This window comes from Natrix helvetica (assembly GCF_964273705.1).
Source record: "Natrix helvetica genome assembly, chromosome: 2".
NCBI classification, from domain to species: Eukaryota; Metazoa; Chordata; class Lepidosauria; order Squamata; family Natricidae; genus Natrix; species Natrix helvetica.
This window is the reverse complement of record NC_138552.1, coordinates 128,333,840-128,394,348: the sequence shown is the minus strand read 5'-3', so window position 1 is coordinate 128,394,348 and position 60,509 is coordinate 128,333,840. Positions and strand designations below refer to the sequence as shown.

General features: G+C 40.1%; 1 protein-coding gene across 2 annotated transcripts; it reads right to left on the bottom strand.

The window, feature by feature from the left end:
• Nucleotides 1-4,916: 4,916 nt before the first annotated feature.
• Nucleotides 4,917-36,123, bottom strand: SLC1A4 (solute carrier family 1 member 4). Of its 2 annotated transcripts, none has more exons than XR_014174325.1 (10): nt 35,273-36,122; nt 27,351-27,393; nt 21,914-21,976; nt 21,344-21,403; nt 17,388-17,554; nt 14,578-14,811; nt 13,850-14,044; nt 13,219-13,353; nt 8,913-11,940; nt 4,917-8,474 (listed from the first exon to the last, which is right to left on the bottom strand). XR_014174325.1 is itself a non-coding variant. In XM_081940864.1 (10 exons), exons 1-10 carry the CDS (start codon nt 35,806-35,808, stop codon nt 8,046-8,048), a joined length of 1,608 nt encoding a protein of 535 aa, XP_081796990.1. In that variant the 5' UTR covers nt 35,809-36,123; the 3' UTR covers nt 4,917-8,045. The 2 variants fall into 2 exon arrangements, 1 of the variants encoding a protein (XP_081796990.1); XM_081940864.1 differs by having other exon boundaries at nt 4,917-8,057; nt 11,778-11,940; nt 35,273-36,123.
• Nucleotides 36,124-60,509: the final 24,386 nt, after the last annotated feature.

Genomic DNA, 60,509 nt, shown 5'->3' with positions numbered 1-60,509 from the left:
CCTCGAGGTGACCTCAGTGACTTTCTAAAAGAATGCAAATGACCAGCTGTCTGCAAGGAGTGTAAATCATTCCATTCCCCACCATCCAGTCAGAGCTGAAGAAGCTTCTTGGATGAGAAGCGAAACATCTTTAAAGAAAAACCAGAAAAACCAGTTGCCTCTTGAAAAAGCATCTTTGGGACAACCATGACCTGGATGACTGAGAATCTCCATAGGCTCTGAGCTTGCTTGTTTTCTTTTTTTAAAAATAATTTTTATTAAACATATTTCAACATTAAAAAACAACACACAATTCCACTAGTTACAGTGTTTCCGTCACTCATATTAACAGTTTCTAAATATATAGGTGGCTATTCTATGTATTATATTCTCATTTAAGTTATAACGGTATTTACAAATATATACATTTCTCTCTCTTTTTGATATAAATCTTACATATGTGAAGCAAAATATACAAACTCTCCAGACCAGTTCATTTCACTTTTTAAAAATTTAAATCTTATTTAAGATAATTCCAAGCTGTCTATATGAAAAGTGTCTATTTTCACTGTATTTCTTTTTTTTTTTTTTTTGGCCTGCCAATGTACTACTATTTTTCTCTTAAGGGTGAAGGTAGATCTACTGTAGATAGCACCAAAATATTAAAAATTTAAAAACTAAAGACTCAACCACTTTGTTTTTCTGTTCCTGTGATCTTATATTGTATCCTGGATGCAGCCAATACTCATATCTTTATCAAGTACAGCCCACATAATCCAAATATCTGGAATTTTCTCTCATACCATTATAAATGTATTTATTATCCCTTCACACATAGCACTTGTGCAATTTGTGGATTTGCTGTATCATGATCTAAATCAGGGGTGTCAAAATCAAGGCCTGGGGGCCGGATCCAGCCCGCCAGGTACTTAGGTTTGGCCTGCGAGGCCACCCTGGAAATACCACTGGAGTGGTATTTAGTATTTAATTTGTTACCTTGCTTCAATCTTTGCTAGCCATCCTGCTATTTTTTTTCTCCATCCAATTTCTAGACCACACAGAATAAAACATTGGAAGAGGAAAACTGCTATAGAGTAGGATTATAAATGGATACCAGTGTTCATGGGCTCTCAGTTTGCATATTCTGTATTTGCCTTCAGGAGAGAGAGTAGTAGAATTGTACTTTCTCTGTCCAGCCACAAGGTGGAAGACATACTCCAAGTTGTTCAGTAATAATAAATTGTGGCTGTTTCCTCATTAGTAGTTTAACAGAGTTGGAAAGAATCTTGAAGGTCTTCTAGGCCAACTCCCTACTCCGACAGGAAACCCTATACCCATGATGGCAGACCTACGGCACACGTGCCACAGGTGGCATGCGGAGCCATATTTGCCAACATGGCAGTCCTCAGCTCCGGCATGCATGCGTGTACTGGCCTGCTGATTTTTGACCTTCCAGAGGGCCAGGAAAATTCTCTCCCCTCCCCCCTGCTTGCAAGGGTCATGTGCGCATGCGGAGGGTGGCCTGAGCATGCGCAGGAGGGGGTCACACGCACATGCACAGGGGGGTGGGTTGGCATGCACGTGCAATAGCACGCACACACAGTTTTGGCACATCTTTAGAAAAAGGTTAGCCATCACTGCCCTATACCATTTTAGATAAATAGTTGTCCAATCTCTTCTTAAAAACGTCCAGTGTTGGAGCACCCAGAACTTCTGGAGGCAAGTTGTTTCACGGGTTAATTGTTGTAACTGTCAGGAAATTTCTCCTTAGTTCTAGGTTGGTTCTCTCCTTGAATCATCATTTATAGAATCATTGTGTGGCCCTAGAAAGCTTTTCTTCATACTGTTACATTGGCACAGCAGTGACTGGTACTGTAAGATGCTATAAATCACTTGTAAGGAAATAGCCCAAATGCCTGAAACACTGATATGAGTTATTTTGGTATTCAAGGTCTTTTTAGCCACAAAATACAATCCTATTTATTTTTAGTTAGTTTTAAGTTCTGCTGGGCTCATCAGAACTTGCCCCCAGATAAGTAGACCTTAAGTAGTCTTAAAAGTGCTAGTCATTTATACATGGCAAGGAATGTTTTCCGTTAAAGCTGACAATTCAATTTTCTGAGCTTCAGCTAAAGAAATTGACTCACACACTCACTTCCCTGAAAGATGGAGGCAATACCTGAAATTCTTCTCTAGTACAATTAAATTCTGAAGGATTTCACAGCCACCTCCTTTTGTATTCCATCATGCTCCCTCACACCCTTCCCCAATATCACAAACCCACATTCTGTCTCATATTGACTGTGAAGCTCAAAAAGCAACTAAATAGTTCAAAACTCGAGTCACAATTTTGAGAAAGGCAATTATATACATAGATACAATAAAGTATATTTTAACCTTTGAGTGTTGTATAATGCCAACCCATCTAGTTAGTTTGAGCTACACAGATCCAGAAAACTGAATTAACAAAGCATGATTTCATTAACCATCTTTGAGGACTAAGCAGTAGAAGCTTTCCTTTTAAATATTCACTTTCCTTGAAGTGAAGATAGATTTTCCTTTTAAATCAGCTTCAGGGTCTGAATATTCTGTTCCATTCATTCAGATGTAGAATTCAGCTGAATTCTACACTGGGTGTAGGCAATCTCTCTCTTCCTTCTCCATACACTTTAAAGGCAAAACCAATTCCAAAATCTTGCCAACTGCTGGGACATATCCAGGCAGTTACCAAGAATCAAGGCACACAAATTCCAGCTCGGGGAAATTTGCAGTTGTTATTGTTATTGATATTAGAAAAAGTCAACTGATTCTATTTTGGGATGGATTTCCAATCTAAGAAATTTAAGCATTCCAATTTGAGGTAGAAAAGTCAATTTCTTAACATGATGACATCAACATGACAAAATCTATGTCATCTTCTGTTTCAAGCACCATCTTTTCATATTTGTGTTGTGGCTTTGCATAGAAATATATATGGGATAGAACATATATTTCAACAGTTATCCCCCAGCAGATGCCTATGCCTTGAGATTTAATATTCAGCTGTATCCTGAATGTAGCTATGTCTTATTTTGAGTATCAGTTGTCTTATAAGCTACTAGAGCCAATGTGCAAAAAGCATAAACTTCTTTTGCCTGTTAAACTCAATTTTCTTTTGTTCAAGCTAAGATATGCTAATTTGCAGTTTAGGAAATGGTTAAAGTGACCCCTGTTAATGGAAATTTTTAGGGGCCTTTATTTATTTATTTTTATTTATTTCTTAGATTTTTAGACCGCCCCTCTCCCAGAAAGGGACTCCCTTCCATTCATAGACTCCATTTCCTCAAAAGTATTTCCCCATTTTGATACTGAAAGTTATTTTCTATCTCGCTTAGAAGAAATATAGCTGAATAAAATATATTATTATACATCTTAAGGGGCTTTTTGAAGATTCTTTCCTGTTTATTACGATAGCAATAACAAAGATACTCTTATAGTAAGAACATTTTAACACAACAATCAATATATTGTGCTGTGCAAATACTAATAAAAACCCACATTATCTGCTATTGCAGGAAATATTCCATTATCCCTTGTTTAATAAAAGGAAGCTTCCCTTTATTTAGCTGTCTCTTTGTTATTAACAGTATTTCCTGCAATAATGCTAGGAAAATTATATATATTTCCAGCTCTTGTTCCTTTTTTGCCTGTAAATGATAAAATCCCTAACCCCAACCCCCCCCCCCCAAAGTGGGTAGAAATGTCTGTGCGTCTTATATAGAGCGAATATTGTGGCAGGGGGAGGGGGTTGGTGCAGCACTAATCAGCTGTTCTAGGTGGTGGGGATCGGTACTGCCATCCGTTCACTGGCAATTGGTGGTGAATGGGCAGCAGTGAGCGGCGAACAGGACGCAGTGATCCCTGCCGCATAGAACAGCTGATCAGTGGTATTCCGGGAGGCGAATCCAATCACCGATCAGCTGCTCGGCAGCAAAGGCTAGTGTTCCTTGGCAGCGTCAGCAGTTCAGCTCAGTTGACTGGTGGTGGGTGCAATGCAGCGAAGCCCTGACGAGCCACATGCTGGGGCTGCAATAATGTGCTGAAACTGACCAGGCCATTTGCTGCAAGGACACTAGCCAGATGAGTACCCGGATGGATGCTGGGAGGAAATATTTTTTTTCTTGTTTTCCTCCTCTAAAGCTAATGTGCATCTTATAGTCCGGAGCGTCTTATAGTCCAGAAAATATGATACCTACATATAGCTGGCTTGACTAAGGCAGCTGCATTCCTTACAAGTCACCTTCTATAGAAAAGATAAATCTGAGGTTCTATAGTGATGAAAACCTTGACATGAAGAGAATTTAGCCTCTTTCCTGGGCCTGTTTTTGTCCTTATAATGCTGACTCTGCCCCTTTTGAAATACCCTGTGAAGAGATGTGTCATTTGTATTGCCCCCCCCCCCCACAGTGGCCCTTAGCAACACTCAGAGATGGCTAGATAAATTTCCATTACCATAGCTCTGATTATGAAAATGTAAGAATACACTATCAAGTTCTAAGAATACAGGCAATCCTTGACTTGCAACCGTTCATTTAGTGACTGAAGTTACAGAGGCACTGAAAAAAGTGACTTCTGTTTTTCACACGATCACTGCAGCATCTCCAATGCTGATCAAAATTAGGAAGTTTGGAAACTGGCATGTATTTATGATGGTTGCAGTGTTCCGGGAGCATATGATCACTTTTTGCGACCTTCTGATGAGCAAAGTTAATGGGGAATCCAGATTCATTTAAAAATTGTGGCAATAAAAGATGATCAGAAAATGTTGCAAAACTCACTTAACGACTGCTGAGCCTACTAATCGAAATTTTGGGTTTAATTCTGATTCTAAAGCAAGGACTACCTATAATGTTACATAATGGAGTACATATTCTTTTTCCAATAATGACAAATGTTCATTCAGTCTAAAGGGTTTTTATTTCAGATTCAGAAAAACTGTGAATAATTAACACAAGATTCATCGAATTCAAGTTACAAAATAATTAAACATAATTCTCTGCACTGCTTTCCACCAAAACAGCTAGGAACGGTTGGTTTTTTTTTAGAAGTGGAAAAACAGTTATCAACTCTAGTCACATATTCATTTTCATTTTTTTATATACATATACATATTTGATCCTTGATAGTGATGACGACCTTACAGAGCTGCATGATCAAAGTTAGGAGCATGCAAAATGTTTCAAATTTGAACTAACGGTACTTCCAGTCGAAATTCCCATCTCAAGAGTGAAATGAGCTGTTTTTATTATTTTCAATACAACTTTTACAATATTTGGAAATTGGAAATACAATATTTCTGAAACAACTGAACAATCCCATTTTGCATTTGAAACATTTTGAATCTTTCATATTTGAAGTGGGATGCTCCAAAGACAAAATGATTTGAATTTGAAATATTTTGCACGCCTGCAAACAAAATACATATTGAGAACATTACATTCAGAGACAGAAAACAATACTTAGAAAATGGAGTGGTTAGCTGTTGCTGTCATACATTATTCTACAATCCTGATAAAGCACTGTTCTACAATGCTTTATCTAATTTCAGATTTGAAATCTAACATTTATATTCCTGTAAAATAGAACAGACAATGTGTTTTCTCAGGAGTTCAGACTCAGGGCTAAACTAAGCATCTAACTAAGGGTCTTGAGAAGAAATACATGAGATGAACAGCACTGTGAATAAAACACAGGTAAAGCAGCACTTTAGGTACAACACAATAAGGCAGGTGGTGTCATCATCGCTTATGTCTAAAATCATAGAGTGTAGATTTCCTTATCCTACACAGATTCCAGATTGTTCACAGTCTCCACCTTTGTGTTATGCAGCTGTTCATTTTCATTACAGCAAAGTACGTCCACATTCTACTTGACTTGGATTAGAAACTTCAGTACAGAAAGACACAAGTGGCAATGTAGGGTAGTATAATCTATCACTAGTATTTGAATTGAAGAGTACATCGTAAGAGACACACTTTAAAGATACATATTAATGAAAGCTAATCAGAAGAGCTCACTGTAACTGTAAATACAGAACCATATTTCTCCTCATTAACAGACAGCTTAGTTGCTCTAAATTAATTGGAGGAGGGGCTGTTGTTGAATATTAAGGTAAGGTAGAAGTATATTTAGCCAATTTAATGTGATAACCGTTCCATCTGGTCATAAGAATTTTATTCAGATCTTGGTAGAAGCTGACATTTAGCTGTGCCAGTGAGAAAAATAAGAAAGCTTATCAACGTTGTAAAAAAATAATCCTGTTTGATGATTCCTCATGAGAGGTAATCTCCCCTAATATTATATTGAGCAATCAGAGCATTTCTGCACCTAGTTTTGGCACCATTGCCACAGTAATACTGTCCTCCTTGTTTTCATAGTGACATTTTTCTTCAACAATTCAGCCAGTGTTCTTTTATTAAGCTCTCCAAAATCTCCAATCAGCAATGTATTTGCCATGGAACCCAGGGGGTAGGTAGCTTAGGCCCACCACCCAAAGTTGTCCTCTCTCCTTGCTCTCAAGCAACTACAGGAAAAGGCAAAGACGGCAGTGGGAATCTGATATTGGAGTAGCAGCTGGGTTTTTTTAGAGGGTTTTTGTTGTGGGGGGCGTGCTCAACAGTAAGGGAATGCACTGATGGTTCAGTGTAAATTCTGAGAATGGCTGGATGAGAATAAACACAGTGAAGATTGAACACAAAGTCTAATTAGAGTAATATCCTTTTTTAGCCAAGCTAAAAAAATGGAATAGCAAGAGGAAAAAACACAAGCTGATAGCTTATTTTTAATTAGTGTTAAGATGGAATTTGGGAGGAGGATGAAAACTTGCAAATTAGGGCCTCAACAGTACCACAACAAAATCTGCTGTGCAGTGTCTGTGCCTAGAATGTCAGCATTTTTTTAAAAAAAGCTGATCACCCAGTTCAAAAATATGTAATTATTTTCCAGCTTTGTTTCACCTGTTCATAGTAACTTTAAACACATGTTAGCACACAGAATATAAATCTATAAATCTCCATCTCATTCCTGCTTATAATCAGCACGATTCACCTACAATTTTCAGCAGCCCGATTTAGAGTTCCTAAAATGCTGCACAACAGATTTTTAAATTTTTAATCAATCCTCAGCTTTATTTTTAAATTTTGATTTCCTTCCACATTTCCCATTTAGATAAATTAATGAATATTTCATTCTAGCTGTTTAAACCCATCTAAATGAAAAATAAAAAAACAGAAAATTGAAATATCACACACTGCAATGGACACCTGAAAAATTAGAATTTGTACACTGCAAGTGCTAATATGATACATTAGGAAGAGCAGTTTAAATAGTGCTGGCATCCTTTGAAGTAACTTTTATGCCACTGAAATCAATAAGGGAGGCATCAAAACTCAATAGTATAGCATGTTTTATCCACACAAAATCCTATGGGTAAATTCCTGATGTCTCTTAATTTAAAGTAATAATAATAATGTACCATATACCATATACCATATAGACTCTTACATAGTCTATGCCATTTTGCCTTATAGGCATTATTTTTTAGGCATTACTGAGTTTCAAGCAATATGACATTTCGACCTGAAGATCAATATATCATCCATATGCAAAAAACTCAGTTACGTTTACTCGTTAGCAAAGTACAAAAGGACGTATTTCTCAATGGGAACAGGACAGGAAGAATATGCTGACCTTGGATTTTGTCCAGGGATTGTCCAAAAGCTAAATAAAAAATAATCAGTAATGAAAAATACCTGTTCTACTCAGTTGCCTGCTCTTTACCATCTTGATTTTTCTCCAGACAACCTCCCCCCCTTTTTCTACCATTAGTAAAGAATCTGATAAAAGAAAAGGCAATATTATTTTATAAAATAAAGCGGGGTAGAACATTGATTCATTTTCTGTAATTATGCTGGTAGTGACCCAAGATCTGAACTGAGGAGGCTATTGAGAGACACCTGCTTTCTCTCTTTTCTCTCTCTTTTCTTTTTCTGGATACTATTGTCAATAAATTGCTGTCAAACCAGTCTTCAGTTCAGCCACTATAAAAATATGAAAAAAAAATAGCTTTACTATAGATAAAAGAGATTCCCCAAGGGCATTTATATTGTGAGCAGTAATCAAAGCTCTCAACCAATCTGGCTTTTCCATTTGGTAAAAGAATTTGCTACTTAAACGCCTCACACTGTTACTGTACAGTATATTCATGCTTAATACTGTGTTGTGTTAGATAGGTCACATTTCTGATGGTAGCACCCAAGAGCACCTTTGATTAGACCTTCCTAATCTTTGTGGTCATTAATGGCAAATTGTATTTTGAGAGGCAGGCAGGTTGTACTGTCAATCAAGGCTCACAGATATTTTTCTTTCCAATATCCCAACTCTTGCTGGAACAATGGTCTGGTTGACTCAATAATCACTGGGATTACATTATTAAAAAGCCCTTAAATAAAATAATACTAAGCTGCTATAGAAGACATTATTAGTGCTCTTGAAGGCATATTTTTTACATAGCAGATTTTTTTAAAAGTAAAAGATATGCCCAACTGGGATCTTAAGAGGCATTCCTTGGGTATTTTCTTTTAGTGAGAACTAAAATTACATATCTGCATTTGCAACTCCTTTTTGCTGTTCCTACTCAATTTCTGCGTTCCAGTGCCTAAAATGACAGAAAAAGCTGAACAAGAATTCCTTTCTCTATAGAGAAAAAATTACTATGTCTGGAGTTTTACAGCTTAGGAAAAAACATTAAGGGGAAAAGGTATGAAAACATTAGAAAACTATTCCATGGTGGAATAAGTGAACAGGGAGAAATTTCACTTGTCTCACATGATACTAAAAACAATACTTTCATCCAATTAAAGTAAAAGTTGCGAGGTTCAAGATTCACAGTTGACTTTACTGATTTTGAAATCCTACACAAACATTGTAACTACTGCTCAAAGTGTGCTAAATCTGTTGCAGGAAGCAAATCAGTATTCTATGTGCTGATTAATTATTTCCTGCACACCTATGAAAGTGGCAAGATGGATTATAATTCACAAATTCCAAAACAAGATGCAAAATGCCAGGATAAAGAGAAATATTTTCTTTATATAATCCTCTAAAACAGTATTTTTTTCACATTTGGGAACTTTAAGGTATGTGGACTTCAATTTCCAGAATTCCCTAGCCAGCTGACTGAGAAATTCTGAGAGATGGAGTCCACATCTTAAAGTTCCCAAATGTGACAAACACTGCTGTAAAGGAAGCTAAGTGCTTTTCTACTACTAAAAGTCAATCTAGCCAGCCAGCTCAAAACTTCTCCTTTGTAAGAATGCCTCTTTCCTGAAAATGTACGCTCAGCAACTGAAACAAAGGATAGATGCAATCTTATGACTTAATGATTATCTAACTGAAAAGTAATGGGATTATCTAGATTATGAGTCTGTTGCAAGAGGACCTGGCATTCTGGTTGGCAGCAATACAAACAGGTCAGGTGTAACTGACTGGCCTGCCCAAAGGATAGAGATTCCTGTGTCAGCATTTGCTACATCAATTGGTAAGAATACTTTATAATGTGTTTGTCTGGTTAATACAGGAAGAGAAAAGATACTACTATACTTATTATGTGCTCACATTGAAAGAATGGGTACAGTGGGATAAACATATAACCCATCCGAAAGGCTTCCTTTATAGTTACATAAAGTTGCTTTATTAGTTGTAAGGACAAAAGCTGTTGTTTCTGGAAAGGTAAATATTTATCAAAACAATCCCTTGCTCTTCAACCAAAGGTGTTTATGATCAAAATCTGACTCCTCCTCCTCCTTTTTTGATTCAGATTAATCCCATTTACTTTACTGTATATTCTGAATTTTGAGTTCACCAGATTGAAACTGGCAAATTAGGATAAATGGCATAACATGCTAAGAATTCTGGGAACTGGAGCTGTGGCCCATCTGGGAGGCACCAGGTGAGTTGTCTTTTCCTGCCCCGGGGCTTTAAGGTTAATTTTGCAGGTGGGAAATTATAACATATTATATCCTGTTGAAAAAGATTTTCATACTGGGACAAAGACAGGTAATATTCCAAACAACTTTAAATAATGGAATTGAATTTCTGACCGCCAGAAAAATGTCTGAATAGTATCTCTTACGTAAGAAGAGTTAAAGACCAGAATTGTGTGATTAGTTGTCAACACATATCCTCTTGAAAGTAATAGTGGAGTGAGGGAAAAAGCAACAAATGAAGCTTCATGATTATTACCAGGCTACATTTAAGCACCCATTTAAATGTACTTTTATGTAAACTATTTGAAGCTTAACACTGGATGTTATATATATATATATATATATTCTACCCATATTTGAAATATGATTTTATTTGTTATGCATAAAGGAAAAAAATATTGGTCATTATGTCACAGGGCACTAAATAAGCATGGAATTAATCTGCTCATGAATTGATAGAAACACACTTCGTGTACTTATTGGTCTTGGGGAAATAGGTAGCATAACACATATCAGATGCAGCCTGTCCTTTTGATAAACAATTTGTTTTTAGGTCCAGTTATAGATGCTCAAAAGGATCATTCTAGATACAATGTCCAGTAGGTGTATTGGGCCTACAAATCTGAAAATTCTAGCCAGCCTTCCATTGCCAATGAAGAGTCCCAATTTGGGACAGTTCTAAGCAGAAAACATTAAAAGCCGTAAGCCATACAATATGCTGATCCAGAACAAAGATAATATCTCGCAGCAGCACCTGCAGACATGACATCAAACTAGGAAACTAGAAATCGATTCCTGCTTTGTAGTAATAGTAGTACATATTCATCCTGGCCATTCACTGATATTTCTTTCCAGGAACAACAATCAAGCATTAATATAAATTGCTGAGAGTGTCTCAAAAGCAATTTAAGCTTCATGTGTAAGAAACAATTATGAAAGTTGAAACCCAACTTTTGAAGAGAAAGGCAATGCTTCTTGCTTTCTTTTTTGGTCAGTAAGGTTTGACATACAGGAAGGTTCAGGAAGAGAGCAATAAATTATAATGGTCCTTTTTAGGCTAATCTGGACTGGTGTCCCTTAGCTACTGTATATATATATATATCTGATAACATATTAGTTTAATTCTATTCTCCTTCAAAAGAGTTTGCTTCTCTGATTTATCAAACTAGAATAAAGAGTCATAGTTTGGTTAGGTCCCACAAACTATATCAATCAAAATAAACTGATCCCTTAAGAATATCTTTCAAACAGTCATGCAGGCTCGATGCAGTAAAATTACAAGAAACTCCATTTCATTCCTGTATAACTTCAGTTAATAAGACATTCCCAAAATCTCTGAAATTTCACAGTCTATCTTATAAAGTGGGCTTTAATTTTTGTTTCATAGCAAGAAGAAATTATCTAGGATGGCTGTCATTCACTTACTACATTTGTCTTGCATACGTTACTCATATACACATAAGAATGCAGCAGCACTTTTTGTACCAACTAAAGTTTTCATTCTTGTCTCTCTCACACACAAACACACATATAGAAGCTTGCACATATTTTGTAGTCTGTGGCTATTACCACTGTGTTCTGTGCCATCAGAATGGAAGAGGACATGCCTGCTTAAACTCAGGGGGCCATACAGACTCTATTCAAGAAGTGCTTTCTAAATTACAGTGCCCATAAAGTGCCCTCCACTTTTTATATTCATAGGACTGACTCATTAGATGTTGGATCTTGAGAGCTAGATGGTGAAGGGGTGACAGCTTGAACCTTGTGTGTTACCAGAGGTGATGTTTCCCCATCAGCCTTGGTGTTTGGAATGGCTTCCACCTGGACATCGCTAAGTTCTGTGTCTTTCTCCTTCGTTTCTTTTGGATTCAGATAATCAAGAATACCTGCTCCGAAGGCGTCACCTTCAACGTTAACAACTGTTGTGGTCCGGTCCCTGATCAATAGGGAAAACATGGAAACATTTTCACTGGTGTTAATGAAATACATCTGTAAACATTTGCAGTGGCTCAGACTACCTTTAAAAGCAATAGGTTTGAGAAGTGTTCATTTGCCTTCTATATTAACAGTGATCTGTGTTCAAAACTAAAGATTTTGTTTTCCCCTGAAAATAAGGCAGGGTCTTATTTTCTTTTGACACCCCCCCCCAAAAAAAATAAGTGCTTGGCCTTATTTTCGGGGAGGTCTTATTATTTTTGAGGTGCAGGAAGCGGAGAGCGTGGTCACCTCATGGCTGCTACTGTGTTGCAATATTTTGGGAGGGCTTATTTTAGCTCATGCACTCAAAAGCCCAATTGGACTTATTATCCGGGGAGGCCTTATTTTCACGGAAACAGGGTATCAAAAAGCACAGCAAGCAAAGATGCTTTTTAAAAAGCTCTGCCCTATTCTCCATAAACAAAAATTAAGATCAGAAACTCAGCCTGAACAGTTTGCTGAAGGAGAATGTAGTACCGTCCTGTATCCATCAGTTCATCATTTTTCCTGGCCAGCAAGGTGGGTATTTCCTTTTTGCTGACGTACATGATTGTAAAATTGGGGACTGGACCCAAGGCAACTCTTTTTGAGACCCTACCTTCAATTTTAAACATACTCCACCAAGATATTTTACCATCTTTCTGAGGAAAAAGAACGTAAACAAATATTACATCCTCCCTGGGAAGTTATGATGTTTTAAAAGTTTTCTTGGAGCAAAACTCTGCTTCTTGTTTAGAATAATTCTGTCCATCCTTTTCCTGACATGAGGAACATTAACATTCTTCACATTTAATTGGAATGTAGCTTTTACAGCAGTTATAGCTAAGCCCAAATATAAATACTTGTGCCTTGAAATGCAGCTTCTCTTTCACCTCATGCAATAACAAAAAAAAAAACCCACTGCAAAATCTCCCCCCACCCCAAGAAGAAGGAAGTAATTTTTGTATCATGAGATACATAGTTTTTAATAGCTAATTTCCTCTGCTTATCCCCCTCTCAACTTCAGACAGCTTTTGTGATCGGAATGGAAAAAGATGCAAATCAAAAATTTAGAGCAGTGAGTTTCTTACTCCCTTCAGCAGCAATCAACAAATTCTGCTGTGTGGTTTGCAACTGCTCTCTTCTGGATGAAAGTACTTTTTAAAGGCTGCCCTTTCAAGGGGTTATTAAGACCCTTGATACTTTGACAGCCACCATATCCAAAGAGTCAACATGCACACATGTTGTGTATACTTACACAATCCAGTCCACAGCCAATATGAGAGAGATGTCATTTGTGGGAAGTCCAATAGCCTCCAAGATAATAGCTATGGTTAGAACTCCTCCAGCTGGAATTCCAGCAGCTCCCACACTGGAAGCAGTGGCAGTAACTCTGTCAATAAAATTATTTTTGGCTATGCTGAAATTTCATATATGTATTAAAATAACGCAGAATCATATGCAAAGTTTATTTTCTGTACTCAGGACTCTACACTGATACCATGCATTGGAGATAGACTGTTTGTACAACTTGCCATTGTACATCCTGCAAATCAGTTTAATTGTAGTTGCATCAAGTTTGGGTGTACAACTGATCAAAATTACTAAAATGATCAGAAGTGACTTAATGACATATCTACTTGCTGCTTCCTTTTGCATTGCCACCCACAGCATTGACAAGCCAAGTATCCCTTTAGGCTCTTATTCTCTACATCACAATAAACTATAATCTCCTTAGAAGGAGAAAAGCGTGACTCCTTTCAGCATTTCCCTGAAGGACATAATTTGTAAATTATGCTTCAACCAAAGTGCAATGTGGCAGGCTAGAAAGAATCAAATAGTTTCTCTGAGTCTTCTGATGCACCTGAGCAGCTGACACTATCACTTACAGAATGGTAAAGATCTGTCCAATATTGAGGTTGACGTTGTTCAGTTGAGCAATAAAGACAGCAGCTATACATTGGAAAATAGCAGCTCCGTCCATATTCACAGTAGCCCCAATAGGCAGAATAAATCTACTAATCCTTTTGTCTACTTTGTTGTTATCTTCAATGCATTTGATCATTGATGGAAGAGTTGCAGAGCTAGATGTGATCAAGGAAGAAGCACAAGAAGGTCAAGTCCAGCAATGTTCCTGCAGCCCAAAATATAAGCATTTGTCTGTCAGCCTAAACAGATAATGTAACATTCCAGATACGTGCTGTTCCTGAAAATTAGGACAAAAGATTCTACTTTATTCATTTCCAAAACAAATGCCTGAATCTTATGAGAAAAAATAAAAAGGGAGTTTTATTATACATTTTTATTATTATGTCCATTTCAAGTTCTATTATGTCTGGTTTAAAGAAACATTTTTACAGTCAAGCACCTTAGTATTCTAAAATTGTTACTTTCCCCACCCTGTAAGGTACTATAATATAGCCATTAAAACCTTTGCCATCAAGCCATATTTTTCCATATAGCAACACAGACGATCTACACTCCATTCTAAAAGTCTGCCTTACATTTTAATAAATGTAGAGTCCCTTGTTTTACAAGAAAAGCCAAGTTACAGTATTACCCTAAATTCAAACAATGACATCCTCATTTCAGAAATAGAAGCAAAAAATCTACCAACCTGGAACAAGTAGCAAATGCTGTGGTGAAAGGAGTTATAAGTCCTAACAGAAAAGTGAAAGGGTTTTTGCGTGTAACTGCAAAATAAATAAGTGGTAAAATAATCCCTCCATGAATAATATGGCCAAGAATTGATGCAAAGATGTACTTTCCAAGGCTTGTCACCAGCAGGATAATATTATCCATTTCCACAATCTTGCTTCCAACTAGAAATGTAATGCCAAGTGGTACATACCTGAAAAGGAAGCACCGAGTGTTACATTGAATGCTAAATAACATTGTAATTTTTGACAGAATGAAAATGAAAAAGTCAGTGATTTCTGAAACCCACACTACAGGCCTCAATAAAGAATAAGCATCAGATTGTCATACAAAATTTCCCTCGGTAAATTGAATCTTTATCTCTTTTTCTGTTGTGGGACATTCATTTGCACAGTTGCTACTACTCTTGAGAGAACCAATTAAACTGAACAAATTAAAGCATCTGCAGTGAACACATGTATTTCATATTCAAAGGATAAAGGTGTGAATGAGCGTTATTTTCATAAATAATGATTTAAGTAATATGTTAGGATGAGCAGAGAAGTAAATGATATAAAAAGTGATCAAATCAGAAGAGACCGTTTTATAGCTTTTGGGTTGAACCAGAGGTGGGTTCCTACCAGTTCGGCCCAGTTCAGCCAAGTAGGTAGTAACTCGGCCAGCCACACCCCCGAACTGGTTCTATCAGCAGTGCCTTAGGTGCTGCCATCTTGTTTTTTTGCTTCTGAGCATGCGCAGAAGCATTTTTTACTACTGTGTATTAATGGACAGAGGTTGCTTTTGAATATGGAAGGACAGATGCACGTGAGAGACGAAAATTTAACACCTTTATTGTGGAGATTTTCCAGGGCAAAAAAAGCACCAGAACTGCCTGACTCTTAGTTCTTGGTCTGAGAAATTTGTGCAGTGAAGTGATGGCTTGAATGACAAACCAGTTGAGTGGCAATGAAAAGCAGAGTTCTAACCATGGTTGCCCTTCTAGCAGAAGCTGTGAGTGTAGAAGGACCCCCTAAATAATGAACCTGGCCATTCAGACACAATGGTACTGACAGATAGCCGTAATGTCCAAACAGCAACTCATTTGAGTTCAGCTTAGTCTGTTCTCTCTCATCCAGATTCTTACAGTCTCCAGACATTTGGCTGGAATATCAATAGCATCATCCTATGCCCCAGAAGTGACAATGTAAAGTTGGTATATCAACCAGCTTTATTTGGTTGATTATATCACACTCCAAATGCCAAAATTTCACTTATGTGACCCTCCACATATGACATGCCATTGGGTCAATCTGGCACACCCCACAATTGACTTAACTGTAGGCCAGCCAGTAAGATACTATGGCTGATTGCATTGAAAGCCATTGCTTGCAGAGTTTTCCAAAGTCTTCAATTTTTACTAAAGCAAACATTTTAACCAGCATTCAGCAATTTCAAGAATTGTGCAAATGCTCCCAATGTCAAGCCAATGCCACAAATCTAGAGTGGCTAGAATAAAGAAAGGTGGCTAATTAAAAAAAATATTCCAACTCAATTTAAAGAAGAAAAAATGGCAATAGTCATAGAAGACCAGACTAAAACCATTTCAGTTAAGAGTTTGGCTACCACTTTCCTATCCCACCCAGGAAAGCAGAAAACTCTATAAAGTAACACTTGAAGGTCTCTCTGAAAATGGCAGTGGTACGGTATGAAGTGAATTTGCCAGAGTCCCAGATTTTGAAGGACAAACTGCAAGTCCTGCCTATGAGCTGGCCTTTTTCAATTCCAATATTGAATCAGAAAAGAAAAAGCTGCCATATGCTAAATATTCAGGTCAGTTGCACAAGAGACATGAGAGAAATCCAGGCCTTGACGGGTCAATAGTCTATCTACAACCCTCTTGAGTCAATATATATCAAAGGGGGGGGGAGCAGTTGATCGATTTCAGCTGCTCATTTTTCTATATCAACTTTCCATGTCACATTGGCAGAAGGAAGTTAGAATTAGCTGATTCGGCAGAACAGGGTATAATGTTCTTCTTAGAAACAACAGTTTTGATGCCCAACTAGTAATTCTGTAAAATTCCATGACAATATAGTGTTGTTACATATTATATAAGCAATAAATGGGTAATTCTAAATGCCTTTGTCAATAAGCAAATGCTACTGAATACAGTAAGAGTGTTGAATAAGCATGTTTGGATTTGCACAATTAAAACCCAAAAGATATGGAAACAGGTTATTAATATAGCCACGCAACCAATGAGGGTGCAGATGAAATCCAACTGTTGAATATACAAACCGGGATTTTAATAACTGAATATTTATGCCCCGTGTAACACAACCAGCAGGGATCTCTGCTGCATTTCTGAGCCTTTTTTTTCAATGAAAAATTTAATGAGCTAGAGAAGTATATCTGAACTATAGACTTTCCCCATAAGAAAAGGCCTACCTAATATTTAATTACATAGTTTTTACTACACTATTCCTCTCAAGAACCAAATTACCAAATGGAATAATTCATACGCCATGCCTGATAAAGGGAGGTACATAATAAACATGATAAACATTATCCTTAACCTATTGCATATATCACCTTCTATTTGATCTTAGATTCTGCTAGGCAGTCAATCAGCTGGCAATTGTCCCTCTCAAATTAGATGTTACAGATTATGAAGACCCTTTACTACAGACTTTAGAGTTGAAGAGAAGGTAGTGTGTGTAGAAAATTGTACTTTAAACTGCTCCAGCACTGGGAAGTTTTTCTGATTGCAATATTATTATAAACACTCACCACATGATCCAAGATACTAAGACCATGGTCGCCTCGTTGAAAGAATTAAAGAAACGAATGAGTTCTTCTCCTTCAGGTCCAAGTTTTTTCAAAGCTACTCCCAAAACCAGAGCAAAGAGCACAAGCCCCAGAATATTCATTCCTTCAATTTCAGTGCCAACAGGGAACTGTGAATGAGATACATATAGCCATACCATTAAGTGTTTTAATGTGGTGTGCCAATTATATGAAGCTAGATCTCCCTTTTGATATTAATTGCAGTTAACAAATGAATGGAAGCAGCACTCTGTGACAAAAGAAAAACCCACTAGAAATAATTTGTTCTCTGAATGCAGATGTAATCTTTTGACAGAAGAAGTAATTTTCATAAGAGTCTTCAGAATGAAGATGTTAGATCCTCATTATTTACCATGTTGACATAGAGTTGAAAGCATTGTGTATTTAAGATTAAGTACATTATTTGTACTTATAATGTAAGATTTTTACAACACAGGGAGCATTTCAATTTGATCGTTTTGGAAGGAGGAAATATCATTTACCTAAACTACTTGTTTATTCAAAGTGGTTCTTGATACCATCTGGTTATCTTCAAATACTTTGTGCAGACTACAAAGGCAAATAATTATTTCCACATCATTTTATGGGCAGGAGAAAGGTATCACATATATTTGCTGACTGAGGATAGGCTTCGGGAATTTAAACTAAGGGAACTGACACACATACCCCTCTTTCATACATTCAAGATCATGGCTAAATAGAACCTAGGCATATAAAATTCATACAGTTTGGGAGTGGTAGGGAAAACTATCTATATTCCACATTCCTCTTCACATTTATATTGTGTACCAAGTCAAAAGAGATAATGAACTGTAAGAATAAAATATATAGTTTGATTAATTTGTTAATGGGAATTAAAGGAATAGCATTGAATAGCTTATCCAAAAGACTATTTTAAAAAAAGAGAAAAAAGCAAGTGGCTAAGGCAAAGAATGACTGTATACAACATTTATGTTATTGTCATATCACTGAATGAAATATATCTTTGAGGTTCTCTTCCAATGTTTGTACCACAAGTGATTATTGTCTGTGTGCTATAAGATAAATCAAATGCATGCAATTGTCAGAATCGCATGCAACCCTGTGTCAGGATTCCAAATAACACCCCCAACCAAGTAAGACTCCGAGGCAAGCATTTCCTCAAAGTTCCATTTTATTAGAGATGTCTAATAAACCCGAATCTGAAGTCTCCCGGGTTTTCCCCACCAAAGGAAAGCCTGCACCCACATGTCCATCACATGGTCCAATCAGGTCACCATCCTAACTGAAGTAGTTTCCCAATCATGCCTCTCTCCAGGTGCAAGCTGAACGTCCTTGACTCCCAGGGAAAGAATGTTGTTATGGCTACACATTGTACCTCATCGCCATCCAACTCCCCTCCCAGTTCCCACAGCATGCCCATCCACCAAAGTATGGCAGCCCTGAAGATCCAAAGAAAAAGATGGCCTCCAGGGCTGACATCCTGTATAGTTTATTAAGAAGAATGATACATTTTTTCGTTTCTGTTATAAGTTTGCACCAGTGAGGTTAAAACCAATTTCGTTGTATTTAAGTACAATGACAATAAAGATTATACTTATAAGTCAAGGGATCCTATAAGTCCTGAAGTTAGTTCAGAGTTAGTAGGCATTAGTTCCTACTTTAGGACTACTTAAAAGATAAATGTTCCCCTCGCACATATGTGCTAGTCGTTCCCGAGTCTAGGGGGCGGTACTCATCTTTGTTTCAAAGCTGAAGAGCCAGCGCTGTCCAAAGACGTCTCCGTGGTCATGTGGCCGGCATGACTAAATGCCAAAGGCACACAGAACACTGTTACCTTCCCACCAAAAGTGGTCCCTATTTTTCTACTTGCATTTTTTACGTGCTTTTGAACTGCTAGGTTGACAGAAGCTGGGACAAGTAACAGGAGTTCACTCCGTTACGCAGCACTAGGGATTCAAACCGAACTGCTGACCTTTCTGTAGGACTACTTAGACGTCTGTAAAGAAAATGCTGTACTGGAAAGAACCAGAGATTTTCTCTCCATGTTAGTAAAATAAACATAAACTATGGTGTGGTACTATGTTATACAAACATAAGCTAATATTCCTAACAAAGATATAAAACTATCTGGTTCCTAACGTTAGTAACAAAAAGAATCTGCAAAAATAGAGATTCCCCAAGTAGAAACGGTAGAGATCCTGTAACTTCTTCTTCAATGATGAAACAAGGAGACAAGGCTCAGATTATGCCACTCAGTCAGATGGAGAGGACTAGAACTAATCCCCCATTTCTAACCTCATCACTGAAAGTGACATTGTTCAGAGTATCCACCACTTCAAATGAGATGATTTTACAAAGCAAACATATACTGTATACACTGGAGAGACAAAACTGATCTCAAGCAGGCAACACAAAGGCAACCCAGGACTTAAGGGCAGCCTAGCAATATCATGCTATTCTTCTGAGCTTCCCACATAATTTCATATAGCAGTGCAATGTTAGGTGCCAAAATGAGAGAATTCCACATTGTTAAACATCCAAAGGCTACACTGCACTCTTATGAGAGAAAATAAAAAGAGAACAATTGTTCCATAGTAGTGCTACGGGTTGGGGGCCAAGTTAATACATCCCCTCACAGTTCTGTAGTTATTAACTCCATGATTTTGTAAGAAGAGCTGTTGGTGGGGGTTCTCGGAGCATGATTTGACAAAATAATGTGAATAAGCGGGAACCATGCTGTTCAGGTTAGAGCTACAAAGCATAGGTAAACAGATTGTGACCTGGAGATAGATCTAATTTTACAGATGTCCTCATCGATCGTATATTAGGAAAATGGATGAGTGAGAAAGGCTGAACTCTCCACAAGTGATTCCTGGTGCTCTGTGAAGGATGAAACAAGAAGCTGTGGCTTCCTGCCTCAGCTATTGCATACTTCCCACTCTGAGGAAAAGTACAGACTATGCATGAATTGACAGGACCCTTTTAAAGCTTCCATGAGCTGGAAAAGTATAGGATAGCTTCTGTCTGCTGGAATAGCTCAGCCTTCTGCATACTTTCCCCATTTAAAAAATGCACACTGATAGAACTGGCAAGAGGACCACTTCATACTGCCTTTTTCAAGAAAAGCAACAGGCAGCTGACAATTGTAAGTTAAAGAGGGACTTTTGAGAGAAAAAGAGACCTTTTCTGCCCCAAACCTATCTGATTCTGGCCCAAACATTCATTGATCTGGACTGTTTTGTTTCCATAATGTTTTCCCTCCATTGCAACTCATTTTCTAAAGCAGCACAAGTGGAGAGTAATCACAATTATTTGGCCACTAAGCAGAATTGTATGTTTTAGGCTGGTAAGGTTTTTTTCTGTGGGTTTTCAGTTTCAGAAAGGGCCATGATAAGAAAGCCTCCTGTCAATGGAGATAACAGGGATATGTTGAGGTTTTGTGCAACTACAAGCCTCCGAAGATTTGTACGATCTTACCAGCAGAGGGCTCATTTTGCCAAACTCTAATTGGAGTGAGGCTACCATGTATAATAGTTTCACACTTCTTTCCTCCGGTACAAGAGGCAAGGTGGGATATAATAGTAATATAATGAACTAGAGAGCATCCAAGGATTCAAGATTGCATGAATGATCTCAGTGCACAATTCAGAGGTTGCCTCTTTAATTTTTTCCTACTTTTTAAAGTCTCTGTCTGGTTTGTTACTTAATATTCTACGAAGGAACTAAAATAATGTGAATTGCATAGCCCTAAAGTGATACTATAAAAATACTGCTTCTGTTGTGACTTTTGGTTTTCCCTCTGGGTCAATAATGCTACTTTTGCTTCATGCGTAGTTAGAAGATGGAGCAAAAGTCTAATCCTAAAACAAGCATTTATATACAAACAAAAATATTTCATAAAATAATCGTTTTCTTACCTTTTCAATGGTGGCATTCCCAAGGGAGGCATTTATTATTTCTTTATAATCAACAATGTACTGTTGATGAAAAATAATGTTTTGATTACATACATATCACTAGAAAGCTGCTCCTGCTATACTCAATGATAAGCAATTATTTTACAAGTTAAAGCCTAGGACATGGTTGGCAAAGTGCTGACTTCCCAATGTAGAACTACAACTCCCATAATCTTTCACCACTGCCTTTAATAGCCAGTGCCAATAGGACATGAAGTACACTAACGTTTGGAGGATCATTTGTTACCCATTCCTATTGCCTAGACAGTTTTCTTCTGTGCTTATTTTTTTCCAGGGATTCTTTCCAACATTCCCGGAGGTACAAACCTGGGCATAATCATTGAAAGGAATGGGATTTAATTCTGAACAAAATAAATAAATAAATAAATAAATAAATAATAAATAAATAAATAAATAAATAAATAAATAAATAATAAATAAATAAATAAAATCCTTTGTAATGATACCAAGGATTAACTCAAAAGCATTTATACTGAGCGGTAACATAACTTTAACAAAATCATTACTTACCTTTTCAATGGTAATATTGTCAATGGTTGCATTTCTAACTATGGCTTTATAATCAGTAGCATACTGTAAATGGAAAACATTGATTTTGTTAATATTTGTGGCACAATTCTAAACAAATATATAGGTTAAAACTACATGACTTGTAAAAAAAATTTAATGTGAAACTTTTGAGGACTACAACATGATCGATGAAAGTTATAGATCCAATTTGGCCATTTTTTTTAACATACGATGTTGCTTTTGCATGAAAAACTTGTGTCTATGCATTGTTAAAGGCTTCCTACATATCTGAAGCGTTTTGGTAGGACAAAAGAATAAAAGCATTCAATCATCAGGTACTGTCTCTTTACATCACCGCATTAAGCTAGGGGAAAAAATGAACAGGCAGTAAAGCAATACTGCATCCAAATGAAGCAACACCAACAAAGGTTCCTCCACAATGTATATCTGATTTCATTTTTAAAACACTTCTTGGCATTTTTGGATTGCTGCTCATAAAGCTAATCATAGAACACAAGGATTTCCCATTACCAAAAATGGAATGGGATCAGCTGAGATTCAAGTGCCAGTTAAACTGCAGATTAAATGTGAGATTCCATAAGAAGATTGCAATCCTTCTTACAGAATTTGCAGCTGCCATATATTTAGGCCTGTTAGATTCCAACTTAATATTTGTTACAAAGGACTGTAGCTTATTATAGGACTAAATTTTATTTTCTAAAATAAATGTCAGCAAAATTTATAAAGCAAAAGGCTTCAAAAGGCTAATATGTGAGACTATGACCCAGAAATCTTTCTGGTCAGAGAAGTGGGTGCCTAAGAACTCCTGGCTGTTTGGAAACACCACCACCTGCATGACACAATGAAATGTAAACAATTTACAAAGGGAGAAAGAGAAACTCAATCTTAAGCCATGGTGGAACAGGGTAAATAAATGGCACCTTTATTAGTGGAATTAATATCTAATTATTAAGATTCTGTTTCAAAAATACAATGGAATTTAAATTGAATAAAAAGGATGTGAACTGGCAGCGAAAGGTCTATAGAGGTCATCACTCAGAGCTTGTTTATATTTTACAATTCCAGATTAAAGATTCTTATTTTGGCAAACTTCTGTCTATGTTTTATGCCTCCCAGTTTTATAGAGAATGACAATTGGTTGTTATTTTGGGAGGTTTGCAGGATTAGCCAGGATTGGGTATTATGATGTCCAATTGGCCTCGAGACAGAATTAAAACTGAAGCCACGCCACTGTGCTCCTTGCTTCTGGTTCCCAGTTTCAACGAGTCAAGTCCACTGAAAAACACCTGAAAACAAGTCATAAGGGGACACCCCCTACCCCCTGAACTCCCCAACTCAATGGACTAATGCTAGGGCGGGAACCTGGCTAGTCCTGCAAATCTCCCAAAATAACACTTCAGGTAAGACAAACTCTCATTTTCTGGAGGAATTTGCAGGATTAGCCAGGATTGGGACATACCCAAGTTAACGTCCCTCAGGGGGGGCACTATTGGTCCTGGGTTCCTCATGTGCTATCACCTGTTGTAACACCCTATGCCCAAACGCCACATCAGCCGATACATAAGTGTCTAACCTGTAGTGCCTGGTAAAGGGAGACACACATAGCAGTCCTACAAATCTCCGCAATAGACCCCTGTGTAGCCCAGGCCGCCGAGGTAGACGCGCTCCTGGTGGAGTGTGCCATGATGCCCTGGGGAACCAGTAGGTGCTGAATCTCATAGGTCATTGCGATGGCCAATTTGATCCACCACCCTATGGCAGAGGAGGACACCCTCTTCCCCAAGGAAGACGGGTGAAAGGAAACAAAAAGTGCCTCAGATTTCTTGAGGCTCTCTGTGCACCTCAGGTAAATGCACAATGCACGTCTGACATCTAGCCTGTGCCAAAGGCGTTCCTTAGCACGTGACGGGTCCGGGCAAAAGCCCAGCACCATTCTGCAAAGACCCGCCAGGTGGAATCATAGATTCTGGTGGTGGAACCCCTGCGTGAGGCCTCAATGGTGGAGATTACTCTCTGGGAAAGCTGGGCGTCCCTCAGGCATTCCTGCTCAATCTCCACACGGCTAGTTGCAGCCACTGTGGCTTGGGATGCACCAGGTTCCTCTGCTTGAGGTCTACATCCCTCCCTAGGATCCTCCCCGGATGTGACACTGACAGGCACATGAGGTCTGCAAACCATGCCTGGCACGGCCAGTAAGGCGCCACTAAGATGAGCTCTCCCTCTCTGAGATCACCTTCTGAACTACCCCAGGGAGAAGGGGAAGGGGAGGAAAAGCATAGAGCAGGCCCTTGAGCCATGGAGTCTGAAGAGCGTCGACCCCTTCCGTCCCCCGAGTCGGGAACCGAGAGAAGAAACGTTCTACCTGAGCGTTCTGCGGTGTGGCAAACAGGTCCACCTCCGGACAGCCGAACCTGGAGCAGATGGTCTGGAACAGCTCTGGAAGAAGACTCCACTCTCCATGGTCAACCGTGGACCAACTGAGCCAGTCGGCTTGATGATTGTTCACTCCCGTGATGTGCTCTGCCCTGAGCGATCGAAGATGCCATCGCCTCACTATGAAGAGCTCTGGAGTGTGTGCCGCCTTGCCGGTTGACATGGGCCTTTGCCGCCATGTTGTCGGTTAGCACCAAGATGTCCCAGACTTGAACATGGTCCTTGAAGTGCTGCAGTGCCAAGTGAATCACTCACAGCTCCAGCCAATTGATATTGTGCTGGAGGTCCATCCAAGTCCCATGGCCTTGCGCCATTCGGGACTCCAAGAGAGCTCCTCACCCATACAAGCTGGCATCCATTGTCAGGATGAGGCGCCCCGGCTCCCTGAACTCGCAGCCCTTGTGTAGCGCTGGGGAGAGCCACCACCTCAATGACAGCTGCACCTGCAGCATCACTGGAACCCTTGCCTCCGAGTTGCTGGAGTTGGACCTCTGATGTGGCAGGAGATGCCATTGAAGTGGCCTCATGTGCAGACGAGCCCAAGGCACCACGCCTATGCAAGAAATGAATTTTCCCAGCAAGCTGGAGAGCACCACTACAGGAACAAAACACTGACGTCTAACTTGTCTAACTGAAACTAACAAACTAACCTTGTGGTCGTGAGACAGGAACACCTTCCCCAACCTGGAATCTATGAGAGTCCCCAGATGAAGAATCCTGGCGCTGGGACCAGGGAACTCTTATCCAAGTTCACTGAAATACCTAACTGTTAGAGCGTAGACACTACTAACGAAATGTCCTCCCTCGCACATTCAAATGATGCCGCCTGGATAAAAAAGTCATCGAGATAACATTGGATCCTGATGGAGCACTCTTGGAGGGAAGCTGTCACCACAGTTAGGACCTTAGTGAAGGTCCGATGCGCAGATGCCAGTCCAAACGGTAAGGCCCTATACTGATAATGCCTACCTAAATAGGAGAACCTGAGGTATTTACGATGGCTAGGAAATATGGGGATATGGAGATAAGCCTCCGTCAGATCAATGGAGGCCATGAAGTCATTACGCCTAATCTCCGCCAAAATGGATTTAAGGGAAGCCATCTTGAATCTCCTATAGACCAGGTGAAAATTTAGAAGTTTTAGATCTATTATCGCCCTCCATCCCCCCGAACGTTTTGGAACGACAAAGAGATTAGAGTAGAATTCTGACCCTACTTGGTCTGGTTGAACCAGTTCCACCGCCCTGATATCTAAGAATTGGATCGCCTATCTCATGAGATTGTGTTTATCCCTACTCTTGGCGACTGAAAACGTCCGAAAGCAGTTCGGAGGAATGGAGAGGAACTCCAGGTGCAGGCCAAATCTGATGGTGTTCAGAACCCAGGCATCTGTAGTAAGCTCAGCCCAGGCGTCGGCAAACAGGATCAGTCTGCCGCCTATGGGTGGAGTCGCCAAGGATGACCTAATGGGGCTATCCCCCCTGACCCTCCTGCATTGAAAAGGATCCCTCAGATAGGGGCCCTGTTCTACCATGGAGGGGGGAGGGGAAATATCCCCTGCATATTCCCTAACACATAATGGGGAATCCCCACCTTGATCTAATAGGTAATCTGGACCTTAGGGGAGAATTAGGTCTACCCCTCTGTTCAGCCCTGGACACCTGCTTTTCCAGGGCCCTGTACCTCCTCTCTTTGTCCCTCTGTAAAGCCTTGGAAGGCTTCCCAGCAGCTATGGTCTTGCGCAGCCTTGCGGAGGCTGTGAATCTTTCTCAGGCCCCACTGGAAGGCCCCTTCCCAGGGGACAATGAGGGGAATCAGGCCTCTCTTCTCCATCTGCCATGGTACCAGATCGGGCCTCCTTCGAGCTCAGTGCACCCGACCAGCAGCAAAAAACAGCTTCCCCCAGTCACTCACGGCCTCCGCACGATGATCGCAGATGCCGGTAGACCTTTCCAGCCCCTTTTCAAGCCGCATGGCTACCGGCAGCACCACACAGCGTGGCACGCGATCCTCGATGTCCCGTGCCGCTCTGGGCCTCCTGGCTCGCCCTGGGTCCGCAGGGCCTTGCCGCAGCCACCGCTGTAGAAGTGATTGCCCCCCAGGATGGCAGGTATGAGATTGAGGCTCTGTAGCAGCCTCTGCCTCAGCCCATGCAGCCCGCTGGAACATGAGGTCCAAAATGGCCACCGGAATGGTGGCCCTCCTCTAATAGCCCCAACAAACAATTTTCAAAACCCTTACCGGCGGCCAGGAGCAAGCCACACCAAGGGGAGGCTTCCAGGAAGCAGATGGAGGCAACAGGGGGAAGGCAGGTAGGAAGAAATTGCAGAATGGCACTGGATTGTGTTTGGGAATCTGTGGAACCAAAAGTAACTCGTCCTTCTTCGGCCAGACAGAATTGAAACTGGAAACCAGAAGCAAGGAACACAGAGTCGTGGCTTCAGTTTTAAATCTGTCTTGAGGCCAATTGAACATCATAATACCCAATCCTGGCTAATCCTGAAAATTCCTCCAGAAAATGCAAAGTTAAGTCTTTGAAAGACATTAGAAATTGCTTGATTATTTTTGTATAGAAATATTTTGTTACATAGTTTACATATTTTGTTCATATGGTTAAAAAGTTAAGTCCCCCTCCTCCCGAAATGGGAAAATAATTTTCATATATGCGAAAGGACCATGAAAAGGTCATAAGGCCAGATTATTGCACAATCTAAAGCTTCTTATCAAGAATTCAAGCACCATATTGCAAACTCTTCCATTACCCTTGTTCAGTATTTTGAATTTTCTAATTATTCAAACTGCTAAGATCTCAATAATATTGGAGTATTAGATACTCTGATAATTCTGTGAAGATTGACTCTTGTAAAACACAATTTTGTACTACCTATATCTGGCAAAGAATCGCATTACAGAAATCAAACTCTTTTTAATTGAAAACTCAGAGTCCAGAACAGATTTTTAAATAGATACAGAGGATAATTACCGATCGAAAGGCCGCAGCAATGAGATTTGATGGGAACAAATTTCTGAAAAAAAACAAAAACAAAAATTAGGAGTTGATAATAGTTTATAATCTTAATTGTCTGCACATTGGTATAAAATAATCTCTCTTTTAGGATTTAACATTAGTTCATCATTAACAAGGCAGAGTGCTTTACTGCATCAGCATTTTTTAGGCCTTAATAGACATACTTGCCTCAACAGCACATTTCAAAGAACTTACAAATAATTAACAATGTTATTAATAACTGTTTTCTTCAGCGGTCGCATGACACTTCCCACAAATTGTACTAAACTTCAGAAAGTGCAATCCATGGCAGTAATGGCCAAAGAAAAGAATAAATCAAAGAATGATTCTAATTAAAAATGCAAAAGAATCTTAATTTGAAAATTTAGTCAAAGATATTTGTTTTCCCTATTTTATTTTTGAGAATTGTTTTTTTAAAATAGTGAGTACTTAAATATTGTTAAGTATATTAAATATATTTCTAATATTCTATAGTTCTATACTATTCTAAGGTATAATGTGCACAATACGTAACAGTATAGTACCAGTATAGAAATCAAATATCAAATGTATAAAGCATTCATAGAGGTATGGGATCTAGTAAGTAAAGTTCAATTCAAAATGAAAGCCATGTATTATTAGAAATAGATAATTTTATTTCAGTCAACAACCAGCTTGAAATGAGCCAGAAAAAAGATACAACTATAAAGAAATGGCGTACTGAAGTATAAATAAAGTAATGCAGCATTATTATCAAGACTAAATTAAAAACTAAAATTAAAACTAGTTAAGAAGCAGATGACAGCCAGTTTGGCATAGTGGTTAATGTGCCAGACTAGAAACAGGGTGGGTGGTGGTGGTGGTGGGATTGTGGGTTTTAATTTTGCCTTTGGCACAAAAGCCAGATGGGTGACCTTGGACCAGTCACTTTCTCTCAGCCCTAGGAAGGAGGCAATGGCAAGTCATTTCTGAAAGGCTAGGCAAGAAGACTGTAGGAGCTTCTCCAGGCAATCTCCGAGAATTGAACAGAAGTAAAAAACAGATAGGGAATCACAAAATCAATTGTAGATGAAGTCCAAAGATTGAATCTACGGGATAGCAAATGAACAATATAAAAATAAGGTATACTAAATAAAGTCTAGAAATCAAAAATATGGATAATTAGTTGCAGCTAGGAATTTATTCATACAAAACTGAAGATTAATGGAATAGTTAGATATTGCTCATATAGAACAGAAATCAGTTGTACCTGCACATCCACAACTGCTACATAGAACTTTGTTGTATTATGCATAAAAAGGGTTCTCTAAATTAACATAACATAAAATTTCTTAGGCCAGTCTGAAGCCTCTGACAACAAAGGGAAAATAAGCCTTCTTTGGAGATCTTTGTAAAATTAGCAATATAACAGGACAAGGAGAAGGAATTCAACTGAACCATCACTAGAAGGGCACATTTGACTAGCTGTAGGAATTTCATTACTGTCCTATATAACAGTGCTGAAGGCAAACTACTTGACTCTGAAGAAAAACCTGTGTTGAAATTGGGATCAACAATTTTGTTTTTGCTGATTAGATAGGTTTGTTGTTATGGAAATGGACAGTATATACTGTTGTGTAAAAGTAAAAAAATGAAGGTGTAATGATCTTCTACTGTGCTAGAGAGAATTGGAAGTTGGTTCTTTCTTTTTTTCCTTTTCTCTCTTTATACCATATTTTCTCTTTTTTCTTTTTCCCTCCCCCCCCCAGTTTTCTATTACTTTTTAAAATTTATCTTTGTATTTTATATTTTGATAAACTAATACAATATATTATAAATGAAACTGAGATCAATGAATTGATGTAATTAGTTGCTTTTGAGTTAGGTGATTAAACCATAGCAGATTGGGGATCCTATACAATGATATTACTTTATTAACTGTGAGAAGTACTTATGTTTGTTTTGGATTATTTCTGCAGGATATGGCATGTTTTTTTCTAGGACTATATTTTATGTGTACATGTGCATTACAGATGAGAAATAAGTTGCTATAATGCAAAGCTGTATAAATCTACAGCATGAAGTTCTCTCATGTTTCAGGTTGTCCATGTCCAAATCTTCTAAAATCACCAAACTAACTCTCTCAAATCTTCAAAAAGTGAAGAAATATTGCAACAAAACTGCAAAAAGTGATTCATACGTTGGCTGCATTCATACAATTTAGCTAATTTAGTCAGGTAAAGATCCAGTTGAGGCATTTGCATAAGCATGGTTAGGGTTACACTTGGTTGTTTTTTTATGCCTTATATAAACCAATTTGTTTGATTACTTTGTCCAATCAGTGCATTCAGTGAAGCTAGATAATGGGTTGATTTAGTAACTAAATTGAGAGTATTGTTTGAATACAGCTAATCTGTTCAAGTCCTGTCAAGCAGGATTAGGAAATAACCCTTGACTATGTCCATAGTTGCAAAGTGTAACACTACAGAAATACTTCATAGAAAACCACCGTATAACATAGTAGAAAATACCGGACAGAGGGAGAATAAAACTCATCAGAGAGATTTAACTCAGTTCTGTTACCAATCAACTTCCAAATATAATTTTTGAATTAAAAACCTGATTTACTGTAAGAGTAGGGTGCATACAAAAAAACTTCCTCCTAAAAAGAATAAAAGGACAGCCATTAGTGCACTCCAAGAGGCAAGCTGAATCCTGCAATATCTTGCCCTAATATTTTAACTTCAGATCAGCCCCATACACCCCAAACATCACAGAAAATGCAGAATAAACAGCTCTAATCTGGTGTCAAGTCTGTATCAAAGGTTAGAGGCTAATTCTATAAACACTGCTGGGAATAGAAGCTTTCAGGTCTATTGTACTCAGGATAAAGGGAACCAGAAAGATTGGTGAAACAAAAAGAGGATCCGTTGTCTGAAGCACAATTAAGCTGTCTGATCTCCTGTTCTATACTCAATTCATGGTATATGAACTTTCCCATAACCATTAGGAAATGCTAAAGTCCACAACTGTCTAGACAATTGCATGTATCAGCAATTTTGAACTTTACTGATGTTTTACCTTATTTATATTTTCTAAAAGATAAAACTTTGTTGTAGACTTTATTTTTATTCCATGGTATTTAAATTAGACCGCTATTATTCTTAGAAATCCTAACATCTTTGATTATAATTTCCCCCAATATCCTAGGCAAACCTGTAATAAAGTATTTTAGCAATGTCCTATGTTCTTGCTGATATCTTTTTGTTTATGAAATCTAATATATATATACTGCTTCATTTACTCTACATAAAACTATGTACAGTAACATTAACCTCGAGGCCATATTTGCTGGAAGTAGAAGTATAGTTGACTAAAGAAAAGAACCTCTATACCTGTGATGGCAAACCTATGGCATATGTGCCACAGGTGGCACGCAGAGCCCTTTCTGCGGGCATGTGAGTCGCTCAGCTCCAGTGCACATGTGTACATACCTCCTGCCAGCCAGCTGGTTTTCGGGTCTCTGATTTGTATGTGGGGGGACACACATTCAGGGGTCACATGCACATATGTGGGGGAGGGGCGCATGCACAGGGATGGATCGCATGCAGAGGTCACACACTCATGCGGGGGTGGGGGTCACATGTGCATGTGTGCAATGCATGCAGGGGTGCGCAAACATGCATGGGGGCCAGGGCACATGGGGAGGTCATGCGCCCATTGCATTAAGGGTGCACGTGGGTGCTCGCTATCAGCACACAATGACAAAAAGGTTAGCTCTACACAATTCTGCAGTAAGTTCCAGATACAAGCAAGGTCTACTTTAATCTCTTTCAGCCTTGTGCAAATCAGAACAGCAAAGTTCCCCATGTCTCACATTTATTTGCCTATACTTGTACCATTGACAAAAGAATTTATCAAAATTTATGTAGTTTTTTTTTTCACAAGGATCATTCTTTGCTAGGGATGTAGCTTATGGGGATGGAAACAATTAAACAACCGAAAGGTTTTTAGTCCTTTAATTTATTTTCTCTTAATTTGCCCTTTGTTTTCTTTAATTAGACTTCTGTTAAAGTTATTTGTTAAACATCTAACATATCACAAGTTCAGTTTAGCATCAAGACAACCCTCACTATTTTTTTCAAACACCAGTGCAATCTTTTTTCTCCCTTTGTATTGTTTTATTCTATTATTGCAATACACCAGTAGTACATAGTGTTTTGCAAGCTGGGTTTTAAGTAAAAACAACTGATTGATCTAACTGATTATTGGAAACCTTCAAGGTAATTGTTAATTAATTGGCTAGCAGTCACTTTGCAGAGTGAGATGGGCAGTATATAAATTTAATAAATACAAATTGTACTTACAAAATTGTAATTTTTAACCTTTCTCAAATACTGAAACACATATACTCACATACCTTTTTACTTGAAGAACATTCTCTGGACCAAATTAACTGGTAGTTAAATTAAGAGCTCATTTTGAGGGAAAGCAACTTGAAACTTATTTATTTATTCATTAAATTGTTTGCTGTCGATCTCGCTGTGATTTAGTTAAAAAAACCTAAATTTAATGTATCACCCTGCGATGAGACTCCACCCCAACTAAGATTTGGTGGCAGAGATTCCAGTCCCTCATCTCCATGCACTTAAAAAAACTATAACATGCTCTACATGGGGGTGCCTCTAAAAGTGATTTAAAACTTAAGTTGTACAAAATTCAGTGACCCGAATGTGAACAGGAAAGAGTTGCAACTGCAATGTTACTTTATTACCAACAGTGATTTCTGAATCCAGTTCAAGTTTAGCTTCAAGACCCCTTAACAGCTATCTTTGCCAAGAAATACATCTCTCTGGCCTACACAGATCGTAGAGAGAGGATGTTTAAAATCCCTATCCTTTTTTTTACAACTCTATATAGTCCCTTAATTTGAGGTAGAGATGGGGAAAATGGATGGAGCTGAGCGTTTACTGGCCAGGAGCCCTTCCTGATGCCTATGTGGAGTTCACAGCAGGTATTTTTTCTTCGTTCCCTAGGAAAGAAACATCTCCTAGGATTAAACTCTCAACCTACTGAGTGAGAGGCAAGTGTCTTCACCACTAGGCCACCATGCCACCCAGAATTCCCATCATATAAGAAGTCAAAAAGCATGGACCCGAAGGGAATTCAACTCTGTAATGGCCCTGGTGGTGTGGAACACCTGGCCTCTGGTGCTATGCCTGGTATGCCACCAACCAACCTTCCACAGGTGTAAACATTGTTTTGTTTAAACAGGTGTTTGGAGTATAATTTTTAACTTTGATATGAAATTGTGACCTTGATCCAATTAACATGCAGGAGATGCTGGCACAAACAAGAGTTCTAATAAGATTGGATGCTTGATGCTATAGCAGATGATACGCCTGTCTCCAAAAGGAATAAGTCCTATCTCACTCTTTCTTCTTTCCCACAGGAAAACATAATAAGCTGAAATGTGAGGAATGTGGGTAACTATCCTCACTTTTTGACGGCAGCTGATGAAACAAGGCAAGTAAATTCTGACTAAAAAGATAAGGCATCAGGCATTTTCCTTGGTGACTGATTTCTCCTGAGAGAAAGACCAGCAGAACAGCTGTTAGTGAAGTTATCTAATTGCTACTGATATAGTTCCCAGTTTCAGCCAGTCATCCTGAATTATCAGGGCCTTTCAATTCTTGCACCAATTTTGTAACACAAAATGTCAGACAGGCAACATGTTAGGCAACCTTATTCATGTTGGAATTGACTATCTGTTGAAAATAAAATGCCAAAAAAAATCCTGCTCATTATTATCATGATTGGTAGATGTTTCTCTATTCTTTTTAACTTTTACTCTATGGTCTCTCTTTTAAGTTTTAAAGAGTGGGGTGGAGATAAATTCAGTTTAGTTCACATTTTGATATGAATTTACTAAACATATATGCAGCTCCCAATATGAAACCCCACAGTTGTCTTTCAATTTTTACTATTGGGAATTTTGCACAGCAATTCTCCTACGAAATATATATTGAAAAATATGCATCCAAATATTCATCCGTGCAATCCAAGAAATTGCAGTTAAAGGTCCTGTATGTTTTTAAATTTGATGCTTACATAGTGAAGCATATATTGATAAGGAAATGGGATAAAAATAATTTTGCTTCAAAAAAAATAAAATTTGTAAAAAAATTGAACATACATGTTGGTCTTTAAACTTTATTGTACAACGTACCTTAATTTTAACTATTTTGATATACAGAGGATTTCTCCATCCATATACAAATAAGTATTGTCTGTTGGTGAGCTTATTCTCTAAGTGCTATAAAACAAAAAAGGTTCATTCTTAGCCAATACTATGTTTAGTAATCATCATTTAACTAATCATCATGACATCAAGCAGGATTCGATATCATTTTTAATTAAAATCTCAGGGTATACGTAGCCAGCGTCAATGCAAAAGCTACACATTCTGAATCAGCAGTTTCTGAGCTGTTTTGTGTGCTCATATTGCTCCTATACTTTCTGTAGTAGAGTCCTGGTTGTAGTCTTTCTGTTAATTGATTGGGAATAAGATATTCTAACAAATCAAATTAGCAAAGATCCTCCACTAGATACTTCTTCTCCCCAACCCAATCCTTCATCCTCTAAGTCAGTGATGGCTAACCTTTTTCTAAAGGTGTGCCAACACTGTGTGTGTGTGTGCTATCGTGTGTGTGCCCTATCGCATGCACGTGCCCACTCAACTATGCATGTGTGAGCGACCCACCCACCCACCCACCCACCCACGCATGTGCAGGTGACCCACCCTCCGCGTATGCATGAGCGACCCCTGTGTGTGTGGGATTTTCGCCCTTCCCTGGCTCCAGAGGCTTTCCTGAACTCTGAGAGGCCGAAAATCAGCTGGCCAGCGCACACATGCATGCCGGACCTGAGGGCTGTTTGCCGGCAAATATGGCTCCGTGTGCTACCTGTAGCACGCATGCCATAGGTTTGCCATTATGGCTCTAAGTAATTCAACAGTCAAGCAACCCATAACATCTGCAAAGTAATCCTGACTGATGAGTAACCTGAATGGGAGACCATATAAGAGCAGGACATAAGCACAATTTTGCTGAAATAAACTGAAGACTTTTCTCAACCAAAAAAATTAAAGATTAATATTATGCACAGCTTTTAACAGATTGAGTTTTCTCAGATACAATCAAAGATTCTACAAAAGCATAAATGAATTCACATGTGGATACTTATCTTACAAGTAGTTAAGACTTTTGCATAGAAATATTACTGATTGTATCAGATATCATCCCTTAGTTTTGAAAGGTCTCTGTTTATGATTCTTTTTTCTCCCAATTCCTGTGTAGAAATCTGTAAACTGAAAGTATGCTTATGCCTCATGAAATGGTCTCCAGGTCTTTAAACTTATACAGTACCATAATGCACCTGTTAAGTAAACTTTGAAGAACCAAAACCTGCATTTAATCCAGAGGGAGGGAGGGAGGGAGGGAGGGAGGGAGGGAGGGAGGGAGAGAAAGAAAGAAAGAAAGAAAGAAAGAAAGAAAGAAAGAAAGAAAGAAAGAAAGAAAGAAAGAAAGAAAGAAAGAAAGAAAGAAAGGTCTAAAAGCATCAAACAGACCTGGAGGTAAGAAAGTAAATAACTGGGATTTTTCAAAAGCCAAATATCTTAGTATCCTTCAGACGTTTTGGACCACAACTCCCATCAGTCCTACATACACAGTCTCAATATTAAGACTATGAAAGTTGCATTTCCAAGAGGGAGGGAGGGAGAGAGAGAGAACCAGCCTCTCACTCTGGAGCTAAGGAGCAAGGCAGAAACCATCCCATGCTGAGCCATGATTCCTCCAAGTTCGCCTCTTGACCAGGAAGCTCAGGAAGGAAGCGCCCCCCCCCCCCGAATTCCTTACCTTGCCAGGTCCAGGAAAGAGTCCACGGTCTCCTTATTGGTGGGCATGGCGCCATCCAAGCCCAAGTCTTTGCTATTGAGCTCCCCGGCGCCCACCCCGGGTTTGATGATGAAAGCCAAGGCAACGGCGAGCGCCGAGGCGATCAAGGTTGTAACCAAGAAGTAGGCGACGGCGATGCCGCCCAGCTTGCCCAGGGACCGCGTGTCCAGGCTGGCTGCACCGGAGACCAGACTGCATATTACCAAGGGCAGGATGATCATCTTCAGCATACGGAGCAGCATCTCTCCCGGAAAGGCCAAGTAGGTGATTTGAGCCCGGGTGAGCGGCATTTGCCTCATCAGGGCGCCCATGGCCACCCCAACCAGCACGCCGGTTACGGTCAAGATCACGATGCAGTTTTTCCTCAGGAACCGCCCGAAGCTTCGCAGCTGGAAGAGCTTCAGCCGAGGCTGCTTCACTCCTTCCTCTCCAGCCTCGAAGCCGGTTAGCACCGTCGGCTCCAGAAAGCCATTCCGGCTGTCGGCTGGCTTCTCCATGCCGGTCGCTCCGGCTGGCGGAAACCGCTATCCAATCTAATTCAGAAAAGGCGCGCAGACTAAACTGCGGTCCGGGAAAGAGGCGCTGGCCGGGCTGCTGGAGACGCCTTGTGAAAGCCTCTTGCCGAGACCCTCTCGGGACCGGAGGGAAAGGTCCGCTCTTTCCAGCCGCCGCCTGCCCTAGCACCACCGAGCGCCTTTTATGCACGACGCGCCCGCTCACGCACGCCCTGGAGCGCGAGGAAGGCGGCCAGAAGCGGCGGCGGCGGCGGCTCCCTCCCACTCGATAAGGCTGATGCAAGGCGAAGGCGCTCTGGGCTCAGCTCCGACCCCCCCACCCCTCGGACCGCTCCTCCAATCAGTCACTCCGGCGCGGTAGCCCCCCTCCTCTTCGAGAAGCCTCATCCAACTCTACGCGGGGGGTTTCTAGCGAAAGGGAGGGGGCGCTTGGCGAATAAGGAGCGCGAGGGAGGAACGAAAGGGCTAGGGCAGCGGGGGGGGGGCTGTCATTCATTTGACAGTGTCAGGACGAGCATCCACCCCAGGGAAAGCCAACAAGCAAGCGGGCGGGCCGGGGGGAGGGTTCCTTGGAGTTTTATTTCAGCAGCGTCCCCTCGCCTCCACGGTTTGCCATAAATGGCGAGGCGACGCGGCGAGGATCGATAAGAAAGCGTCGGGCCGGGACTGGAGCGCGCGCTGCTTGCAGAATAACGCAGAACCCTCGACATGGTACGCACTCCGGACCGTACCACCTTGGGTTCGAAGGAGGAAGCGGTTCTGAACTTTTTCTCCGCCTCAAACGGTATTTCTTTTCCATTAAATAAAACTAAATAAAATGAAATAAAGCAAGTGAAAGAAATAGTCCACCTGCCGTATTGGCTTCGCCGAGGCATGGCTTAATCCAAGCCAAAAAAATGGCTCGACGTGTTTTCTGCCTCCCATGATCTGAAATGGCTCGATCCTTTGTGGGGGATCCTTCCATCTGCCGGCCTGTTTTATCCGTCCACGCTTTGGTCTGAGGGAAACGCGAAGCTCGATGAAACCGGATGCCTTCTAAGCGGCAGCGACAGCAGCCCGGCTACATGCTCTTGCTCGGAGGACCGGAGCCGCGCTTGTGATTGACAGCCAACAGCACGGCTCAAAAGAGCTCCCACGGACCCTCCAGAGGGGCAGCCTCGGGACCTTCCATCTGTGATAACCTGCAATGCGAACTACCAAAGCAGGCAGATGTGCGCCTGCTAGATGCCTCGATCCTTCTGGGCTGCCATGGGACTCGCAAGACCCCAGGCTGCTGCCTACAGGCTGAGAAATGGGAAAGCTGTTTCATGGGTGGGCAGATGGTGGCAGCAGGGAGTGGTTCACCTGACCCTGCCTGATTTTGTTGGGACAGCAACAAATAAAATGTAAAGCTATCCCTTGCACGCACACACGCACACACACACACACGCACACACACACACAGAGAGAGAGAATACCCAGGCCTTCCAGGAACAGGTGCTCCCTTTCCCTCACCACCTGGGCATCCTGCTAGAGAGAACAGGGCCTGCAATTGTCCAGGCCAAATGTTCTCTAGCCAAGGGAGAAAGTAGCTGCTGCAGCAGCTGCTGTTCCTTGCTTCAGTTTTCCTACTCCAGCAAGGGGCAGAGACACCTGCCAGCACAGCCCTTGACACCCACCCACCCCATTTCCTCCTGGGGCCTGCTAAGCCTCCTTATTCTGCCAAGCAAAGTATTCTTTGACAATTACTCTCTGGCTGCTGGCTAAAGTTACTTGTGAGGAGTGGTCATTGGTCCTCCATGGGAATGAGAATGTGGTAACTGGAGAGAGTGCCCTTCTTCCCAGTGCATTACATGGATAGAGAAAAGGCAGCTGAATAAAGGCCTACATTGCTGAGTTGCTGGCTTAGGTGGCAGCTTCAAGGGGCAAGTCTAGTTGATTCCCTCTTCTTCCGGGCAACATGACAAGTAGATCTGACCCAATTATTGCTCTGACTTGTAGAGAGCTCTACATGCCCTTCAAAAATATCCAAAAACTTCAGATTGGTGCAAACTACAGCGCAATCAATTATAAAGCACCCAAAGACCAGACAAGGAATAATGGATGGAAACTGAACAAGGAGAGATTCAACCTAGAAATAAAAAAAGAATTCTGACAGTGAGCACAAACAACCAATGGAATGCCTTTGGAAGTTGTGGGAGCTTCATCACTGGAAGCTTTCAAGAAGAGACTGGACTGCCATCTGTCAGAAATAGTGTAGGGTCTCCTGCTTGGGTGGGGGGGGTGGACTAGATGATCTACAAGGTCCCTTCCAACTCTGTTAATCTGTAATATACAATCAATTATATTTATCTCTGGTCAAACACATACACATACTCCACAGCTGCATTTGTTACAGGATTGTTTCTAGGTCCAGTTTAGCTGATATTGTCCTTTAAAAACTACCAAGGCATGAGCATGGGTGATTTGAGGGACTGTCTTTCTCTGTTTTCATCCACCTGCTCCACCAGATCTAACAGAATGGACACGTAGCAGTTGTATTTTTCCGGAGAGCTACATCTGGCAGCCTCTAGGTAGCAGATGCTACCTTTCCTGCTGTGATTCTCCATGCTGTGAGAGTCACCAGAAAATCCAGTGGCCTCTTGAAAAAGCACCTTTGGGACAACCATGATCTGTATAACTGAGAATCTCCATAGACATTCTCCATGCTATGGACTCCCCACCCCCAAAAAAGTGAGAATGGCATCATCACTTCTAAGTTTTGCAAGGTTCCTCGACATCTGATTATTTTTGTTTTTAGCTGTTTTTATAGTTTTTAATGCTTTTAGTGTTCATTAAGGATTTTAGATGTTTATTGTTGTTTGTTGTTGTTGTTATATAGTGCCCAGAGTCACTTTTCTTCTCGTGAGAAGAGCAGCTGTATAAAGTCCTCTACTTCCAACCGTCCAACACATGAAGTTACAATGGCACTGAAAAAAGCGACTTATGATCATTTTTCACATGACCATTTCAGCATGCCCATGGTCACCTGATCAAAAGTTGGCCGCTTGGCACATGGCATGTATTTATTATGGTTGCAGTGTCCCAGGTTCATGTGATCATCTTTTGTGATCCTCTGACAAGCAGAGTTAATTAGGAAGCCAGTTTCACTTAACACCCATGTTACTAACTTAACAACTGGGGTGATTCACTTAACAGCTGTGGCATGAAGGGTCATAAAATGGGGCAAAACTCACTTAACTATCTTGCTTAGCAACAAAAATTTTGGGCTTCGTTGTGGTCACAAGTCAACTATCTGTAGATAAATAAATATTAGGGTAATTAGTAACTACTTCCTCCAACCAGCAACTTTGCTCATTTATCTCCGGCAGGCAAGCTGGAGCTGCTGCTGTCTTCCCCTGCACTCTCCAGCCAAGTGTGGGTAAGATTGAATTGGGACATAAACAAGGAGAAGAGGACTTTGGGACATCCAAGATCTTCCAGAAACTTGAAATGAGCTGTGATGAGTTTCTAGGAACAAGCTTGTTCCTAAAGCTGCTTGGTGTCATAATCTTTACACCACATGATGTTATTTTGACCAGTGATAGGATAATGCATATAAATGAGGAGGCGTAAACAAGCAAACTCAACTTGCAGGAGAGTAATTCTAAGAATCCAAGTCCTCACATATGATTGGTTAGAAAAGACAGGAGTGTAACGCACATTTACTTTTGAACAACTGATCATAGTTTTACAAAACTGTAAACGAGCTAAAATTTTGAGGTGGCTGGTATCTTATCAGTCACTCTTTTACTAAGCCCTGCACTAGTTTCCCCATAGACAAGTTGAACTTTTCAATAACAGAAATTAAAATGAGGCTGTTCATTCTATTGAAGCCAATAGAAATGATTAGACATTTCCTTATTTCATATTATATATACTCACAATGGTTTGAATCTGTGCAGTTTCTCACACTTTATGAGATTGACTGTGTGCCATCAAGTTGGTTTCAATTCCTAGGAACCACATAGGTAGACTTTCTCCATGAACTTGATAAGCGCAAGGCTGTATTTCTCAAAATGAGCTGTGTCGATATAATTTAAGCATGTATACAAACATTCCTATTAATTCCATGAATTCTTTCTGGACCAAGCAGTCTTATAAAGGTAATACAATGTTGGAAGGCACTCCAGGAAGTATTTTATTCCTATTTCCAATTCCAAAACTGGTGTCAGAAAATATTTTAAATAGAAGCATTTAATTTGAAAATAACACTAAAAATACATTCCTTTTTATTAACTTGACCTGCCAGTAGCCAAAGAAACAGTGTTACAAAAATGAGGCAATGTGCAAATACAAAGGATGTGAGACAGCCTAGCCCATAGGTGACAGCCTTACAGAATAAACAAACAGAGGAAATTCTTTAGACTATTTACTTACTTTGATAACAGGAAGAGCACCCAGCACCATATTTATCAAAGAGAAAATCTACGTATCAACTAAATTTAATTAAAAATTGTTTCCCAGAAGAATCGCATGTCCACCTAAATAAACAGTTTAAGAAACATTTTCACATACACATTTTCCCTATAAAAATTTTCAACCTTAACAAGCCAATTTTGTAGACTACCTTTTGAAATCTGTGTTTTCTGTGCTGTGCTCTCAAAAATAAAGTACCTCCTCTCCAAGCAACAGTCCATGTGTCATCATTATCTCTTGATATTCCCCCCAGAAACATTCATTGCTTCACTACACTCTTGTCTAATGAAACAGGCTTCCTTCACCCAGATTTACAAGACATTCCAGCCTATCTATTGGTCAGGGACTGCACTGAAGTGGGTTTTCTTAAAAGTGCAACCCTTGTAAAGGTGCAAGTAAATCCAGAACTGCCTCCATGCTTACTGTAATACAAAATTCAAGCTGAGGATATAGCACCAATCCAGAAACTGATACACACCTTCTTAGCATAGGGAGTTTTACGAAAATGTACTTCCCCTCGTGGCATCCAATTTTCACAGAACATAAAACAAAGAGTGATCTTAAAGGAAGCCCCATTTATTGTTTCAATCAACCTTAGATATATCAGTGCTTACATCATTCCCAAGCCCTGGTCCTGCCCATTCCAGCCACTATTATTACAGAGATTTGTGCAACACCCATCTATTTCAGTCTCATGGACTTGTGTGTTTCCTTTTTCAGTATCCTCGTGGATTCTTCATCACAATATCTCTACATGTTTACATGGAAATGCCAACAATATACCTGGACTTAAAATGTCTCTCACATTTGAAAAACTGAGTCATCCTCATTAACTTGTGACTCATCTCACATGGGGAGGAAAGCTATCGCAAATCTAGACAACAGACTAAAAAGTAGAGACATCACCCTGACAACAAAAGTGTGTTTAGTCAAGGCTATGGTTTTCCCAGTTGCAATATATGGCTGTGAAAGTTGGACCATAAGAATTGAGGCCTTTGAACTATGGTGCTGGAGAAGATTCCAGCGAGTCCCTTGGACTGCAAGGCGATTGAACGGGTCAGTCCTAGAAGAGATCAATCCTGACTGCTCTTTAGAAGGCCAGATCCTGAAGATGAAACTCAAATACTTTGGCCACCTAATGAGAAGGAAGAACTCCCTGGAGAAGAGCCTCATGCTGGGAAAGATTGAAGGCAAAAGAAGAAAGGGACAACAGAGAATGAGGTGGCTGGATGGAGTCACCGAAGCAATAGGCATGAGCTTAAATGACTCCAGGGAATGGTAGAGGACAGGAAGGCCTGGAGGAACATTGCCCATGGGGTCGTGATGGGTCGGACAAAACATTGCGACTAACAACATCTCACATCCTATTTATTTCTAGCTTCACTAACAAACTGCTGTCAAATTGACACCCATCACTTACTTTGATGGGGGGGGGAGGACATAAAGCTTCACCTACCACTCTACAACAAGATGTAACCTATTCAAGATACATTATTGGACCAGGAACATGAAACTAGCGGCAGAGAATGCATCAAATCCATACTCCATATGACACCTCCTACCACCAAACGTTAGGTAAGAGCACTTTTAGGGATCCCTGGATTCTCTGAGTCAGAATTCTACAAATTCTGAATCTGTGCAGTTTCTCACACTTTGTGACATAGATTGATAATGTGCCATCAAGTTGTTTTCAGCTCCTTGCAAACACATAGGTAGATTTTCTCCATAAACTTTATGTATACAAACATTCCTACTGGTTTCCCAAACTCTTTCTAAAACAGACAATCATATAATAACAGTAGCGTGTTGACAGACACACTGGAAAGTATTTTATTCTTATCACCATATGCAGAATTGGTATAAACTGGTGTCAGAAAATATTTTAATTAGAAGCATTTTACTTAAACATAAAACTATTCACACATTCCCTTTTATCACTAACTTGACCTGCTGGTAACCAGAGGAAACAGTGTTATGAAAATGAGACAATGTCCCAAATACAAAGTATGTGTGGCTAAGCCTAGTCCATAGGTGACAGCCATACTAGAGTTGATTAAATCAAGTAAAGAACAAGCAAACAGGAAATTATTTGGAATATTGACTTCCTTGGGTACACAGGCGGAGCACCCAACACCATATGCATCAAAGAGAAAATTTACATACCCAGTAAATTTAATTTAAAAACTCTCCCAAGAGAACTGCATGTCCACCAGAATAAACAGTTTAAGAGACTTGTTGCCTTCCACCTCGATACCCCAATTTTGTAGACTACCTTTCAAAACCTGGTTTCTGTACTGTACTCTTGAAAATAAACTACTGTAACTCCTCTCCAAGCAGCAGTCCACACGTCATCATTATCTCCCAGCTTGGAATCAGAACTCTTCTGTTTCTGACATACCATTGTCAGATAAAGATAACACTTGTATTGATACAAGTAACTGCTACAAGATGGAATTGTTATAATGTCCACACCTAAACCAATCCTAGGTTTCTGAAACTGCTGAAATTAAAACACTTTCCTCAAATTAAGGAAAATACTATGAAAAAATAACTTATCAAAACCTATTGTTTTGCTGAAAAGGAATCAACATGACTTCTGTAAGATTAACTTTTTAAAATTCTTTGATTGTTAACTAGCATATAAACAGCATGATCTGATAGACAATGTTTATTGGGCTTTCAAAAAGTGGTTTGACAAAATTCACCAACTGAACTTAGCAAAAAACAACAACAACCCTGTGTGTTTTGTTTCTTTTTTTTTAGACACTACACATGATTAGGAACTGATCCATAAATTTCCTGATTCCATGTGCCTGTAACCTGTGCACATAGACACCCTAATTTCAAATGTCATACTGAACACAACAGGTCAACGCCTGGAATGCTGTAACTGAGCATTTGTACATCCTCAAACCCTCACAGCTTCAACCTTAAACTGTCTATCGTGGAACTCACCCCATTCCTAAGAGGTCCGTAAAGTGGGGGGGAGTGCATAAGCGCACCAGCGTGCTTATTGTCCCTGTCCTACTGTCTCCATTTATTTGTATTCATCTCTTTCATTCATGTCCATGTTTATATTTCTACCTGCTATCTTATCTTACATGTTTGACAAACTAATAAATACAAACAGAGGTGAGTCCAGTGTGCAGTATTGTGCTTCTACTGTGAATTAGAAGTATGTCTGAAGTGTTTTGGGGTGAATGCTTTACTTCCATTCTCCTCTTCTAATGTAAAAAAGAACATATTAATATTATGTTGGATTCTAGAAGTAATATATTGCATTCAGAAGGAATAACACTTTAAAATAGTCTATTTTAGGAAGAAAAAGCAAAAAAAAAAAAAAAACCATAGCCTTCCCTTGGCTATGTGACATGAACATAGTGCCCTGTGAACAGTACAATGACATTCAGGCAAAGTAGCATGAAGGCGGAGCAATGTCAAACTAATCTATATGACTTTTTCAAACAAATAAACATGTTATTTAAAGCTGAATCAATTACCCTGCAACAGTGTCAGGTCATGGTAATTTAGCAGATTTGTTTTTCTGGTTGTTAATATTTTCCTAAAAGATTAATAATATTCATTATTAATATTTTTGTTTTCCTAGCCGATTGATAATTTTTACAGAACTTCTCAAGTGAAACTGGCACCTTTATTTAATACGTAAGAAGGGATGACATCGGTGGCAGGATAAATATACCATTTTCTTTCGGTTTTATATTATCTGGTTGTTTTGCTGAGATTAATTGATTAATTCTGAGAGCCAGAAATCTACTGTATACACACCTTAGCTTTTTTGCACTGCATCTGGTCAGGTAAGTAGCATAAGCTTCGGTATGAGGGACAATCAGAAAACCTAGCCAAGATTGAAAGGAATGCAAAATCTGGTTGTGAAAGCTAAAATAAATTCAACTTAGTTTTATTTTTTATCCACCACTATAGAATATATCAGTGACATAAGGTTTATTAAAAATGCCCTTCTTTCTGCATATGGCCAAAAACTTCTGCCCCTGAATCTTTCCTACTGATAAGAATTTGAAACAGCATCAATGAAAAACAGAATTATGGTGGAACTTCTTCTGCTTATGATGCCCAAGTGTTTGTTTTTTTAATGCAACTCTGGGGCCAACCCAAATTTTGCCCTCATGGTGTGTTTTCTTGGCAGACTATTTCTAGGCAAAATAGTTAAATTGCGCTTCTTCCCATTGGGCTGAGATATTTTGCTGCCTAAGGTGAAGCAAGATAAGAGGTTAGTCCAGCAGTTGAAGTTTACTTCAGTCCTGACAACAATTCAGCATGGCTCTGTTGACTAGTGTAACTTGGCTCTGCCTGATTTAGAGCAAGGTAGGATGGGAAGAGATGTGATTCTGAGGACCCTCATGGGAATTAGATAAAAGACTAAGCCATAGAGTTTGTACTTCTACTTGGTCTCTTCACTGCATCTCTCTTTTTCAAGGTGGTCTTATTCATGGAAATCTAGAGCTAAGATCAGAGCATAGTATAGTTACTTTACACTACAAGATTATTTGCTGGTTTCCTTGGGACAAATGCCTGGCACAATCCATATGAGTTCCTCAGATCACTCCTAGTGTGAGTTAGAATTGCCTTCCCTCTGTTTCACTTCACCATGTCTGATTCATTCCACGGTCTTATGAAATAAAGGTTTCTCAATAGGTTTACTGACCTATTTAAAAGAGAGCCCTACTGAGTACAGTAGGACTTGCTCCCAAGTAAATCTGCATGGAAGGTTAGGGAATAAACAAATCCCTTCCTGAACCCCTCTGGTTCATAGCAGCTCTCTTCCATCACAGCAATTAAACTTAAACGTAGTTCTTTGAATGTACGGTATGTCTGTATGTATGCAGTGGTGTATTAACCATTAAGCAGACTAAGCATGTGCTTAGGGCACCAGGCCCAAAGGGGGTACCACAAAGGTGAGAAAGAAAAAAACCAATAAAGATGTGTACAGTATGTACAAAGGAGGGGAGGCACCAAGATTTCTCAGTGCTTAGAGCACCAGTGAGCCTTAATACGCCACTATATGTATCTTTCATTTCTAATTGCATTAGTGGACATTAGAATTAACCTTCCTGTCCCTCTATTATGATTCTTTCAAATTGTTTCTCCCCTCCCTCCTTTGCATATCCATTTAGGAAACGTTTTAAGCCTTATTTTGACATTGCAGAGACAGTGTATTACAAATACATATGTGTAGAAATATAATTGTGTGAGAGACAGCATATGAGTATGTATGTTTAGAAGGACCGGCAGATAGAAACATTAGAAAACATCTACATGAATCAGACCTGGCCAACTTTTAGCCCTGACCATGACAATTGTATCACTCTTGGAGGTGGAGGGAACCTTCACTGCTGTGGGAGCAGCTCGTACCTTTATCTCTTGAGTTGTGGGTGGATGTCTTTTATCTCTAGCACACACGTGTGTAAGACTTAGGGAAGGCTGAGAATGAAACTCAGATACCAGGAACTGCAGGCTTTTGTGTTTTCTTTCATTCTGTGGCTAATAAATTGTTTGCCCTTAGATGCCTCTTTTATTTAAATAATAATAATAGTATCAACACAAGCACAAATGTCATGTAACATGCAGCCTTTGGTCCACCAGCTACAGTAGGTGGGATTTATTTTGCACAGCTGATAGTATGTATAGTACTTATGAATTTTCTAACACTATTTTTTTCTGACTCTACTGTATGCTTTTATGTAAGTCCATGAGAGGCTATTTAGAGTAAAGAAGTGCAACGAAGAGAGCAAACTTGAATAATGTGGGATAAGAGATGGGAATCCTTGGCCTTCCCAGTATCACATAAAATAAAATTAACCTTGTTCCCTCATAGCTGTTGGGGACTGAATCCCAAACCTTGACCCCCTGGATTCACACGGTTCAATCCTGACCGTCTCAAGGTTGACTCAGCCTTCATCCTTCCAAGGTCAGTAAAATGAGGATCTAGGTTGCTGGGGGCAATATGCAAATAATGCTAACAGACAGTAAATCCTACAGGATATAAGCCTATTTACTACTAACATTGCTATTTGTTGTTGCGAAGATATGTCCAACCCATCGCGACCCCATAGACAACATTCGTCCAGGCCTTCCTGTCCTCTATCATCCTCTGGAGTCCATTTAAGCTCACGCCGACTGCTTAGGTGACTCCATCCAGCCACCTCATTCTCTGTCATCCCCTTCTTCTTTTGCCCTCAATCTTTCCCAGCATTCGGCTCTTCTCCAGTGAATCCTTCCTTCTAATTAGGTGGCCTATAGCATTGCTATAAATTGTTATAAATGAGATGGGAGGCAGTAAATTAAGAAATATTGATCTACCATAAGAAGTCCTCTTGTTTCGAAAAGCAAAAGGATCAGAAATGGAGATGAACATAATGAGGGTTCCCTGTTGCATAAGAAAGAAGGGCGCTGATTGTTGGAAGATGCTGAAAGCTTTTTTGGAGCTCTAAGAAAAATACCCCATTATTTGCAAGACCCACACAATTTTTTTTTTTTACTGTGCTGAAAAGAGAATGCCGGGAGCAGGACTGAGCCAAGGCAACCAGAAGTTGTTGACCCTTGTTGAGAAGGCCTTGGCAGCCTTTGGGGCCACTTTGGCAACTCCAAGCCTCAGTCTGAATCTTAAATAGGAACCTTTGAGGGATGACAGCTTGTCTGTGTATATTGGGAATCCATATGTAAAAACAAATTTCAAAGATGTGAGTCGGCACTAGCATGGCGATTCCTTCATCAAGGGGGATAAAATGAAATGTAGAAAAGAAACCAATTGTAAGGGGGAAAGTTCATATTTAGTAAATATAAAGATGAGTATAGAAAGTCTATGCTCTGAGAGACTTACAAAGATGATCCTTATCTGTATCACCTTAAATGTTATGGAAACAAAAACAAAAGATGGACAATCTTAGAGAGTAATCTGGTAATCCAGGGGTGTCCAAACTTGGGAACTTTAAGACTTGTGGACTTCAACTCCCAGAATTCCGCAGCCAGCCATGCTGGCTGGGGAATTCTGGGAGTTGAAGTCCACAAGACTTAAAGTTCCCAAGTTTGGACACCCCTGTGGTAATCTCTTCATTCCATTCATTTATTAATTCAGCAAAAGATGGCCATACCCCAAGATTAGCTTTTCCACGTGTTACTTTCAAAGTTGGGAGCACAACCATCAGGGATGGAGGGATGGCTGACTGCCTATTGTGTGTTGCCGTCTCCCCGGCCAGTTGGCAAGAATGCAGAGTGGCTCAATTGGGAGAACAAGGCACAAAAGAAACGACTCATTTGTGGTTGTGCTAAATTGCTGTAAAATGGTTCAGAGATGAGGTCTGTGGTCCTTGTTTTCCACCCCAAAGCTCTAGATTCCCTTCTGATTTCATCACATTTCAGATTCTTCCCCAAGCTGCATGTGCACTTAGATTTTTGGTAGACTTTGGATCTAAGATAAAATTTGCCCCCAAAATTAATGATTGGAGAAGTCAGAACAAAATAAGAGGGTTTGCTTAAAAAACAACAACCAAAAGACAAACTTTGAAAAAAATGTGGGAAAAGTAAGTATTGTCAGTTATGTGAAATTTTATTATATGAGCTGGAAAGAGATAAAACGTGAAACAATATACAATTGAAAAGGGACAGAAAAGATGATGAAAGTTTTAGGGCTTAGAAAAACAACAGAGGGATTGAGTTTTGAGCTAATGAGGATCTTATGAAAGAACATTAAACAACCATACTGAACTAAAATAAACCCAAAGTTCACAAACAGTTCTTTGGAATCAAAAAGGATAGGACCAGGGGGAAAAAAAGAAAACAATATGAAACAATCTAATTAACAAAATTAACCAAAGAAGAACCCTGGCAGAAAGCAAGAATGGTATGGTTTGACACTGGTTGGGAATAAAAAGCCACTCATGTGAATTCTCCCAACTTTATTTTTTTTTATACATTCAAAAACAATTTGTCTCTCAAAATCAGTTGCAATCAGAAGTTAACTGATTTGTTGCTAACTGTATCTATATGAAATCTATTGGCAGGTGCCTATATTCCACATTGCACTAGTAGTTTCTGAAGGAAAGCATTTGGCTCTCTTTGCAAAACAGCATGGGAATTATAATAGTTTTTAAACAATGAAGCTTCTATGAACCAATAAGATGCTCAATAAAGGAGTTCTAATGATAAACGGATGCATGGGGAAAATCCAATTTTCTGCCAACCAAGGACAAACAACTAATAAGATTGTTACAGTTTATTATCTGAAACAATCATTCTACCATGAAATCTGAATAGTTGACCATTAAATGCTCCAACATCATCCAGAAAATTACATTAGGACTTTGTCCAAGGTGGGTGAAATAAACAACCCACAAACTCTTTGACCTAAGTCACATATAGCTGTGAAGCTTATGAACTAATATTTTATACTTATAAACTTGTTTTTGTTATTAATTTCTGAAATCCTTATTTTGATAGATTCATTGCAGAATGAAAGATTTATAAGATATTGGTGAATGCTTCCAAGATAGATCTTTGAGGATTAATCTTACTTGCTCTATTGAAAGAGTTGCCTATTTATTTGATTTTTTTATATTTCTGCTTTTAAGGACAAGACACAAATAAGGATAAATTCTCTTATCCATGAGTGTATTCAAAAATATTTAGAAAGAAACCTTGTCAAATGACATTCAATATCATTTGAATGCCATATCAATGCCGTAACTCCATCCATACACCTCATTAATAGGGGCTAAAGCAGAATCTGCAGAGTCTGTCCTACGTTATGAAATTCCTGTCCCTCAATGTTAAAGGTCTCAAAACTTGACAACTTTAAGACTTTTGGATTTCAATTCCCAGAATCCCTACAAGGCTTAAAGTTGCCAAGTTTGGAGACCCCTGCTCTATGTGCTATTATTTGTTTAGTTACCATTATTTACCAAATTTTCTGGAATAAACATTAAGATGACCAGTTTATGTTTTAGATCTGCTTTGCAATCCTTGTTAAAATTGGGGACAAATTTTCTACCCTCCAATGATCTGGCACCGAGTGTGATTTGAGGAAACAAGATATATATATACCATATTTTTCAGAGTATAAGAGGGTGAAAAGAGGGTGAAAATCTGGGTGCGTCTTATACACTGAATACAGCATTTTTGGCTACCGAAACCCTGCCTCCTTTGCAAAAATGGATGTGCAGAGGGTTTGGGAGGCTTCCAAAGTGCTCCTGGGTGCTGGGGAGGGCAAAAATGAGCAAAATATGGGCCGTTTTTGCTCATTTTTGGCCCACCCAACCCCCAGGAGCACTCTACATGCCTCCCAAAGCTCTGTGTGCCCTCCCCTTTTTTTGCAAAAAGCGAGGCGTGCAAAGGGTTTGGGAGACCTGCAGAGTGCAAAAACTTTTTTTTCCAATTTACCTCTTCAAAATCATGGTGTGTCTTATACTCCGGTGTGTCTTATAGTCTGAAAAATATGGTATATATTGTTAGGTGATCAGAAATTTCACGTTTTTCTTTTCTTTCCTTTCAGGTGTTTTTCATCTCTTCTGTTCGGTTTTTTTAAAGCTTCCTTCTATAGTAGTGATGGTGAACCTTTTCGGCACCAAGTGCCAAAAAGGAAGCACTTTGCACATATTCATTTGGGCCGCAACAAGGAAAAGGAGCTGCCCAGGGGGCATGCACATGCTGGAAAATGAACTTCTGGTTTCCAGGGCACGCATGCATGCCGTCTAGCAAGTCTTCTGGTTACTGCCGTGCATGCACATGTGCCAATCAGCTGGCCAGCATGCATGCTCACTCCAGAAAATGGAAGACCAGCTCTTCTGATTTCTGGCACTGCCACACTCACAAAGGCCAGCTGATCATCGTGTGCGCATGCACACCAGAAACCCAGAAGGGGAACGGCTGATGCCGCCCGTGCCAAGCGACATGGCTCCATGTGCCACTTCAGGCACGCATGCCATAAGTTCCCCATCATAGCAAATATGACTGTGCTGTACCCTACAGGAGGATCTACTAACATGTACACTAAATATCGTACTATGTTTATTGTTTTGTATCAATTATATTACCTTTGCTTCTAACATTGTCAACTCTGCTTGTTTTTAAAGTAAAACAAGCTGAGTAAAACAACACTCTGATGGCACGTGAGCCATTGCCCCAGTTCAGCTCTGCCACACATATGTGCGTACCTCCCCCCAGCCTGCTGGGCTTTGGGTCTCTGCTATGCCTGGGGGGGCAGGGTGCATGTGGAGGGCCACACAGGCATGCATAGGGGTGGAAACGCATGCGCAGCAGCATGTGCACATTGCATTTTGGGGATTCGGGCATGCTTTGGGCACTCAGTCCAGAAAAGGTTAGCCATCACTGATATAGAATCTAATGCACATTGGAAATCTACTCTTCCAATGAAGAAGTCCACTCTTTCAATGTGCATTAGATTTTATACCTTCTTTTGGAAAACTTCACTTTTCAAAAAATACTGCCAATCTGACGGAGCATTTTAAAAAAATAAATCATTTCAATAATAGGAAGAAGGGGAACAATCAACTCTATAAAGTAAACCAATCTAAAAAGCCAGACACCATATAGACCAGTTATAGTAACAGAATCTTGCGAGTCTAAATCTGCTGCTTTTCTTTTCTCATTTATCTTCATGAGAATTAAAGGGAAGGGGTCTGTCTGACATATATTCACAAAACGCTTTCTTGGCCTGGACTCAAGTTACATTTATCTGAACATTGCCTTGGTAGCAGCCTCTGTCCTCAAGGCCACTGTCTTTATTCTCTACATAAAGCCCTCTCGTAATAGCCAAATCTGGGCACTGTAGAATAATTGGTTGATGTGAACATCCATTAAGCATGTGCAGTTTATGTAATGCTTCATCAGAAAAATATATGTGGAGCCTTTAATGGCTTTAAGATTGGGAAATCAAGGTGCTGTAGGCTAGTTTTTACTGTATACTGCTTGGAGTGGAGTCATTATAAAATGAATGACCTTATGCACTTCTAAAATAAAAATAAGGTAATCCAAATTGAATGACCTTATACACTTCTAAAATAACAATAAATAAAAATAAGGTAGTCCAAATTCACTTTGACTTGAAAAATATATACTGTGGATGTTTTCATGGAGGTTATTTGATTATAAAATTGCTCTGCCCCATTCATTAAATGTTATAGGTAGCAGGACCATATTACATTGCATTTGTAACCCCTTTTTGTTTGCAATTCTTCTTCTTGCTCTTTTTCTTAGTCAAAAGTATTAATCAAGGATGGAAAGGCACATATTTTGATAGACATCTGCCATCATGAAGCAATCTTAGAAATATTGAATGGAGAAACAAACTTAACAGACTTAGTTATTTCATGAGAAATGCAGAAAACACAATTCAGCCATTAGTTACACTATGTGGAAAGATTTGGATGGTGATGTTACACATCTAGTATCCACAAAAATAGAGGGGGGAAAAGTCAAAAAGTAAAAGAATGATGATGGGCAGCCTTGATCTACCTTACTAAAGAAAAACATGTGCATAATTTGTTGTTGTTTTTTTAAAAAAATCCCTTTCCCTTTAGCTGAACCCTGGAAAATATCTTCTGCTGACGTTGATATATTTGTTAATCAAGGAAAGAGACGCTCCAAAGAGCAACCACATGAAGTAAAATATTATGTACATGTTAACTTATCCGGTCTTTTTCTGCTGACAAATATTGCCACTTTATTTCTCTTCAAAATAAGATTGCTAAGGAAGGTTCACAGCTATGCAATGTTTAGATGCAACTCTAGTGAGATTAAAAACAATACTGGATAAATCATGGTAAAAGACTACAGGGAGTCGGCTTTTTAGAAGCTAGCTGTGAAGATCGCAAATGGTGATCACCTGACCATGGGATGCTATGATGTTAGAACTGTGGCCAGTCAGTAACCACCTAGATTACAATCACATTACTATGGGGATACTGCAACCATTGTAAGTGTGTAGACCAGTGGTAAGTTCCACTAATTCAGTGTCCAAGCAGTGGCTGAATAAGTGGCTATTAACTAAGTACCCCCCTGCATTCTCTTGTTGGAAGAAATATCCATCTGGTTCAATTCCAAGCCGGGAGAAAAGCACTGGAGACAAATTGGAGGCTGGAGGCTGATTGGAAAGAGGGTCCATTTATTGATGAAGGAGAACCAGCAAGCACATGTGATTCTGGACAGCTGACCACATGGAGTTGAGAGTGAGGGGTTTTTATACCTTCTCTTGGGTTTTGAACTTGAGCTTCCTGTTCCTGTGCAAGAACGTGTATTCTATTGACTGTTGTCAGACTCCCAAGGGCCATGTACAAATCCTAGGAGTTTGCCTGAGCTACGTTTGGTTGAAGTTTGGGCTGATGCAATAAAGGGGCTTGTTGGGCAATTCCTACTGTATTTGAGGGCTAATCCTACCTTTGTTCAGACCAGAGGTGGGTTGCTGTGGGTACGGCTCGGTACGGCTATACCAGTAGTGGCCTGGAGCAGCTGAGAGCGTACCAGTACGGTGGCTCGTTTGGCCCACTCACCCACCCGTGCTCTATAGCTGTATTTATGCCAAAAGGCACACTGCACACAGTGTGCGGTGCTTGCGCGAGCACCAATAAGCAGCTGGTTGTTGCAGGGGTGGTGGATTGCGCATGTGTGTGCAGCGCACACCAGGTGCATGCGCAGCGCATGTCAGGTGCATGCACAGTGCACGTCAGGTGCGTGCATGAACAACGTACCGGTAGCGACGGTAAGAGCACCACTGGTTCAGACCTTGCTGCAGGGAATATTTGCCTATGAAGAGAGCTATCTATCTCTTAAGTGCTGACATCTGCTGAGGGCTATTAAGAAAGGTGGGGGCTGCTTTCTGTCTTCAAGAGCATATTTCTGCCTTTAGGGAAATTCTGCCTTTTTGATATTTCCTAAAATATTTCATTCTTCTAGGGCAGGGGCAGGTGACAACTTTCTACACTATCATTACCATCACTACCACTTCTATTTTCAACGTATCTGTATATCTTAACTTTCTTCCGAGTGGGGACAAATGGAAGTCTAGGGCTTAGAATGAAGAGAGGGAAAGGCTTGGTGCAAGTCAAGAATGGATTGGGGATAAGAATAATATTTAGGATAGCAACATAAAGGCGTAATTACTTCAGGAATGCTTCAGAGTGCAGATGGGGGGGGGGAATTCCCTCCAAGGAATCCATGCTAGATGAACACTTGCCGTGTATGCAGTGTGGTTAGTATTTATCTTTCTCTCTTTCACTGACATAAAATATCCACTAAGGATTTGGAGGTTTGGCATTCTTTTTCAGCATATTATGGAGCTAGTTCTGTTTATTTTTGAAAAGCTGGAATCCTTAAATTGTCATACAATCAGTCCAGAAGGAGCTGAAGAAGGCAAAACATCCTCTGTAAAGTACATAAATACAGTACATAACACTTTATAAAAATAAAAGAAAACTTGACCACTTACAGGTAGTCCTTGAGTTACAACCATAATTGAGCCCAAAATTCATGCTGCTAAGTAAAACATTTGTTAAGTGAGTTTTGCCCCATTTTACGACTTTTCTTGCCAGGGTTGTTAAGTGAATTGTTACATTTGTTAAGTTAGTCACACGGTTGTTAAGTGAATCTGGATTTCCCATTGACTTTGCTTGTCAGAAGGTAGCAGAAGCTGATCACATGACTCCAGGACACTGCAACCATCTGTCAAACCTGAAGCTGACCTGACCAGAGCCATATTGGAGCTTTACCACACTGGAGCTAAGGGAAAGGGAGGGGGAATTAGAGATAGAGGGGTTTGTGTAGCCAAAACAAAATATTTTCTCTTGAGAACCAAGGATACTCTCATACCTGGGCTGTGGAAGAAGGAGTGAGGTTACCAGATTGCCAGACAGCATCTTGATTAGACCACGTGACTGATTGTTTGGGATTGTGGGAAAACTTTCTCTTTTAACTAGGTGAAAACAGCAGCAACCTTGAGAGTCGGTTTTCACCAGATCTGTGCCAACATGATATTTCCAATAAAGCTATTCTTTGAGGAATCTAACCTGCCTTGGAGTTTTGCTTGATATGGAACCATTACTTGGAACCCTGATACCATCATAAATATGAACCAGTTGCCAAGCATCTGAGTTTTGATCATATGACCATGGGGATGCTGCAACAGCTGTAAGGGTGAAAAATGGTCATAAGACACTTTTTTTAGTGCCAACTTTGAACGGTCACTAAATGAACTGTTTTAAATCAAGGACTACCTGTATACCCAGTGTAACCCCCTGGCATTTTTTTCCTGCAGTTAAAAATGCAGAAAAATATGCTAAACTACAAAGCTGCCCTAGTAAAATATCATGTCAGTTTTTTTAAATTCTGCACATATGTGGTCTGGCAACATTGGAGACACTAATCTGGACTGAAAACTAATGGAAGTTGCATCCAAGTGAGACCCAACATGTATGTGTATATATATATATATATATGCTGGTTTTGTTGTATTCAGGTCTTTTCCCGTGTAAGGTTGAGATTGTACTTGTAATTGTACTGATAAATAAATAAAGGGAGACTAGGATAGATCTATTTCGAGCTAATTAGCTCTCATCAGCTAGCCATACCCTTACTGGGATTAGAACCCGGGCTGTATATATCTTAGGCAGGAGTCTTAACCACTAAGCTGAAGGACAGAAAGAGGGAGTAGTGACCTTCCTCCCATATTTAGTCATACCAGGGGTTGTAACACAAATACATACCTATTTCCCTGGCTCAACTGATAAGGAAGAGAACCCGTGGCTTAGTGGTTAAGACTCCTGCCTAAGATATATACAGCCCGGGTTCTAATCCCAGTAAGGGTATGGCTAGCTGATGAGAGCTAATTGGCTCAAAATAGATCTATCCTAGTCTCCCTTTATTTATTTATCAGTACAATTACAACACAAATATAAAAAGGCAACAGTAAAAATAAAAATATGGTTTTCTGCCTGCATGGTCTTTGTGATAAGCCGAAGGACAGAAAGAGGGAGTAGTGACCTTCCTCCCATATTTAGTCATACCAGGGGTTGTAACACAAATACATATATATACACAGAAATAAAAGATAGAAGTACAGTATGTGGCAAGAATTACCGTTTCATCCCATATATTGATATATGTGGATAGTCTAGAAAAATAAAATGTGGAGACTGTAGAAAGAGTGCAGAGAAGAGCAACAAAGATGATTAGGGGACTGGAAACTCAAACATATGAAGAACGGTTGCAGGAACTGGGTATGTTTAGCTTAAGAGAAAGAAGGACTAGGGGAGACATGATAGCAGTGTTCCAATATCTCAGGGGTTGCCACAAAGAAGAGGGAGTCAAACTATTCTCCAACGCACCTGAGGGTAGAACAAGAAGCAATGGGTGGAAACTAATCAAGGAGAGAAGCAACTTAGAACTGAGGAGAAATTTCTTGACAGTCAGACAATTAATCAGTGGAACAGCTTGCCTCCAGAAGATGGGAATGCTCCAACACTGGAAGATGTTGGATAACCATTTGTCTGAAATGGCATAGTGTTTCCTGTCTAGGCAGGAGGTTGGACTAGAAGACCTCCAAGGTCCCAACTCTGTTATTCTAAAATATATTAAGATGAGGAAGTGACACAACACAAGGCCCATTTAACAACACAACAGCCACCATTACAATGTGAGGCCTTGGGACTGAATATTTGTAGAGTGCTTTTATTAGCTTCAGAAAGCTTTAGAAGAGACCTTTGAAAAACCAGCAAAGCCTGCTTCTGGGCTTTCATTCCTGGCTACCTTTCTGAACAGAGTTTTAAAATCCATCTGTCAGAAACTAAGTTTAGGGTTGTGTGCTTTTGGAATGACACCCGGGACACAATGATTGCCACATACCAGCCTCCTTTGATGCTTGTGCTATATCAGGTTCTCCATGGGTCTTGTGGAATATCTTGCAGTCATAGGAAATATATGTGATCCATCATTCATTTCCCAATGAATGGAAAATATGTCCAGGCTTTGGTCCTATATCTAGACTGAACAGTTCTCAGTCATTTTAAGTCTTTTTTTTCTAGTCCTAATCTCTAAGGAGAAGAGTTAAAATCTCAATAAACCCTGAAAGCAGCAAAGTAGCAAGGATAGCTGGTTCCCACTGGATATTTCCATAGCTATTTTTATCTATTCATCATTTTGTAATGCCTGTTCCTTCACCACACAGAATGGTTTATTGTTGTTGCTGCTGCAGTGTCAGTATCATTGTGTCTGTGAGACAAAATGAAAACTCCAATAAAGATACAACACAGCAGAAAGTATCCAATAGTAGAAAATAATTTTAAAAAATGAACCACAGTCATAAGATACTTTGCAATAGACTGGAAAGAGTTATTCTTGAACAGAGCAACTTCGAAAGGAAATAGCAGCGTGGAACTGCAAAATGAGATATAACAAGAGGCTGCACAGCTGTGCATAATAGGGGAACATGTGGAGCTCAAAATTAAATTATGCCTCCTTAAACCTCTTAATTTGTCCCTTGGTCCTTTCCCTCGCTGCTGCCAATTTCTACTGCAGTGATTGTGATCTGTAACTTTCTTCTTTCTAATCTCTGAATCTGAACAAAGGTTTCACTAGCAGATGTTTGGCATCTGCAAACCTCAACAAAGAGTTCTCACTTGAGGCACAAATGACCAGGTTCAAAATATCCAACTTCAAACACTTTTTGAAGAGACCTGTTCCCTGGAAAAGATTCTAATCCTGCAAAAGGAGGAAGGAAGGAAAGAAGGAAAGAAGGAAGGAAGGAAGGAAGGAGGGAGGGAGGGAGGGAGGGAAGGAAGGAAGGAAGGAAGGAAGGAAGGAAGGAAGGAAGGAAGGAAGGAAGGAAGGAAGGAAGAAAACCAGGAGCAAGATAGATGGACTTGGTTACAGTGTCAATGAGTGCAATATTGGGAGTGTTGAAATAAGAGATTGGGGACAGATTGTTGTGGAGAAAATCCATCTATGTGGTCGCTAAGAGTTTACACTGAGTTGATGAAACATAATCAAAGCTGAGTGATCACCCAGATAGGATGATCCAGCCAGTCAGCCAGTAAAAATAAAACTAATACAAATGTTACAATTTATTTTAAAGGTTGATTCGGAAAGAAGAGGAAATAAATTGAGGAAGAGAGGTCCCATCTTTAGCTCCTATTACAGCGATGGCGAACCTTTTTTGGCTCGCGTACCACAAGTGGGGGGAGTGCAGGGGGGATCATGTGCGGGCGTGCCGCACCCATAATGCAACGCGCGACCTCCTCCCAGTGCGCATCCGCGCACAACGCGCGCCCCCCCAGAGGCCCTCCGGAGGCTTCAGGGACCGTCTGGAGGCTTCCCTGAAGCCTTCGGAGTGCTCAAAAGGATCCTCCGAGCAAACCGGAAGTGACTTCCAGGTTGCTTGGAGGGTCGTTTTAAGCACTCCGAAGGCATCAGGGACGGTCCCTGAAGCCTCCGGGGGGGCGGGGGAGGCTCTTTTCGCCCTCCCCAGGCTCCTATAAAGCCTCTGGAGCCTGGGGAAGGCGAAAAATAGCTTTTAAAAAGGTGAACTCAGCTGGCCAGCGCGCCCATGTGCGCTGGCCAGCTGACAGGGCAGCGCCTCGCGTGCTCTGACAAATGGCTCCGCGTGCCACTTGTGGCACACGTGCCATAGGTTCACTATCATGGTCCTATTATGTTGGTCGCCACAGGGTTTGGTGCATTCTCCCCTCTCTAACATCTACATGAGATCACTGGGTCAGCTTATCCATGTCCATGGGGTAGGGTATCATAAATATGCTGATGATATCCAATTATATATATATATATATCTCAACCCCTGGAGAATTAAGCAATGCCACGAACATCTTACCCCTTGCAAGATTCTGTTAATGTATACAGTATATTCTGTTGTAATGAAGATACAGCTAGTACTCCTGGTTGTGCTTTTCTGAATTACTTTGCAGGGCTAACTTCAGTTCTAAATATTTCTCCCTTCCGTTTACTCTCCAGAAACTAGGGAGGGTCCTTTCTGAAATGTTTCCCACACCATCTCTCCTTTTGTCGCCATGCTGACTGTCCACACTGTGCTTCTCCCTCCTGTCTCCCAAACACGTTCCCACCTACCATTACAGATACTGATTCTCATAGATCAGTGATGGTGAACTTATGGCACGCGTACCACAGGTGGCACGCGGAGCCATTTGTCAGGGCACGCGAGACTGAGTTCACCCTTTTTAAAAGCCATTTTTCGCCCTCCCCAAGCTCCAGAGGCTTTATAGGAGCCTGGGGACGGCGAAAACAGCATGTAAAAATGAGAGGGGAGCGCCTGTAGTGTGCGCATGCGCACTGGGGGCCGCGCATTGCATCCCCCCATTTATGGCACGCGAGCCAAAAAAGGTTCCCCATCGCTGTCATAGATAAATCTCCATTCTTATATTCCAGCTCTTTAAGTCTTATTTAAGTCTTATTTATTTATATCCAGTGGTGGTATTCAGCCAGTTCAGACTGGTTTGGGCGAACCGGTAGTGGCGATCCATGGGTGGGCCTGCCTGCCCACCCACCCTAGCTGTATGCCAGCCTATTTAGCCACTTTTTCTAAGCTGCGTACATGCGTGCAAGCCGCACACGTGAGCGAAGCACATTCTTGGAAGGCCGTGTGCATGCACAGAAGGAGCACATGAATGTTTCGGTGTGTAGCAAACCGGTGGTTCAATTACGTGAAACCCACCTCTATTTATATCCCACCTTTATTCTTTTTACAAATAACTGAAGGCAACAAACACACCCAGTACGCCTTCACCCTCTATTTTTCCCACAACAACAACCCTGTGAGGTGAATTGGGCTGGGAGAGAGAGAGAGAGAGACTGGCCCAAAGTCACTCAGCAATTTAACAGTAATCCAGTGGTTGCAGAAGTCTGGATGGCCAAGAGATGGCAGCTAAAACAAATCTTTAACCTTTTGCTGTCCCCTAGTGGTCAATAGTTCAACCTAGCCCAGGGGTGTCCAAACTTGGGAACTTTAAGACTTGTGGACTTCAACTCCCAGAATTCCCCAGCCAGCCATGCTGGCTGGGGAATTCTGGAAGTTGAAGTCCACAAGTCTTAAAGTTCTCAAGTTTGGACACCCCTGACCTAGCCAATCCATCACTTCAAGATTTTTATTGTTGCTGTTATGAAAAGTTCCGTCTATGGTATGATGGGAAGAGAAAAAAAGAAGAAATGGCAACGCAGAGTAATGTGTAGCATTGTGTACATGCTGGTAGGAGGAGACTCTTCATGTTCGGGATGTTGGTCACGGCTGGAATATCAACCAAGAAGCCACGAATCTTGGTCCTTAGAATGTGGTGTATTAAAATTATATCCAGAAGTATTCTGGATGCTTACTAAGATTGCATTGTAGGAGTAGCATGAATTTCTGTTGCCTCTCAAATGGTAGGAGAGCACAGCAAAAAAAAACCTCTGTGAACAATATATTTATGAATTTCCTTAGGTGACTCTCTCTGCTACACGGTTGAATATGGTTATTATGCTTCTGGACATTGCATTCTTTTAAGGACTTTCCTGAGGTTCCCCCCCCCCGCTCCCCCTCCCACCCCCAAGGTTGTTCACCAGCTCATCATTGGGAAGGAGAAGTCTCTTGCTCCTTGTTTGGTTTCTTTATTCTTGTCACGTTAGGGTGAACTTTCTAAGAGCTACAGCTGCAGCAACTGCAGGAGGCAAGCAGGCAGTGTTCATTGTCCTTGGTGGCTTTGGAGAATAGGGAGAAAGTTCTACAGACAGAGAGAGAGAGAGAGAGAGAGAGAGAGAGAGAGAGAGAGAGAGAGAGAGAGAGAGAGAGAGAGAGAGAGAGAGAGAGAGAGAGAGAGAGAGAGAGAGAGAGAGAGAGAGAGAGAGAGAGAGAGAGAGAGAGAGAGAGAGAGAGAGAGAGAGAGAGAGAGAGAAGCCCTCTCCTGTCACTAGCGGCCTCATTCTTTTTCAGGCCACTTGGCAGTTTCAGATGGTGTTAACAATCAGATTGGATTTTAAGATGCAGCAGAAGCAAAATATTTCCTCACTTTTATTGTGTACTTTATTCCATCTACACATGCTTTCCTTCTTTTGCTTACCTTTAGGGTTTAATATGAAACAACTACAGCCTCTACTGGTTTCTCACTTTGTTTGCATTTTAAGCAATTTTTTCCCTCTTCTGTATTCACAACTAATAGGGAAGAACTCCTCAGCTGTGTGAAAAGGCTTGCTCTGCTTCA

Excerpts from the sequence above, each read along its gene's own strand:
- SLC1A4 (XM_081940864.1), bottom strand. The coding sequence starts at position 35,808 with ATGGAGAAGCCAGCCGACAGCCGGAATGGCTTTCTGGAGCCGACGGTG. Across the intron at positions 27,394-35,272 it reads TCTTTCCTGGACCTGGCAAG|AAATTTGTTCCCATCAAATC; the intron begins GTAAGGAATTCG and ends GTTTTTTTTCAG. Across the intron at positions 14,812-17,387 it reads TTAGTATCTTGGATCATGTG|GTATGTACCACTTGGCATTA; the intron begins GTGAGTGTTTAT and ends CTTCCTTTTCAG.